The 63,736-nt window shown below is 57.0% G+C and overlaps 2 protein-coding genes across 10 annotated transcripts; both read left to right on the top strand.

Moving 5' to 3' along the window:
- Positions 1-20,965: 20,965 nt before the first annotated feature.
- ULK1 (unc-51 like autophagy activating kinase 1) lies at positions 20,966-41,504 on the top strand. 6 transcript variants are annotated; one of them, XM_022597762.3, is made up of 28 exons: positions 20,966-21,076; positions 21,426-21,518; positions 21,596-21,637; positions 29,335-29,367; positions 29,664-29,700; positions 30,391-30,564; positions 30,647-30,720; positions 30,949-31,050; positions 32,044-32,102; positions 32,190-32,272; positions 32,648-32,698; positions 33,041-33,129; positions 33,898-34,051; positions 34,731-34,791; positions 34,995-35,084; positions 35,574-35,699; positions 36,149-36,297; positions 36,422-36,508; positions 36,963-37,231; positions 37,899-38,092; positions 38,378-38,487; positions 38,574-38,717; positions 39,071-39,264; positions 39,364-39,536; positions 39,616-39,734; positions 40,145-40,302; positions 41,092-41,227; positions 41,322-41,504. In XM_022597762.3, the coding sequence occupies exons 1-28, from the start codon at positions 20,966-20,968 to the stop codon at positions 41,375-41,377; spliced, it is 3,168 nt and encodes a 1,055-aa protein (XP_022453470.1). In that variant the 3' UTR covers positions 41,378-41,504. The 6 variants fall into 6 exon arrangements, 5 of the variants coding, with proteins under 5 accessions (XP_022453470.1, XP_089750448.1, XP_089750447.1 ...); XM_089894322.1 differs by lacking the exon at positions 30,949-31,050; XM_089894321.1 differs by lacking the exon at positions 34,995-35,084.
- A 122-nt stretch (positions 41,505-41,626) lies between these two features.
- Positions 41,627-59,432, top strand: PUS1 (pseudouridine synthase 1). 4 transcript variants are annotated; one of them, XM_089894328.1, is made up of 7 exons: positions 41,627-41,851; positions 42,101-47,274; positions 48,051-48,282; positions 50,120-50,257; positions 53,967-54,069; positions 56,967-57,658; positions 59,143-59,432. In XM_089894328.1, exons 3-7 carry the CDS (start codon positions 48,061-48,063, stop codon positions 59,182-59,184), a joined length of 1,197 nt encoding a protein of 398 aa, XP_089750454.1. In that variant the 5' UTR covers positions 41,627-41,851; positions 42,101-47,274; positions 48,051-48,060; the 3' UTR covers positions 59,185-59,432. The 4 variants fall into 4 exon arrangements, with proteins under 4 accessions (XP_089750454.1, XP_022453473.1, XP_030620254.1 ...); XM_022597765.3 differs by having other exon boundaries at positions 41,627-47,274; XM_030764394.2 differs by lacking the exons at positions 41,627-41,851; positions 42,101-47,274 and adding an exon at positions 47,302-47,409.
- Positions 59,433-63,736: the final 4,304 nt, after the last annotated feature.

The raw sequence follows: 63,736 nt of genomic DNA, 5'->3' as shown, positions 1-63,736 counted from the left end.
TTCGACAAGAGCCCACTCTCGGGCCCTGGAAGGGGTCCCCCTTCCTGCAACACAACCGCGACCCAGAAGCTGTGCCCGGGGAAGGGGTGCTGACTGGGTCTGAGCTCTAGGCTGGATCTCGGGAGTTCCAATCCACCAGCTTCCCAGACAGTCCGCTGCTCAAGAGCATAAATGCCTGTGACGGCTTTGCCCGGGGCGTGTGCAAATGTCCTGCACCCTCCATCTCCTGCAGAGGCCCTGCCGTGTCCCTGAGGGCATCTGGATTTGAGACCCAGGGCCTGTCTTGGTCTGGGGAGGGGAAAGGGGTTCCTGCAGAAGCCCATCAGATAGGTCCTGGAGGCTGAGTACCACCTGTTCCAGGTGAGTCCAGGGATGCCCAGGTGTGGACTCTGCAGTGTGGCTGGGCTGGACTGTTTCCTTGGGGTTACCAGCTGTGGTGGCTAGGGGTTGAGGAGTGGGAGAGTCGCCAGGAGCACAGAGCCAAGCGGATACCTGCGGGGACCCTGAGCTAATTACCTACAAAAGCCACGGAGTAGGCAAATTGATTTGGAGCCTATACCAAAGTTTATCATTTATCAAGAAGGGAACTAGCAGGAGATAAGAGAGTGCCCTTCTGAGAGGGTTTGGGGAACCTGGTTTAGGTATTTGGTACACACGCCTGTTTGATTTCTTGGGGTCCTAAAACCCCCATCAGTCTGTGGACAGTCTGCACCCCCATCAGTCTGCGGACAAAGAATGTCGCCTGCCTTTTCAGTAAACAAGGATGTTGCGGCCACAAAGCCAACAGCGGCTGCAGCTGCACCTATGGTGCACCCTGAGGGGAATTCAGGATGCGGAAAAACAAGATACTGGCCCTAGACAGTTAAGATGCACAGCAAAAAAAAAAAAAAAAAAAAAGAGAGAGAGAGAGAGCGCGTGCTTGTGAGAAGGCGAGAAGGAAAAAAAATGAGGCACATCAAAGGAATGCTAAACAGGAGATGTGATTTCCAACTCCTAACCCAAAGCACACACGAAGGGGCCGTTGAGCAGCTGTGGGCTCTCGTCCTGGGCAAGCAGAAGAACGCGGAGGGGGTAGGACTGACTTCCGCCCCTGGTGGCCCAGGCCTGGTGGCCCAGGCCCCTCAGCTTTGCTCTCCTGCCTGGGCAGCACAAGGCAGAGGTGCCTGAGGTCTTGGGAAGTGTTGCCTGCACGCATATGCATTCAGTAGGCGCTCACCCCCGCGTTCATTCACCGCAGAGCTATTTGTGGAGCACCTACTCCGTTCCACGTTCTGTTCCAGGCACAGGGGATGGCAGAGAACTTGAGCCCCAGGGGCAGCGCCTCCTCCACCCTGGGCCGACCTGCTGGGATACGCGCAGCCACTTCACAAAAGAGGCTGGAAGAGCTTCAATTTGAGGCAGCAAAGAGATGCTCCCTGAACTGGACACTGTCCAGTAGTGAGTGCTGTCACGGGCTGGTGTTAGCAGGGAGGACCCATGGGAAAGGGGACTCTGGTGGGTGTGTAGCCCTCTGCAGCCCCTCTGGAGCATAAATGGGCATATGATTTTGTAAAGTGGAAGCTCTGCATACTTTGTTACTCTGCAGTTCCACCCCTAGGTATGTCCCCCAGAGAAACTCTGGCAGGGGACAGTAGGAGACACGAACGAAAGTGTTTGTAGCAGCCTGTTCCTAACAGCAAAGATCTGGAAACAACCTACCTGCCCCTCATCAGAGCGGATCATGGTTCTGGGACAGATCTTACAGGGCAGTGTAAGGCGGCCGCGAGGAGAATGGGCTGCTGCTAAACAACACAGACGGATCTCAGTGACAGAATGTTTAGTGAGAACAGCAAGGTGCAAAGGACTACAAATGCTGTTGCTAAAGACGGTGACTCAGAGCCACAAAATCATGATTCAGAGCTATAAAAAAGAAGAGGTGTTAAAGATTTTGCTCAAGGAGGGACCCAGGCAGATGTTAGAAACTGCAAAAGAAGATAAAGAGGGGCTTCCCTGGAGTCCAGTGGTTAAGACACCCTCGAGCTTCCACTGCAGGGGGCACGGGTTCCGTCTGCCCCTGGTGGCGGGGTGGGGTGGGGGGGCGGGGAGCTAAGATCCCGCAGGCCCAAAGTTGCGGCCAAAAAGAAAAGAAAGAAAAGAAAAAGACACCTTTATAGGTAAGGAGTATTGAAGTGCATATGTAAATGGAGGAAAATCTGTATTTTTCCCCCTGGGGTGGAGGGAAGATAACTGGACCTCTGTGGATAAGAAAGAATTCCCATGTCTGTCAGTTGCCTGCAATTTACAATGAGTTGTAAAACAGGTCGGAGACAACGGAAGCCCAAATCCCCACAGCCCTGAAGCACCTGAAGCAACACGGTGTGTGGCTGACCCTTGGAATGTTTTCCATTCCTTTACTTTCAGCCTGCCTGTGTCCTTAAATCTAAAGAGAGCAGCACACAGCTGGGTCTGGGTTTTTTATCCACTCAGCCATTCAATGACTTTCAGTTAGGAAGTTCAATGCATTTGCATTTATGGATTTACATTTATCCATTTACATAATTACTGATAGGGAAGGACTTGCTCTTGGCATTTTGTCCATGGCTTTCAGTTCATCTTGTAATCTCTTTTCCTTTATTGGGTTTGTTGATTTTTAAAATATTGATATGCGTTGATTCCTTTCTCTTTCTCTTTTGTATAACTTTATAGGTAATTTTTTGTGTGTGGTTACTTTGGGACTTACGTAAAATATCATAGTTATAAAAGCCAATTTTAAGCTGATAGCAACTTATGTTCAGTTGCATACAAAAGCCCTGTAGTTACCTCCCCCCTACACATATTTCTTTTTAATTGAAGTATAGTTGATTTACAATATTATATTAGTTTCAGTTGTACAACATAGTGATTCAATATTTTTATAGATGATACCCTGTTTAAAGTTATAAAATATTGACTATATTCCCTGTGCTGTACAGTATATCCATGTAGTGTCTTTATTTCATTTGTAGTAGCTTGTACTTCTCAATCCCCCATCCCAACCTTGCCCCTCCCTACTTCCCTCTCCTCACTGGTAGCCATTAGTCTGTTCCCTGTATCTGTGTTCCTGTTTTGTTATATTCACTGGTTGGTTTTATCTTTTCGATTCCACATATAAATGATAACATACAGTATTTGTCTTTATCTATTTCACTAAGTATAATACCTTCCAGGTCCGTCCATGTATCGCAAATAGCAAAATTCATTCTTTTTTATGGCTGAGTAATATTGCATTTTATATGTGTATACCACATCTTCTTTATCCATTTATTTTAGATAAGCGTTTAGGTGGCTTCTATATCTTGGCTACTGTAGGTAATGCTGCTATGAACATTGGGGTGCACGTATCTTTTCAAATTTATGTTTACGTTTTCTTTGGGTATACATCTGGGAGTGGAATTGCTGGATCATACGGTAGTTTTATTTTTAGTTTTTTAAGGAACCACCATAACGTTTTCAGTAGTGGCTGCACTAATTTGCATTCCCACCACACACACACACACACTTTATGGTATTGTCACAATTTATATCTATTCATACTGTGTACTTTTAGCACATTTATTAGTTACAGTTTAACACTTTTGTCTTGCAACTTTTAAACTAGAATTAAAAGTGATTTACCACCACCATTACAGTGATAGTCTGTATTTGTCTATATATTTACCTTCACCAACAGTTTTCTTATGCTATTGTGTTGTGTTTTTTGTACACTAAGATGTCAGTTTTATAAAGCTTAACAACAAGCAAAACACAATGTCTACATATATGAATATAGAAATACATACATACACATATTATATATATATGCTAAGATTGTTTTGCAAAAGCAAGGGTAGGATGTGATCTCATAGGCGAATCTTATGGACATGCCTCTTCCTGAATGAAGCCAGACACAGAGACTGAGCTCTGTATGATCCTTTTTTTTTTTTTTTTCTGGCCACACCATGCGGCACCCAGGATCTTAATTCCCCAACCAGGGATTGAACCCGCGCCCCCTGCAGTGGAAGCTCAGGGTCTCAACCACTGGACCGCCAGGGAAGTCCCTGTATGGTCCATTTTTATAATGTTCAAGGACAGGCAACACCAATCTATGGAGAAAGAGGCCAGGGTAGCGGTTCTATTGTCAGGAGTGAAGAAGAGTGCCTGAGAGCTTTCTGGGGCTGGGCAAGAGCTGCACCTTGAGCTGAGCAGTGGTTACACAAGTGCAGACATTTGTAAAATGAATCCATATCCCTAGGGTTAGTCCACTAACTGCGTGTAAGTTACACCTCAGTTAAAAGCTAAAGCAAAGGAATAGTAAACACGCAACTCAGGCACTGGCAACCTCTGACTGAGGGGTTGAGTGGACAGGATGGGAAGGAACACGGACAGAAATGGAAATTATCAGGAATGTCGCCCCTCTTTGGCACGGTTTTCAAGGTTGTTCATTCTCTGGTTATGCCTTCCATGTGTGCTACAGATATTATTTTGTATGTATTGAATGGTAACAAAGAAGATTTTCAAAGTAAACATATAGGGATGTCCAATAACAATAACTACTTTTTTATATCTCTTATGCAGTATTTCTTTCCGTTTGTCGTGAAAAAATTCAAGCTTAGAAAAGAAAATAGTTCAATGAGCAGCACATACACAGCACCTAAATTTAATTATTGTTAGTATTTTGCCATATTGCTTCACTTATTTTTGGTCTTGCTGAAGTAATTTTAGAGTAAAATAGACCTCCTTGTTTCATTCCTACTGCATTTTATAAGAAAGTAGACTTGCTTTTTCTGGATCAATTAAGGTATTACATTTCTTGGAAAACATAATTTGGTTTATCAGGAGCCTTCATTGTCTTAATGCGAAAAAGTTCCAAGTGCAGTGATTTCCAAGGAGCTAAGTTTTGACGTTTGTTCAATAAATGTTTCCAGAGTATCTGGTAAGAGCAAGATACTGTGTATTAGGTGCTGTGAAAGAAATCCAGTTGAGAAAACCATAACCCGAAAAGATACATGCACCCCAACGTTCACTGCAGCACTATTTACAATAGCCAAGACATGGAAGCAACCTGAATGTCCATCGACAGAGGAATGGATAAAGAAGATGTGCTACGTATATACAATGGAATATTACTCAGCCATAAAAAAGAATGAAATAATGCCATTTGCAGCAACATGGATGGACCTAGAGATGATCATACTAAGTGAAGTGAATCAGAAAGAGAAAGACAAATACCGTGTGATATCACTTATATGTGGAATCTAATTTTAAAAAAAAGAGAAAAGGAAAAAATGAACTTAGTTAAAAAACAGAAACGGAGTTACAGATATCAAAAACAAACTTACGGTTACCAAAGGGGAAACGTGGTGGGGGAGGGATAAATCAGAAGCTGGGATGAACAGACACACACTACTATATATAAGATAGATAACCAACAAGGACCTACTGTAGAGCACAGGGAACTCTACTCAATATTCTGTGGTGACCTATATGAGAAAAGAATCTAAAAAAGAATGAATATGTGTACATGTATAACTGAATCGCTTTGCCGTACACCTGACACTAACACAACATTGTCAATCAACTAGACTCCAAGAAAATAAAATTTTACAAAAGAAAGAAAGAAATCCAGTGGCATGAGACTTGGTCCTTGCTTTCACAATTTGGAAAGTAAAATAAAATATTTACTCATATACCCCCCCAATTTTTTAAAATAAAGTAACATAATGACATATTACTCCTAAGTACCTTGTATGAGAATACAGACATTTTAATATGTCAATTATACGTCAGTTAAAAAGAAAAGGATCATTTTCCTGCACGACAGCGACAGTACTGTCACACTCCCAAATTAACAATAATGCCCTGATGTCATCTCCTACGTGACCATGTTCAGAGTTGCCCCCTTGTCTCCCCAAATATCTTTACAGTGGATTTGTCCAATCAGTCCTGGTCCAGAACCACGGTTGCATTTGTAAATCTCTTTTAATCTACAACAGACTCTATTTTCCCCATGCCCTTAACCTGATGAGCAACTGGGATTGATTGTCCCAAGACAGGTACTTTATTTTTTTTGTTTAATTTTTATTTTATATTGGACTTTGGTTGATTTACAAAGCTGTGTTAGTTTCAGGTGTAACTTATGTGGTTACTACAGAATGCTGAGCGTAGCTCCCTGTGCTGTTCAGTGTGTCCTTGTTCGTTATCCATTTTATGTATAGCAGTGTGTATATGTCAATCCCAAACTCCTAATTTACCCCCACTTTTCCCCTTTGGTAACCACAGGATTTTTTTTTGAAGTCTGTGAGTCTGTTTCTGTTTTGTAAATAAGTTCATTTGTGTCGTTTTTAGATTCCACATATGAGATATTGTATGATATTTGTCCCAGACAGGTACTTTAGACAAGGCAGACCAGGGTGAAGTGATGGAGACGGAGTGAGGGGGCGAGGCTTTGCTTTAAGTGGTCAGGGACGCTCTGGGAGGAGGGGCCACCTGGGCTGACCCAAGAGCCAGCCGCGCAAAGTTCTCGGGGGGAGAGTGTGCCCAGCAGGGGCAAGGCACAGGCTCAGCATGTTTGAGGTGGAGCGTGGAGGCCAGAGTAGGCGGGCAGGCGAGCCGGAGGAAGGGCTAGAGGCGCAGTCAGAGGAGCCGGGGAAGCAGGTCACGAGGAGCAAGCGAGCCAGTGGACGAAGGCTGCCACAGACGTGCCAGCTAGATGACCGCCTGTATCTGTGAATCACCTGCTGGGCATGTGCGACGTGCTGGGCACTGCACTGAGCGTTTGATGTGGCCAACCCACCTGATCCCCATGACAGCCCCGTGAGTTCCTATCACTCAGGACCCGCCAGGCTCTGCAACAGTAACAAACTGCTCTGAAAAGCTCCGCCACTCGAAACCCTGCAGGTTTATTTCTTGCTCCTGCTATGCGGTGATCCATCCCAGCGTTGGCGAGGGGCTCCAGAATGAATGTGGGACCATCTGACATTGTCATACCAGCGGGGAGCTCAGGAGGGGCCGTTAGGAGCTCCATTCCGGAAGCTTCTACTGACAGCTCATCAGTCAGAACTGACCGCACGGCTCTAACCACAAGAAGGACAGGAAGTTTCTTCCCACCAGGCGCCCAGAAGCTGGGAACCTGGAAATATCCTAGTAGCATTGTGGCCCCATTTTACAGATGAGAAAACTAGTTTAAAAAAGATAAAAGTAAGTTGCCCAAGGCCTCACACCTGGTTACTGGCAAGGCAGGGAGAGCTGGCCTGGACTTGGGCTTCGATGGCAGAGGCCTCGGCACAAGGATGCTGATGGGCGTGGTGGCTGTGGCTGTTCCTCCTGCCCCATGACACAGGGCACAAGCGTTTTGCCCGTCTGCCTCCGAAGGCTGGAATCTGCCTCCGGACACTTGCTTCCTAGCCCAGAGGCGCCCCAAGTCCCCAGCAGGCTGTGCAGCTGGTGGTGAGAGCTGGGACCGGGACCCCGGGCCTCCAATTCCCCCCCGAGAGGCGTGTCCTGCACACGCTCGGTGCCCCACACCCAGACCAGGCTCTGGGCCCTGAAGGCTGCGTCGCCCGGGGGGCCTCTGGCTTTTCCTGGGTTTGGCCCAGCAGAGGCCCTTAGTCCCCAATCCTCCACAGCGGTGAGTTCTATGACCACCTTCCACCCAGGCCCTCCACCCAGCTCCAGCAGCCCCTGCGGGCCTGGCGAAGCCCCAGGTCCCCACAGCCCTGTGACTCCCTTCATTAATGTCCAGCGAGACCCTATGGAGTGGAATTCTGTCTCCCGTCAGGATATTGACTGATAATGGTCACTTCACCAGGGAGGTCTGGGAGGTTAGGCAGGGACCACTCACACAACAACTTCGACTGAGGGCTGCCTGAGGGCCAGGTACCGTCTGTGGTTCTGGAAAACCCCTTCCGTCATGGAGTTCCCGTTCCACTGAGAGACAGGCAAGAAACGCCATTAAACGAGGTCTGTTAGATGGTGCTGGGTTTCCTAGACGGAACAAAAACAGGAAGGGGCGCGAGTGTGCGGGAAGGGTCATAACTCTAAACAGGGAGGTCAGGGCCCGGGGTGGGGGGAGGGGGCGGGCTGGGCGACACGGGTCCCTCCCAGCAGAGCAAACAGCAAGTGCAAAGGCCCTGGGGCAGGGGCAATGAATGCCCTGTGTGTTCAGGGGGAGCACAGAGGCCAGAAGGGGGAGGCAAGGGTGTCCAGCCTGGAGCGTGAGGACCTGGGCGTCCTTGGAGAGGAGCTGCAGGCTCTGGCTTGGACTTTCCAGAGCTGTGGGCCTGCACAGGTGAGAAGAGACTGTGGTGGACCCCGGCTAGAGGACGGGGATGCGGCCCAGGAGGGAGATTCTGGTGGCAGAGGCCAGCACCTCCCACCTGGATTAGGTGCTGTACTGGGCTGCATGGTGTCCCCACAATTCATGTCCACCGGGGACCTCAGAACGTGACCTTGGACTTCCCTGGAGGCACAGTGGTTGAGGGTCCACCTGCCGGTGCAAGGGGCGCGGGTTCGATCCCTGGTCCCAGAGGATCCCGCGTGCGGTGGAGCAGCTGGGCCCGTGCGCCAGGGCTGCCGGGCCTGCACTCTGGAGCCCGTGGGCCGCATCTGGTGAGCTGCCTGCCGCAACTGCTGAGGCCTGTGTGCCTGGACCTCGAGCTCCGTGGTGGGAGGAGCCCCGCGGTGGGGGGCATGCGCGCCCAGAGGGGATGGGCCCCACCCCCACACCCGCCCCCGCTCACCGCGGCTGCAGAGCGCCCCCGTGCAGCCAAAAATAAATAAATAAATTAAGTAAGTTAGGGCTTTCCTGGTGGCGCAGTGGTTGAGAGTCCGCCTGCCGATGCAGGGGACATGGGTTCAAGCCCTGGTCCAGGAAGATCCCACATGCCGCGGAGCAGCTAAGCCTGTGCGCCACAACTAGTGAGCCTGTGCACTAGAGCCCGCGAGCCACAACTACTGAGCCCACGTGCCACAACTGCTGAAGCCCGCATGCCTAGAGCCCGTGCTCCACAACAAAAGAAGCCACCGCAATGAGAAGCCTACACACCGCAACGAAGAGTAGCCCCCACTCGCTGCAACTAGAGAAAGCCTGCGCCCAGCAATGAAGACCCAACACAGACAAAAATCAATCAATCAATAAATATATATTTTTTAATAAATAAATAAAAATTTTAAAATGTGGTCTATCTGAGCAATGGAGTATCATTCAGCAAGAAAAAGAAATGAAGCACCAATACATGTTACAGCGTAGATGAACCTTGAAAACAACATGCTGAGTGAAAGAAACCAGACACAAACAAACCAAAAAGTAAATAAATAAAGAATAAATAAAAGAAGAAAAAAAAAGAAATAGAAATAAGTCAGACACAAAAGGCCACACATCGTATGATTCCACTCATACAAAATGTTCAGAACGGGCAAATCCAGAGAGACAGACTAGTGGTCACCCGGGGCTGGGAGAGAGGGAGCCTGTCAGTGGGTGTGGGGTTTCTTGCTGGGGTGCTGAAAACGTTCTGAGATGCGATAGTGGTGATGGTCGCACAACTCAGCGTGCTAAAAATCCGCTGGAGTGTACACTTCAACATCCTGAATGTTATGGTGTGTGAATTATAACGTAAATTTTTTTAAAATGAAGACAAATGCAATAAAGACATTTAAAAAAAAAAGAAAAATGGAGTACTGCCTGACCCGCTTGCCTCCGGGTGCAGAGATTGGAAAAGCAGCCTGAGGTGGGTGGACGTCGAAGGCGTCACCGCTGTGCACTGCCCGCAAGACAGGCTGACCTGCGTGGATGCTGGACCACAGCCGGGCTCCAGGACCTGCCAGGGTGTGGCTCTGGGCCAGCCAGGCCCCTCCTTCCTCACCTGTAGAATGGGGAAGGTAATGGTGCCCACCTGGGGCCGGGGGTGAGGAGGCAGCGGGTGGGTTTCCGAGGAGCCCTAAGAGCAGGGCCTGGACGGGGCGCTGTGTTACCCGTCCATCCACAGAGCCCTCGGAGCGCCTGTCCCCAAGCCAGAGCCCCTCGAGATATTTTTTTCTGAGGTGCGATTCACAGAACGCAAAATTACCCACCTTAAAGTGAACAATTTAGGGGCGTTTAGCATGTCGACAATGCTGTGCACCACCACCTCTGTCTAGTTCCAAAACATTGCATCACCCTGAAATAAACCCCATCCCCATTAGCAGCCCCTCCCTCTCCCCTCCTCCTCCAGGCCCTGGCAACCGTATCTGTGGGTTCATCGCTTCCAGGTGTTTCATATAAATGGACCACTTGCGATATGGGACCTTAGACTTTCCCTCATTTGAGGCTGCTGGGAGATGAGAAAATAAAAAATATGTCTCCACATGGTTATATGAATTGTCCTTTTCAAAAAAATTCTAAACAAACCCCAGATGCACTGCTTGGATGAATCTTAGTTCGTGGTGCGCTGTCACCATCAGCCTGGACTTATTTATAACGTAAAAATGCGTGAGTTCACCAACCCACCCAAGAACTAGAGTATCAATGATAAGTTCCACCCGCCTCTGTGCCCCACACCTTCTCAGCCCTCCCAGGGACCACCGAGTTTTGTGCTGTCACCTCACCTTTGTTGGATGGCGGTTTTAACACAAATGAACAATCACCCAGATATTCATCACACACGCATCACAATGTCACGTTGCGTTTTAATTGTTTTCAGCTTTGTTGAAAGGGTGTCATGTTATAGGTCATCTTCTGGGACTCATTTTTTCCCACTGCATATTATGTCGGTAAAAAGCATCTTTGTTGTTGCAGGAAGTTGGCATCTGTTCTTTTTTCTCCACTACGGGGCAATATTCCATTGCAGAAACAGATTATAGCAGAGGTTTGGGGAGGGGAGGGTTCAGTATTTTTCCTTTTATAGAGACTACTGCTGTCATAAAAACGAACGAAATTGGGTCATTTGTAGAGACGTGGATGGATCTAGAGACTGTCATACAGAGTGAAGTTAAGTCAGAAAGAGAAAAACAAATATCGTATATTAACGCATATATGTGGAACCTAGAAAAATGGTACAGATGAACCGGTTTGCAGGGCAGAAATACAGACACAGATGTAGAGAACAAACGTATGGACACCAAGCAGGGAAAGGGACAGGGGGTGGGGGAGTGGTGTGATGAATTGGGAGATGGGGATTGACATATATACACTAATATGTATAAAATGGCTAACTAATAAGAACCTGCTGTATAAAAAAATTAAATTTAATTTAAAAATTAAAAAAATTCAAAAAAAAAGGCTACTGCTGTAAACATCATAGGTTGTCCTCGTGTGAGTGTGTGTGTGAGTGTCTGTGTGTCCAGGGCACAGGCCTGGAGGGGGCTCAGCAGGGACAGAAACAAGAACAGGCTCCCACAGCAGAGAGGAGAGGAGGGTCTCTGGGGATGGATGGGAAGGTGGGTGCCTGGACTCGCCCAGCCCCTGTGCCCCGTTCATTTGCTCATTCATTCATTCTTTCAACAATAGCAAACTGGGGACTTTCCTGGTGGCACAGTGGTTAAGACTCTGCGCTCCCAATGCATGGGGCTGGCGTTCCATCCCTGGTCGGGGAACTAGATCCCACATGCCACAACTAAGAGTTCTCAGGCCACAACTAAGGAGCCCTCGAGCCACAACTAAGACCCAGCACAACCAAATAAATAAATAAAAAACAATAATGAATTGAAGGTTTCCTAAGTCCCTTTTAGGCTAGTAACAAATTCAAGCTCCCTGTTTTGGAGCTTCCACATAGGTGGAGGGAACTAGAAAATAAGAAATTCACAAGGAGAGTTCCCATAAGGATAAGTGAGGAAGGACATGAAGTGGGGCTGAGGAGTTCTTAATTTTTTTAATCTTAAGCACTTTGGAGAGGGTGAATGGTAAATTTCTGCTGGAGGTGAGAGAAATAAGGATGTAAGTGTGTCTCCCATCCCACTTCCCAGACCCTTGACTGTGCTCCTTGGCCCACAGTCCCCTTTGTTAGAGTGCCAGAGGGGCCCGGCTTCTTTGGATGGAACGGCAGTCAGGGAAAGCCTCTGGAGGAGATGGCTGGCTGGAGCCAGTGTTTTGACCAGCTGGTCAGTGCAAAGGCCCTGCAGCTGGGGTAGGTCGAGTGGGGCTGGATGAGGGAGGTGAAGACGGAAGAAGACAGCAATGCCCCGAGCACTGCGCCCACCAGGAGGCCCCAGGCCCCAGGCAGTGGCTTAGACCAGGGCGTGGCCAGGCCTGGAACTGGCGGAGGAGGACAGCAGGTTGAGGTGGGGGTGGGGTGGGGTGGGGGGGGGAGTGGGGGGGGAGTTGGGGCTGGGGGGGAGTGGGGGGGGAAGCATGCACATCATCGGAAGACACACCCGGCTGCCCCTTGAGACGGGGACTAGAGGGAGGGCAGGACGCCGCAGGATTCTGGAGTTGCGGCCCAGGCGCTTAGAGGAAGCCCCAAGCCCCGAGCCTTGCTCCAGGCCTGGCAGGGGCTTCTGCGTGCCTTTCAGACATCCTGCAGGGCTCCTAACCCTCCGTCGTCCATCAGCAGGGTGGCAGTGGTCCGTGTCAGGCTGAGTCACCCACCTGGCAGGATGCAAAGGCCTTGGGGCACTCTGCTTTGACTTCTGCAAGAGGCAGCAGCCGCAGGCTCTGAGCCAGCTTGGTTCTCACTCAGGAGCTGCTGACTTCAAGGGCTGGAGCCCTCTGGGGCTGGGAAAATGCGGGCTGAAGCTCAGCGCTCTGGACCCAGCAGTCACCCTCTCCTTCTCCCTCCAGGCCTTCGAGGAGGCTATTGGCACCAGATGTGCCTCCTACGACCAGAGCCGCCAGCCCCCAGCACAGCCCCCTATGCCGCGGGCACCCTCGGAAGCCCCCTCCCCCTAAGCAGTCCCTGCCCCTCCCCTCCCCTCAGCCCCTGCCAGCCGCCAATCCTCTTTCCGTCTCTATGGATTCGCCTGTCTGGATGCTTCATGTAAATGTCTTTGTACAAGATGTGGCCTTTTGCATCGGGCTTCTTCCACTCGCAGGATGCTTCCTAGGTTCATCCACACTGTAGACTGTGTCAGTGCTTCTTTGTATTTTATTTTATTTTGGCCATGCCATGCGGCTTGAGGGATCTTAGTTCCCTGACCAAGGATCAACCCTGTACCCCCTACAGTGGAAGCGCAGAGTCCTAACGACTGGACCGCCAGGGAATTCCCAGTGTTTCTTTTTAAAATTAACTTCGGGACTTTCCTGGTGGCACAGTGGTTAAGAACCCGCCTGCCAATGCAGGGGACACAGGTTCGAGCCCTGGTCCGGGAAGACCCCACATGCCGCAGAGCAACTAAGCCTGTGCACCACAACTACTGAGCGTGCGCTCTACAGCCCACGAGCCACAACTACTGAGCCTGTGCTCTAGAGCCCGCGAGCCACAACTACTGAGCCCACGAGCCACAACTACTGAACCCGCACACCTAGAGCCTGTGCTCCGCAACAAGAGAAGCCACCGAAATGAGAAGCCCATGCACCGCAACAAAGAATAGACCCCCGCTCGCCGCAACTAGAGAAAGCCCATGAGCAGCAATGAAGATCCAATGCAGCCAAAAATAAAAAATAAATAAATTTATTAAAAAATTAAAAAATAAAATTAACTTTACTGAGGTATAATTCACACACAGTTAAATACTCACATTTCAAGGGTTTTGACAACTGCATAAAGCCATGTAACCACCACAACCCCAATCACCATAGAATACTTGTCCCCTCCAAAGCCCTGCCTGTCCTTTCCCGATCCATCCCCCCAGCCCAGGCAACCAACAAGTGATCCGTTTCTGACGGGTGAATCCCACACAGGATGAATCCCTACAGCAGGGGTCTTCTGGGTCTGGCTTCTCTCGCTTTACGTACAGGGCGTCAAGGTTCGCCACGCTGCTGTGTGGACAAGATGCTTATTCTCTCCACTCCAGAGTGCGGATATCCCCATTTGTTTCTGCTTTCGCCTGTTGATGGACGTTTGTTTCCAGCTCTGGGCTACTCTGAATAAAGCTGTAATGAACATTTCCCATCAGGCACCCTGAGTAAACAGCTAGGAGTGGGATTGCTGGGTTGTAAGTTTATGTTCAGCCATCCTTGCCTGGGGGACACAGGTACAGACCTTCCCTCTGGGCTTGAGGCTGGAAGGGGCTGGCTGCAAGGCCAGGGTGGGTGGCGCCCTGAGGTTACCCGGGACTGAAACCAGCCCGGAGCCCCCTTAGAACCCTGGCTGTCACCATCCCACCCTTCTGGGAGCCAGGGAGCAAATTCCCATCCTGCCCCAAAGTCTGAAGTCCTTGAGATGAGCCTAGGCCCCGAGCAGCTTTGCCTAAAGTCCCCTAGCGGAGGGTAAAGACCTTTTCGAGGTGAGACCGCCAGCTCTCCCTTCAGCAGTGCTCCTTGATGGCTGGAATTAGCTTGGGACGGGACTGGGAGGCGGTGGTGTTCTAGGGAACTCTTCTTGAGGAAGCTGGCTGTCTCCATTGTTCTAGCTAATCCTCTTTATTATTCCAGGTGAGATGACCTAGGCACAGAGAAGCCAGGTGGCTACCCAGGCTTCCCCGCTGTGCCTAGAGGCGACCCACCCAGACACTCACCCACCCTGCCGTCCAGCCCATGGTTGGGGAGGAGTGTCCTCCCAACACACACACCAGTGGTGTTTCAGTGGCATTTGAGGAGTGGATTCACCTCTGGGCATCGTGGACTGGGGTGATAGAGACAGGAACTCCTAGGTTTTGCTGGTATCCACTACCACTGTTTGGAAGAATGATCCAGAACTTGTAAGTAATGACTTCAGCATGCTCTTTCGTGGTCCAGTTGGAGCATCATTGGACTACTTAGTAATTCAAGGCCAGGGTCACCAAACTCATTCTGTAAAGGGCCACATGGCAAATATGGCTTTGCCGGTCGCACGGCCACCTTTGCAGCTACTTAGCTTTCCAGGTGCAGCTTGGAAGCAGCCAGAGACACTAAATAAGCAAGTGGGCATGGCTGGGTTTCAATAAACTTTATTTACCGAAGTAGGCAGTTAATCTCTAGAATATATAAAGAACTGCAACTCAAACAATCCAATTAGAAACTGGTCAAAGAACTTGAGTAGACATTTCTCCAAAGAAGTTAAACAAATGGTCAGTAAGCAAATAAGATGCTCAGCATCACTAATCATTAAGGAAATGCAAATCAAAGCCACAGTGAGAAACCACAACCACTAGGATAGCTATTTTTATAAAGCAGAAGATAACAAGTGCTGGTGAAGATGTGGAGAAATTGTGATTGCTGACGGGAATGTAAAATGGTGCAGCTTCTGTGGAAAACAGTATGGTGGCTCCTCAAACGATTAAAAATAGAATTACTAGCAATTCCACTTCAGGATATATATCCAAAAGAATTGAAAACAGGATCTGGAAGAGATACTTGTACACTCACGTTCATAGCCGCGTTATCCACAATAGCTAAAATGTGGAAGCAGCCCAAGTGTCCTTCAATGGATGAATGGCTAAACTAAATGTGGCGTATACGTACAATGGAATATTATTCGGCCTTAGAAAGGAAGGAAATTCTGACACATGCTACAACACGGATGAAACTTTGGGACATTATATGCTAAGGGAACTAAGGCAGACATTAAAAGACAAATACTGTAGGATTCCACTTTTATGAGGTACCTAGAGCTGTCAGATCCATAGAGACAGAAAGTGGAGGGTGGGTGCCGGGGTGGAGGGAAGAGGGAGTAGGGTGTTAGAGTTTTTGCAGGGGGATGGCATTAGTGTTTAATGGGGGCAGAGTTTCAGTTTGGGAAAATGGAAAATTTCTGGAGATGATGGTGGTGATAGCTGCACAGCAATATGAATGAGGTGTACACTTAAAAATGGTTAAAATGGCAATTTTTAAGTTATGTGTAGTCTACAAATATTAAAAAAAGAAAAAAAAGAAAACACTGGGACTTCCCTGGTGGCTTAGTGGTTAAGACTCTGCACTTGCACTGCAGGGGCACAGGTTCAATTGTTGCTTGGGGAACTAAGATCCCACGTGACGCAGGGCACGGCCAAAAAAACAAACAAACGAAAAACAACAAGAAAGGAAAAAACCAAGAGGAGGGCTGGATTTGCCCCCTTAGACCATAAGTTTGCTGATCCTTGACGCAGGGGTTCTTCACCCGTGTTTACCTTTCTGTTGACAATTGATTCAAAGCTCTGAGTCTGTGACATTATCTCCATGTTAACTTGTAGGTTTTTGTCCAACAGAAGACAGATGACTTCTCTGAGACAGAAAAGATAATCAAAGGTTAATGTTTTGCCCTGGGAAACAATAACCAGTTTTGAATCAGACTGACCAATCTTACTCTAACATTCTTCTTCTCAAATCCCTATAAATAAACAATCCCTCAAATTCTACCCAGGAACCATCTTTACTGTCTGGCTGGTTCCCTCGTTACTGAGTTAGCTAAACCTCTAGCCCACTTTTTGCTCCATATTCATATGAGAGTTTATTTGTTTTTTAATTTTTCGGCCACACCATGTGGCATGTGGGATCTAAGTTCCCTGACCAGAGATCAAACACACACCCCCTAGATTGGAAGCACAGAGTCTTAACCACTGGACTTCCAGGGAAGTCCCTGAGAGTTAGTTTTTAACATCTTGAAAATTACACTGGTGAAGTCTCAATGACACAGGAATGCAGCCCCCTGTCTGTTTTAAGGCACACAAACCACCCCCGACTCCCAGCACCTGTGACAGACATTACTAATCCATCACAGAATTCTCAGAAGTCTTAAGTTTAAGACTCTAGGTAGCTGCCACCAGTCCCTTTGAAACAACACCCATTCACCATTCCTTTCATAGAAGGTAGCAGCAGTGCTGGAGGCCTGTCTGGGTGGGCAGGTGGCACCTCCATGGAAGGTGGTGTGTTTTGGCTTGTTGAGTAAGCAAGTCAGGGGTGGCTTTCTTCACTCAACATCCTTTCCACAGGTTTCTTGACTGATTGCTGGGCACTGGGCTGAGCACCAGAGGTCAGAGCTGAACAGGATTTTGTCCTTTCCTCGGGAGGTTTGGAGACCCAGGAGGACAAGGTGCAAGTGCTTGCAGTGGAGAGGTATCACTTCTTAGTTGTATGACCTTGGGCAAGTCACTTCTCTGGGCATCAGTTTCTTCCCCCATTAAATGCGAGTAACCATAGGAATCTACCTCCCAGGGTTGATGTGGGCATAAGAGTTACTTCCTGTAAAGAGAGTTGGCTGCACATAGCAAGGGCAGTCGATTCTCACTGTTCATGGTGCTGTGAATGAAGAATGTTTGCTGCCATATCAGTAAACAAAGGATGTTGCAGCCATCAAGCCATCACATTACAGCTTCCCCAACGGTGCATTCTGGGAAGACTCAGGATGAGAAGCAGAGGATACTGGCCCCGGAGAGCTGAGGTGCACATCAGAGGAATGATTTCAATGAGCCCAGGCTTTGCATCTTCCCATACATAGCGAAGCGCTAAATTCCTTAACTTGTGATGTCTGGTTTTCCTTATTTAACAGTAATCTTTCAGTGTTCCGACTACCTGGTCTTAGTTTCAAAAACTCCTATAGATCCTGGCTCCCCGCCCCTTGCCCATTTGGGACAGTCTCTCAGAGCTTCTGAGATGCTGTGTCCCAGGCTTAAGTCCTTAGTTTTGTCCATCGAATAAAGCATAACTGAACTTTGAGGTTGTGCATTTCTTTCAGTCGACAGTGCTCATGCTCTATAACGTTGCCACCAACACAGGATTAGCGGATTCTGAACCTGCTCTGGGAAAAATACATTCAGGTTCCTGCCACCCTCTGGTCACAACATTTTTGTCAACCGTTCAATACATCACTGTGTGTTTCTGTTTAAAAGACATCTTATTTAATATATGCTGTTGATTCATTAACATTGTTTACTTTTGAACAGCGAAATCACCAACAAAAAGCACAAAGATCCGAAGAATGTTGTGGGGCTCCAAGGACAAAGGACGGCCCTGCTTGAAAAGGTGTCAGCGTCACAGCCCCTACCGGACTCTTACTCACCCGCCCCACCCTGTTGCCATGGTTACAAAATTCCTGAGCCCACCTGGGCGACACTCATCTGAGCAACGGGAACCTGTCCCAAATAAGCAAAGGCATCTGCCCTGTCCCACTGCCACCCTACAGAAGGAAGGTATGTGTGCCTCGACCAATCAGTAAACGAGATTTTCACCTCGGACCGTTCCTTTGTTTCCTGGCTATAAAAACTGATCAACAGCACATGCTCAGGCTCGACTCTCCCAGACTGCTAGGAAGTCGGCCCACTGTTCTGGCAGCGATGCTTCCCTCCAATAAATTCTATCTTCTTCACGTTCTGCCTTGTGTCTGGAAATTCTTTTCCGGCCCGCGTTCGGACCGCGACAGATGTGGCCCTAAATAGCCCACAGGACCCTTGTTTGCGGTACGAGAGCTGCTGATGCAAGGCAGTGGCCTCCCTCACCCTCAGCTGGGAAAGGGGGCCTGGGGCAACAAACATTTTGCCCACAGAAGCATGTGAGTACTGATTTGGGGGTTACATGAAACACTCAGCGAATAGGCAAATTCGCAGATATGGAATCTGAGTCACGAGGATGGACTTGGCACAGACCACGGTGGGCGTGTCACACAGAGGAGGGTGGCAGCCTGAGCAACTGAGCTGGGCCCAAGGCCAGGGGAATCGAGCATACCTCGCCTCCCTTCTCTTCCACTGTCGAGGGCCCAGAAACCTTTTCCAAACGCACATCCCGTCTCATCTGCCCCCTTCCTAACTTCTGCCCTGTCACTTCCCAAGTTTAGGGCGAATATCTCCTTCCCAGGGTGCGCTGGGATCCTGGAGGCATGTCTCCAGGGGATCCCACTGTCTGCCCTGCCCGTTCTCTGCACTTCCCTGGGTTGAAAATTTACAACTGTCTGTGCAATCATTGCCCGTCTTGTCCCCCGACGCCAACCACTAGACAGGAAGGTCTTGAAGGAGGGGATTCTGTGTTTTTCTTCTGTGGCAACTCTGGGTGTTGAGAAAACAGTCATTGGATGAAATGAGGGGATGGATGAGGACCTGAGGGCAGGCTACGACTGACCACATGGCACTGCAAGACATTGTCCTTGGAAAACAAAGGTGGTGGCCCAGGAGACCCATTGTCCCTTCCAGCTTTGATGGTCTCTGGCCCCAGTCCGGGGTATGGAGTGCCTGGGAGCCTACCCCTCAGAAGTGTGTTCCCACAGGCTGGTGCAACCATCCAGGGCTATTACTGAAGACTGGGAGTGGCAGGGAGGGTTGTTTAGAATTCTGCATTTGCAAAAACAATAATGGGAGGTTATAGGAGCAATTCACACTCAAGGTGTAAAGTGAAAAGGACCGGCTCTTCCCAAAGCAACCACTGTTAACAGTTTCTCCTGTGAGAGAATCCGGGCTCTTTCTCTCGCTGGCTGTGACTTTTTGGACGCTCAGGCCCAGCGGCCATGGCTCACGGGCCCAGCCGCTCCGCAGCACGTGGGATCTTCGCGGACCGGGGCACGAACCCATGTCCCCTGCATCGGCAGGCAGACTCTCAACCACTGCGCCACCAGGGAAGCCCTGGCTGTGTGACTTTTTTACCTAACTTCTCTGGGCCTCAATTTTCTCATCTGTAAAATAGGGATATAATAGCAAGTACTTCATGGGATCATTGTAAGGAATAAATTAATATATGGAAAGACTACTGCCTGGTACATGGTAAGCAATGGGTTAGCTGTTATAATTACCCAATGTACTATATATGCATACATAGTATAGTACTAGGAACCCTATATATGTATATACATACATAAAACTATATACACATGTAGGTATGGTATACACACATCTCTCTCCAGTGACTTTCTTTATTTTTTAATTAATTAATTAATTTATTTATTTTTGGCTGCACTGGACCTTCGTTGCTGTGCGCGGCCTTTCTCTAGTTGCGGCGAGTGGGGGCTACTCTTCGTTGCGGTGCGCAGGTTTCTCATTGCGGTGGCTTCTCTTGTTGCGGAGTATGGGCTCTAGGCGCGTGGGCTTCAGTAGTTGTGGCTCGTGGGCTCTGGAGTGCAGGCTCAGTAGTTGTGGTGCATGGGCTTAGTTGCTCTGACGCATATGGGATCTTCCGGGACCAGGGTTTGAATCCGTGTTCCCTGCATTGGCAGGCGGATTCTCAACCACTGCGCCACCAGGGAAGTCCCTTGGAGCACTTTTTATCTGAGTATCTCTGCCTCTAAGAATCTGCTGTGTATTATTCCATAGAAAGGATGCACCAGGATTTACCTAACCTTAGGACTTGTGGGCTATTTCTTAGGTTTGGTGCAGTTTGGGGGACAGTTTGTAACTATCGCGCGCAATTTTAAATGCATAACCTGCAACGCAGTCGTTCCCTTTCTAAGAATTTATTCTATCCAATCTCCAGCCCTGGGGTACACAGGCCACGTCCCAGGTATTAATGGCGGCTGTGGCACATGTGCGCCCCCCAGATGCGCAGACAAGGGACGTAGTGTAAGGCTGCAGCAGGAGAACTGGTTGGAGGGCGACCGTTGGCTCATGCCCAGGCTTGCAGCTCCCCTGTCATTCCCAAGGAGGCGGGCCTGCTACTGACCCCGCCCCAACCATCTGGTCCCGCCCCAACAGGCCCCGCCCCACCGCCAGCGCCACCACCCACTGAGCGCGGCCGCCCGGCAGGCCCCGCCCCGCCCCAGCCAGGCTAGCCCCCAGGCTCCGCCCCGCCCGGCACTCTGTGCGCTTGCGCCGGCGTCTCAGGCTCCCGGGCCCGGCGGCCGCGGCTCTTTTGTCTCCGGGCCGGAGCCCGAGCTGGATCCTGAGCTAGGGTCGGAGCCCAGGTCAAGACTGGGTTGGAGTCGGATCGCGTCCGCAGCCCGGGCTACCCGATGGGGCGCGCCCCCTGCCCACCGCCCCCGGCCCGTGCCGTCGCCTGAGCCCCGGCCTGCCTGGCCCGGCCCGCGCCATGGAGTCCGGCCGCGGCGGCCTGGAGACCGTGGGCAAGTTCGAGTTCTCGCGCAAGGACCTGATTGGGCATGGCGCCTTCGCCGTGGTCTTCAAGGGGCGCCACCGCGAGGTGAGGGGCCGGCCGGCCCGGACAGAGCGCCGGCGAGGGCGGCCCCCCCGCCCCGGCGTCCCTCTCCCCATCCCCCGCTCCAGGGACTCCCCCCCTCCTTCATCCCCACCGCCGGCCACCCCCATCCCCACCTCCACACCCCAGAGGCCCCCTCATCCTGCCGGGGACCCCACATGAACACAGCCGGGCGCCCCTCGTCTCACCCCACAGCCCCGGGACCCCACGTCCCCCTCACATGCACTCCTGACCCCCTCATCTCCAGGGACCTGCTGGGCGCTTGGCTTGGGCAAGGCCTTCAAGGCGTTCCCGGGTTCCCCGCCCCTGAGGGACACCCGCGCTTGGTTTTCAGAAACACGACCTGGAGGTCGCTGTCAAGTGCATTAACAAGAAGAACCTGGCCAAGTCGCAGACTCTCCTGGGGAAGGAGATCAAGATCCTCAAGGTGAGCTGGCCTCAGCAGGGGGAGCGGGTGATGGGCGAGCGCGCTCCACTCACAGGAAACCTGGGTTTCTGTCCTAGGAATTGAAACATGAAAACATCGTGGCGTTGTATGACTTCCAGGTAAGGCTGCCGGCGCCGTCTTGGTGGGGACGGGCTGTGCTCCCCTCCGCCCCCGCCCCCACTGGCCCCAGTACAGCCTCAGGCCCCGCTGACTTAAGTCCCAGTCCAGCCAAGTGCTGGAGACCCTGGCCAGGAGTGGACTCTTCTAGGCTAGCGTCTCGTACTGGGGGAAGCAGCTGGACACCCCCCTGTGTGGATGGGCGTCGGAGGCCTGCTGGGACCTTGGAGACCCCACCCTCAGCCCAGTTCTTGGGCCTGGGTTTCCTCTGGGCGTGTTGGGAGAGCTCCCACCTTCCCCCGCCACCTGAGTGCCAGGGGCGCCAGCGCAGCTCCACCGAGGGAGGTCTGGCTACAGCGTGGCCCTCGGGGGTGTCTGGCCCAGCGGCCGCGACGGTGAGTCCTGTCCCCAGCGCAGGTTCAGGGCAGCCCTGCCGGCCTGGACCACCTGTCTGGGCCAGCGGATTGTTTGTTGACATTACCCCAGCGGCCTGGCATTGGCCACTGTCTCCCTGTGTCAGACTGGGGGAGGGGCGGGGCTAAGGGAGATTCCTTCTTGCCGGCAGCTGGGGCCAGCCACCCGGGCAGGAGGGAGGCGGGTGCCCGGGTGATGAGGCCATCTCAGGCCTAGCTGGCCCAGAGGACCGCGGCCTGTTTCCCCCAGTGACCCCGGGCCCCCAGGCCTGGCGGTGGGGGGGGGCCCGGCCTCGGCCCAGGTCTGGGACCCTGGAGACCCAGTTTGGGGACCAGGAACCTGAGGCAGCAGATCTGAGGGCCAAAGCGCTGACTAATGGTTTTGAAACCTGTTTACTGAGGCCACGGGACCAGCCCCTGGCTGAGGGGAAGTTCCCAGCCCGGCTGTCTGTGTTTTGGTGGCCTCCTCCCTCCTTCCCTGTCCTCTCCCTCCCCCTTCAGAGCGGGGCTGCGGCCTTGGGGGCTGTGGCATGACATGAGGTGACTTGGGGAGGGCCCAGGTCCAAGGTGACAGCGACAGGAAGTGCCTGGAAGCTGTGTTCTGGGGCCAAGAGGGCGGCCCTCTTCCCCCTCCTCCTCTCCCACCCTTCCCTGTCCCCTGCCCCCGCCTCTGCACGCCCTCCTTCCCATCCTGGCTGGGCCACACACCTGGTTGTGGGCAGTGCCACTTCCTCCAGGGCTTGCAGTGCTGTGGCTTCCCTTGTGCAGAGGAAGTGCTTAGAGGCCAGCCAGCCTCTCCCTTGCAGGCCCCCCGCCCCCGCGGGGGCCCTGTGCTCTCAGCCTTTGGGGTGTGGGGTGGCTCCCCATGTCCTTAGACACTTGTCTGAGACACACATGGGACCCAGGAAATCATGGCTTTTAAAAACAGTTAATGATTTGGCTTAAAAAAAAAAAAAGAAGAAACAGTACAAAAGGGACGTGGAAAAAGGTGACTCTACCACCCCTGGCCCAATGAGCCCCATCTCCCCCAGAGGGTCTCTCTGGGGACAGTGACACATCCTCACGTACCTCTTTGCTGCCACACCATCTACAGTTCTACTGTGGCATTTTTCACTTAAGTGTGTGTCTTTGAGAAGGTCTGTGTCACTCCACATTAACTCAATCCATATGTGAGAAGTGACACCCCTCTCCTCCCAAGAAAATTATCCCCCATTCTTTCTGCAAGGTTCAGAGTCCAGACTCTGAAGCTAGGTGACCTAGTTCCAGTCCTGGCTCTGCCACTTAAACGAGCTGTGTGTCCTGGAACAAGTGTCTTAATCCGTCTGTGCGTCCATGTCTTTCTCTGTAAAACAGAGAGTCTGGAGTTGTTTGGTTGAAACTGGTCCTAGTAAGCACTGTGTGTGCTGGCGTTGCTACGACTGTGACTGTGGCATTATTTGCAGCTGTGTGGTGTTCCGTGGCCCTATATTCCACAGTTGACCTCACCAGTCCCCCACTGGTGGAACATGGGGTTATTCTGGGATTCTGACATGTCAGCAGTGTGGTGGTGACTCTCCTGGATTCACCTTTGCCATGACTGTGTGTCTACAGGGTGGATTCCTAGAAATAAGAGGATGTGTATTTTAGTTTGGAACAGTTGCCAGATTGTGGTCCGTAGAGGATGGACCGTGCACACAGCAGTGCTGCTGGCAGGAGCGCCTGTCTCCCCACATCCTTGCCAGGAGGTCGGTTATCAGACTTTCATCTTGGCCTGCCTGAGAGGTGGAAAATGACATCTTTTATGGTTCTGTTTTTCACTTTGGGGGGAGGTTCAGCATCTCTCTGTGTGCACGTGAACACCAGGAATGCCTCCTACCCAGGGATGTGCTCCTGTGGGTCTTGTGATTACCGAGGTTGGACGGCACTGTGGTTAACAGCATGGGCCCTGCGCCCTACTGCCTTTCTGAGCCCAACTCACCCATTTACTTACCTGTGTGACCTTGGGCAGGTTACTCAGCCTCCTGGTGCCTCAGTGTTACCCAGAAAATGGGAGATGGTAACAGTACATCTATGTCGTACGGTGGTTGTGATGACAGCTTGAGTCTATGGATGTTAAGTGTTTAGATCTGTACTTGTTAATTAGTAAGTGCTATATAAATATTGGTTGGTGAGAACTCTTTATATATTAAGGAAAGCTGTTCCGTGATAGGTTGCAAATATTCCTCCTCAGGTTGCTTCTTGTCTGTTGAGGTGGTTTTGTTTCGTGGCCATACGGAATAGTGACTGTTGTCAGGCTGCTGTGCGTGCGTGGGGGAGGCCTCTGGGGTGGTGCTCTGCTCTGTGGCCCACAGACGTGTGGGCAGGCAGCGGGAGCCCCCGGCCTTTCCTTTCTTTGAGGGGCAGACGGCTGGCTCTGGGTCTTGCCCTCGCCTGCTGGGCTGTGGTTGGGTGTGCTCTTTCTGGGGAGAGTGGTCAGGGGACATCCCTGCCCAGCGTGCGCCCTGGGACGGGGGCCTTCCTGAGACCAGCACGCCGTCCAGCTGGTTCCCACAGCTGGGTGACTCACTTCCCGGCCTGGCTGACAGAGCCACCCTTAGTGACTTTGGGTGGGTGGACACCTCAGTCAAGGGGAGAGGTCTGCCTCGCTGTGGGGTCATTCAGGACAGTGCCAACCTTTGGCCTTGCTTTTTCGTGACCCAGGCGGGCTTGGTGGGTCTGGGCAGGGACACGTCGATTCTGTGTTTTCCTTTCTGGAAGTGTCCCCTGCTTCTCCCGAGTCAGGGGCAGGCCCGGTGTGTGGGAAGAAGGGGGCTGGAGAGGGCAGCTGGCCTCCCCCCGGCTCCCCGGCCCCCGGGAGCCACAGGCACACAATGGAAGCTGAAGGAGGCTCCCTGAGGAAGGGTGGGCTTCCTCCTCAGGGTGGGGCTGGGCATCCCTTCCCGTCTGGGCGCTGTCCAGGAGAGCCCAGCCTGGGGGTGGGGAGTGCCGCGGCTCCCATGGGCGGCTGTGCTCCGGCCCTGGCTGTGGCTTTTGCCTCCTTCTGGAGCCAGGGCGGCCCACTCCAAGGGGTTAACTAGGCCAGTGCCCGCCCGCCCACCTGCCCACCAGCCCACCAGGCCCAGCCCAGGATCACCAGACAGAGCAGGCTCGGCCGAGCCCGGGAGCTGGGATCCTCTTAAGCAAAGCACCTTAGCACCCTGTGGAGGCAGGGCGGCCTCCCGCGTGCCCGGGCACCCGTGCCAGGCTGCTTGGGACACCTGGGCCCGACACCTGGGCCAGCCCGGTCCCCAGGGCCTGTGGGCGCGCCACTGAGAGACGGAGAGGGCGCCGCTTCATCCCGCCTTCAGGGCTTCGCCTGTCCTCTCGAGGTGTGCAGGTCAGCGTTCACGGCCCCCTTCCTTGGGGGCCGCATGCACGGTGGAGCGGCCAGGACTCTGGTGCCCGGATGCCAGGCAGAATCACAGGACCTCTCTGTGCCCATTTCCTCCCCTTAAGTCGGCTGGGACGTCGATGGGACCTGCCCGCTCCTCAGGTTGCGCGGGGGGACTGGTGGGATGGGGTGGCCCCGCTGTGCTCCCTGCAGGCTGGAGGCCCGGTGGGCCGGCGCCTCGGCCGTGTTGGTGGTTTTGCATTAAGAACATGATGGACTCCTGGGGCCAAGAGCGCGGCCAGAAGCTCCCTCATCCGCCTCCCCCAGGAGGGGAGCCCTCTGGCTCGGCGGCCGCCACAGCCCCAGGAAGCAGTCCTGGTCCTTTCAAGTGTCCAGGCCGAGTCTGGACCGACCCCGAAGGAGGCGGCCTGCTGTCTGCAGTCCACTTGGTCCCCCAGCCTGGGGGAGCTCGTGGAGACCAAATTTAGCTCAGGAGGAGGAGGGCCGAGGCGTGACCTCTCCGGGCCTTGGGTGGGCAGCAGGCTGCCAGGGCCAGACCAGCAGTGCCACCGAGGCCGTGCTGACCTCCCCCCCGGGGAGCCTGGAGAGCCGGCTTCCTCAGGGGGGCCCGGACACGCAGCCGTCCTGGAGACCGCCACACTGGGGGCGCTGCAGGCGTGGCCGAGGCTCGTGCCGGCCCATGGGGTTGGCGCCTCACAAGCTGATGCTGCGGGTGGGGAAGGGGCCTTCTGAAGCCAGGGCAGTGGGGGACCCCGAGGCCGGGCCTCCGCGGGCCCGAATCCCACGTGGTGAGGGGAGGTGGGCACGATTCCCCCGGCCCAGCCCTGCTGTGCTCTCCCCCTCAGGCCCTGAACCTCTGGGCTCCGTGCACAGTAGGGCCTGCGGGCAACACGCTCGGTCTCTGCTGGGTGACCCACGGGGTGAAGGGACAGAGATCGGGGGAGGAGAGGGGCCCCAGGGCCCCTGGTCTTTGCTCACTGAGGGCTCGCCGAGGCCCGGGGGGCACCAGGAAGGCTTCAGGGAGGTCTCGGGGGTCCAGGGTGTCAGGCAGCGGAGAGGGCTAGGAGCCCCGAGCCAGTGGGCGGCGGGCCCCGTGGGGTGGCCCCGCGGGAGGGAGGGCGTCTGGCCTGGTGTTTGGAAGCGCCCCCAGCTGGAGTGGGTTTCGGGGTCCTGTGCGGGGGTCCCATGGGTTCCTGGGCGCAGAGGGCAGTATGCCGTCCCTGATGCACAGGCACCTCCTTTCTGGGGCAGGAGGTTGTGGGGTCCAGGCTGCGCGGGACTCGGGGAGCAGGCGGTACAGGGGACTCACCTCCCAGCTGGCAGGCCCCTTGTCCCATCCAGCCACGGTTCTGCCAGCCCTGGGTGACTGCTCGGGGACCCTCGGGGGGCATGGATGCTGCATCTGTCTCCTGTCCTTGTCATCCGGCCCCTGCCCGTCCTGGCTCGGTGGGTGATCGGAGGCTTTCCTGGGGAGCAGGGGTCCTGTCGGGAGGGCAGCCAAGAGCTGGGGGTGCCTGGGCCCCGCCCTGCACTGCCCCTCTAGCGGTGTGGCACTTCTGGGCCACTAAAGACAAGGCTGCTCCCTGGCGGGTGAATTCGGGAGCCTGTTAAGCATGTCCCCAGAGGTAGCTGTGGTCAGGGTGACGGCAGGTGAGGGAACAGGTGGCCTGGGTGTCACAGGGAGTGGCTGTTCTATCTCCTGGGTTAGTTCTGGGTCCTCATCTCTGGCCCCTCTGCCCGGGAGCCTCCGGCTCTGCACCCGGCTCTCAGAGCCTCCCTCTGTTGGGATCTCCCTCCTCCTGGTACCCCTCTGTCCCCATTGCCAACCCCGCCGGGGTTGGTCGCAGTCGTGGGTGCGGCGTGACCGGGGACTTTCTCCCTGCATTATCTCTCCCCACAGCTGGCCTGGGAGGGCGGGGCCTGCGTGCTGGGCTGAGGCAGCTCCCGCCTCTCTCCTGGGTGGGGGGGGGGGCGGGGGGGGAGGGAGGGCCTGCTTTGGTGGGCGGAGCCCGCCCCCTCCCAGAGGAGCCCGGCTGGGCACTTGGGAAGGCTTCTGCATCCCTGCCGGACGCGCCACTGAGTGAGGGCCTGGGGAAGCAGGGTGGGGCATGCGGCCCAGCCAGCCCCCGGAGCTTTCAGTGTCCACCTCTCAGCCCTGCTCCCCGGAGTGTCCCTGTCCTGGACCCACAGCCCCTCTGTTGGGGGAACTCTGGAGGCATGGGGGCTTCTCTTTTGCTTTGGATATAAATGTATCTTTTTTATTTACTTTTTTTTGGCTGCGTTGGGCCTTCATTGCCGCACGCGGGCTTCTCACTGTGGTGGCTTCTCTTGTTGCGGAGCACGGGCTCTAGGCGCGCAGGCTTCGGTAGCTGTGGTGCGTGGGCTCAGTAGTTGTGGCACACGGGCTCAGTTGCTCCGTGGCATGTGGGATCTTTCCGGACCAGGGCTTGAACCCATGTCCCCTGCATTGGCAAGTGGATTCTCAACCACAGCGCCACCAGGGCAGTCCCGTAGGGGTCTTCTCTTGTTTCAGGGGGCTGACATTTACACCTGGGGTGTCACCCAGTGGCTTTGTGTTCTACTGGTGTGGGTCTGAGCCCAGGCCCAACCTCCTGGGGGTAGGGTGACTGATCAGGGGTCCTCTGTCCTGCCAGGTCGGGGTGGTGGCCCGCTGCTGGGGATCAAGTCTGTCTGGGCCTCGGGTGCCCTCCCCCAAAGGCCGCTGAGAAATGTCCCTCCTGCAGCCACCTCCCTCCTCCCACCCAGGCTTCCCTCGGGGCTCCCCCCATGCCTTGAGAGCTCCGGGGCCGGCTCACGCACTTGCCCCCTTGCCCCGTGGGGGTTAGAAGCTGGAGCTGCCCGTGAGCAGCGTGCTAGTGGGGAATGGGGACTCGGTGCATTCTGCTGGGCGGCGGGGAGGGGCTGTTCCTGGTCCCCAAGGCCCAGCAGTGTACTGGTGCTGAAGGGGCTTGGGGACTTGCTCCTGGCTGGCAGGGCCCCTCAGTTAGGGAAGACCCCGCCTGGGAAAGAGGGGAGGGGACTGTCTGCAGGAGAGCAGAGCGGTTAGGACCCCGCCTGCCTGGTTGACTTGGCTTCGCTGGGCTCAGTTTCCTCATCCGTGACCTGGGGGTCTCAGGGGCCCCTCCTAGACGGACGCCAGGGCCGTAAGTGCGGGAAGGTGTCTGTGCGCTGGCCTGAGCAACGGGCTCCTCAGTCTTGCTGTCGTGGACCGAGCTGTGGATGCTGGTGGCAACCCGAGGCCAAGGGCTGAGCCGGAAGCTGGCCGGCAGTGGGCTGGCGGCGCCAACCTATAATGCTGCTGGCATCTTTGATTCCAGAGCCAGGAGCAGTTTCCGTGGCCTGAGAGTCAAGGCCCTCACACCCTCGCTGTGTCCCTTCTTGGGGGCCTGGGTCCCCCACTAAGTGCTTCTACTTGGCCAGGACTCACCACTCATAGAAGAGCAAGCTGAGCCCTGTCAGAACCTCCGGGCCAGGGCTGACCCTGACCTTGATGGAGACCTGGGTTGCTGAGGGCTGCCCCTGGGAGGCGGGGTCCTTGCTCCACCCCTGACACCTCTCCTGGGTCCTCGGCCCCTTCCCCAGACTTGACAGATGGAGTGATCTGATTGGCTGCTTCTCCGGTCACTCAAGCCCACTTGGCTCTCAGACATCCTCATCTCCTGGCCACTAACGAACTGGCTAAGCCCTGGCATGACAGGCCCCAGGGCTGCCAGGCCAGCCAGTGTCCACGCTCAATGGCCTCTCCTGCCTGAGCCCAGGCAGTGTGTTGAGGGCAGCTGCAGGTGCCGGGTGCCCGGGTCACACTGGGGCCAAGCCAGGCTTCCCAGACGGCTGCCAGACTGGGGGGCGGGGCGTGCTGCTGCCCACCTCTCACTGCCTCTTCTGTGTCCTGCAGGAAATGGCCAATTCTGTCTACCTGGTCATGGAGGTGAGTCCTGGAGGCCAGCTGTGAGGACGGGGAGGCTGGGCCCTCTCGGCTCTCAGGCCCCTTGTCACCTTGCGGTGAGAAGTTGTTTTCATGTCCGTGGGCTTCGGGCCGCCTCACCGGCGAGCACCCCCATTGACCTCCTCAAGCACAGATTGCGGGGGACGCCTGCCCAGGCTGGAGACAGGGCACCGAGTGCCCAGGGAGCAGGCGCCCGGGGGTAGGGTGGTGGGAGACCCGGGCACGGCGGGAGGGGCTGCCCTGGCCGCTGACCGAGGCGTGTGGCTGGTCTTTTGCAGTATTGTAACGGCGGCGATCTGGCCGACTACCTGCACAGTGAGTGGACACCTGCGGCGGGATGGGCTGCGCCGAGGCTCACCCTGACCCATTCTGAGAGGTGGCCTGGCCTGAACGAGCTTTCCTGGGCCTGATGGTGATGGCGGAGGCTCCCATCCCCCTGGTGCCTGCTGGGAAAGATGCAAGGGGGAGCGGAGCCCCGCTGGGGACACATGCTGCGTCAGAACCACGAGGGATGGCTTCTCGGGGCAGACGTGGTCTGCAAGGGTCACTCTTGAGCGGGGCCCCGTGCGGCCCGCTGTGGATGTGGTGCCCGGCAGGGTCCCGGTCGCCAGTCGGCTGCTCTGCGGGGGCCAGACCTGTCCTGGGCCCCAGTGGAGGCCGGCTCTCCACAGGGGGCGGGCCTTCGCAGGGTCCTGGCGCGGGTGGGGGACCACCGTTGAGGCCGGGCCTGGGGCTCATCGCACAGCCGCTGGCCGTGGTGCATGCCCTGGGCAGCGGGTAGAGGGAGCTGCCGCGAAGTGGCCCTCAGCTGAGAAGGGGCGGGGTGTGCTGGGCAGCAGCGCGGGGCTCGCAGGCTGGGAGCGGACACGGGGCAGCTCAGGGTCTGACGGCGTGGCCGATGGGCCTGGAGGCCGCAGGGAGGGTCGCGGGAGCCATGTGGGGCGGGACGCCGCCGGCCTGGGGTGCCCGGGCGAGCTGCGCCCCACGGAGCCCGTCTCCCCTCAGCCATGCGGACGCTGAGCGAGGACACCATCCGGCTCTTCCTGCAGCAGATCGCCGGTGCCGTGCGGCTACTGCACAGCAAGGGCATCATCCACCGGGACCTGAAGCCCCAGAACCTCCTGCTGTCCAACCCTGGTGGGCGCCGTGCCACCCCCAGCAACATCCGGGTCAAGATCGGTGAGGTGGCGGCCGGGGCCCGGGGAGGCCGGCGGAGGCCCGGGGGCCGCGGCTGCCCCCTCACGCCTCTCCTCGCCCGCAGCCGACTTCGGCTTTGCCCGGTACCTGCAAAGCGACATGATGGCGGCCACGCTCTGCGGCTCCCCCATGTACATGGTAGGTGGGCCTGTCGGAAGGGGGGCCCGCGGTGGGGCTCCCTCCCGTGTCCATCCTGTGGCCTCACTTTGGGTGGCAGCCGTCATGGCTGTACCGTTTCTCGCCACGTCTGTGGCACTCGGCTGGCGTGTGGTATGATTGGCTGGCGCCTGGCTGGAGCCAGACTTCGCTCAGCGCACGCTCAGCGTCCATTCTTGCCGTCGCGCCGACCGCACTGTACCCCGGCAGGCCCCCGAGGTCATCATGTCCCAGCACTACGACGGGAAGGCGGATCTGTGGAGCATCGGTACCATCGTGTACCAGTGCCTGACAGGGAAGGCGCCCTTCCAGGTGAGGCCCCGGCAGAGGGTGTGGCGCGCTCAGCCCTGCAGCCTCCCCTTGCCGGAGTGCCGTGGCCGCCCAGCTCCCCACCGTGCAGTCACTTCAGGGCCGAGGCCGGAGTCTCCACTGGCTCTGGGGTGTACCTGTGCGTGTCCACATGTACGTCTGAACCAAGTTTCGTGGCCTCCCTCCTGCCCATTCCAGGGCTGGCGTGACCCACCAAATTGGTACGAGGACCCCAAGCTCTGGGGTACACCCTGCATTTGGAAGGCAGTGGCCTGCCATGTGCTGGACCCCAAAGGGTCCAGGGCCCCGAGCCCGTGCCGCAGGCCCTCGCATCCCGTGCTGGCCTCGTGGGCCGACCCGGCAGCTCTCCACTGTCGCCATTTTGTTCCAAAGCGCCCTCTGCCTGCCCGGTGACCTAGGCTGCCCCCATCCCCGCTCCCCGCACCTCCCTGCCTGCCGTTTCCTGCACGTGAGCAGGCGACTAGCGGAGGGCCGTCCCCCGCTGCCATGTTGGCCTTGGGAAGGCAGGGGCTGTCTTGCTCTCGGCTGTACCCCCCGAGCCTTGAACAGTGCCTGGCACACAGCAGTGCTGAGCGCGTGACACGTGAACAGGCGTGTGGGCGGGGCCCACTTAGGGGGCGAGCTTGTTCTGGGGCCCTTTGCTGGGGTGGGGTGCACGGGCCACATTTTAATTTTAAGAAGCACATGACCGGTCACACCAGATACCCAGGATGCACCCGCACCAGGTGGGAAGGGGGCCCAGCCAGCATCCTTGCTCTGGGCCCCCCTGGCCCCCCTGTGTGGTCCCTGTGGTTCCACAGCCTGGCTGGGGGGGAGGGGGCCCCCTTCCTTGGAAGCATGCGAGGGCGCTCAGTGTTTGGACAGACAGGCTGGCAGTGCTGGACCAGGGGCCTCTCGGGAGACAGAGGCTCTGAGCGGCTAGTGGCTGAGAGCAGCAGGGACACTCACACCTGGCCCCCTGGCCCTCACTTCCAGGCCAGCAGCCCCCAGGACCTCCGCCTCTTCTATGAGAAGAACAAGACGCTGGTCCCCCCGTGAGTGCCCCTCCCGCCAGACACAGACACCCCGCCCCCCCGCCCCTGGGCAGGCTGCCCTGTCAACGTCGTGCCCTGTGCCCCCAGCATCCCCCGGGAGACCTCGGCCCCGCTGAGACAGCTGCTCCTGTCTCTGCTTCAGCGCAACCACAGAGACCGCATGGACTTCGGTGAGCACCGCCTGCCTGGCCCGCCACCTCGCCCGACAGGCCTGGGGGGTCAGGGCCCTCGGGCTTGCGCCCCTGCCCCCCACGTCCTGCACACCCCACTCCCAGGGGCCCTGTGCTGGCAGTGAGTGGCTCTTCCCGGGGCCCGCAGCTCCTTTCCCAGCAGTGGAGATGGTAAAATCCCCGGTTTTGCAATGGGCAGCACTGCTGGGAAAACCGTGGGCAGGGTGGGTGGATCCGGGCCTGGGCCGCACTGGGGGCGCCAGCTGGGGCTCTGCCTCCCTCCGTTCCTGGAGTGAGGCAGCGGAGACAGGGCCCAGGGGACGGGGGGGCCTGGCCTCAACCCTCCTGAGCCCGGGCCCATCCCTCCTCCTGCAGATGAGTTTTTCCATCACCCCTTCCTTGACTCCAGTGCCGCTGTGAAGAAGTGTGAGTCCCCTGAGGGTCTCGGCACTCCCGTGCCCCCCCTTCTCCCTGTGGGCTGCCAGCCCCACCCCGGGAGGTTGGGGGCTACCAGCTCCTCAGCCCTCCTCCAGCCTGTGGTCCCCAGGGGCCCCCGAGGCCAGGGGGTGGGCTCGAGCTCAGCTGACTTGGTGCGGTGGGATTGGAGAGGTGAGGGCGGGCCCTCGCACAGGTCCCCTCCCGGTCCCCGGGTTCCTCTGGGGCGGGGCGTGTCCCGAGCCGGCAGCTGTGCTCGGAGTGGGGTTGACATGGGCAGGGTGGGAGCGGAGCATCCCATGCTGACGGGTGCTGACCCGCGCCCTCTGCCAGCCCCACCCGTGCCCGTGCCCTCGTACCCAAGCTCGGGGTCCGGCAGCAGCTCCAGCAGCAGCTCCACCTCACACCTGGCCTCCCCACCGGTGAGTCACGTGCAGGGCGGCAGGCTGCGGGCTCCTCTCGCCTCGGCTTCGGGGCACGCAGGCGTCCGCAGGAACCTCGTCGGGCTCCCGCCCCGCCCCAGCTCGCGCCTTTATTTCTGCTGTGTCGTCTGGTCTCATCACACCAGACTCAGAAACGTTCTGCTTGTGAATGTGGCAGAGTTAGAAGCGGGTGGAGGCCTGTTTCAGGGTCCCTGTGTCCCGTCGGTCTCTTCAGCACCGTGTCAGCTCCGCGCCTGCATGTGCACGGGCGCGCGGGTGGCCACGGGTGGGGGCCCCGTGTCCTGGGAGCCACCCGCCCCGCAGCCCGCATCCCCGGCACAGGGCTGGGGTGAGGTCTGCCGAGGTTGTGCTCGGGGGCGGGGGCACTGGGGCTTGAACCTCCCTTGGGCCGTCTGTCTGTCCGTCCGTCCTGCCAGGTGGGGGCCAGGGCCAGGCTGGTGGCGGAGAGCACGGCTCGCTCATGCCCGAAGGTGGACCTTCCAGACGCCCCACCTCCCGAGCACTGTGCAGGGCCACGGGGGGCAGGGGGGGAGTCGCTTGACACGGGGCCTCTGGAGCCTTTGGGGGCCAAGCGGTTCCTCGTGCTGGGCAGCAGGGGGCTCCGTGAGGTGACCACTCCCGTGGGGAGGTCACCGGAGAAGCAGCGGCCTTGGGGAGGAGAACGTGCAGAGCCTCTGCCTCGTCCCCATGGCCCCCTTCACCCAGGCCCTGGGGCCGGGTCTCAGCGGCCTCCCCTCTGACCCCCAGTCCCTGGGGGAGATGCAGCAGCAGCTCCAGAAGACCCTGACCTCCCCGGCCGAGGCCGCCGGCTTCCTGCAGGGCTCCCGGGACTCGGGTGGCAGCAGCAAGGACTCGTCCTGTGACACTGATGACTTCGTCATGGTCCCGGCCCAGTTTCCAGGTCAGGGGGCCACCAGGCAGTGGTGGGCAGGGAGATCGCTGCAGACATGCCAGACGGAACCCCTAAGAAGGGGCTTCTGGAAGTTTCTATCCCAGATCAGCCTGGCCAGAGTCAGAGCTGAGTCCTGCCCGCCGCGGAGCGTCCAGAGCACCTGCTCCGAGGGGGGAGCTGCTGCCCCCCACCCAACCCCGCAGAGCTCTGTTCTCGGGTCCTCAGTTCCCCTCGCCACCCCGGCTGCTGGCACTTCTCTCACGGCCTTGGCCGCCCTGAGACTCCTGGGCCGGGGCCAGGTGGGAGCAGGCCCAGGTGTCCGACGGGCCACCCTGAGCCTGTCGGCTTGGCTCCGTAGGGGAGGAGAGGCCCTGTACCCAGCCACCGGCAGCTCAAGGAGGGCAGCGGGAAGGTGGGGACCCAGCGGTCCTGGAGGAGGGGTGAGGCCCAGATTGGGAGGTGTGGACACCCAGCCCGGGGTTCGCTGAAGGCTGGTGTGTGGGGAGGGTACCAGGGTCTCCGAGTGCCGTGAGGTCCAGACAGGCAAAGGGGGTTGTCAGCGCGAGCGACAGAAGCGGGGACGGGAGAGTGCTGGGCTTGCCGTGGCCTGGGCCCGCCCAGGAAGAGGTGCCTGGGCCCGCCCAGGAAGAGGTGCCTGGGCCCAGCCTCACCCGTGTCCCATCCACAGGTGACCTGGTGGCCGAGGCGGTCGGTGCCAAGCCGCCACCGGACAGCCTGATGTGCAGCGGGTAAGCCCCCAGCCCGAGACCCGCCGGCTCTGCGGGGAGGGCGACGCCTGCTCTCAGGCTGTCCCCTGACCTGCCTGGGCCAGACAGTTTGGGAAGTGCCGAGTCTGCTGTGCCCAGTGCAGGACGGAGTCCCAAGGAGGGGCCAGGGTCTGCGCTGGTTTGGCCTGAATGTGAGGCCCTGCCGTCCGCCCTGTCCCCGCCAGGAGCTCGCTGGCGGCCTCTGCTGGCCTGGAGAGCCGCGGCCGGACCCCGTCTCCTTCCCCGCCCTGCAGCAGCTCCCTCAGCCCCTCAGGGTAAGCGGGGCCCGGGGCGCAGTCAGCATCACAGCGCCCCAGCCCCAGTCGTATCCTGCAGGAAGCGGTTGTGTCCAGAGGCCCTGCCTTCATTCAGCCCCGGCAGGGTGCCAGGGCCCTGTGGGTGGTCCAGCGGAAGGAAGGGATTGTGGTGGAAGGGATGCAGGGTGGGCTTGGGGCCCAGGGGTGGTTACCGGAACCACCAGAGACCAGTGTCGTCGCTCCCTCCCCCCCTCCCGAGCTTGTGGGGCGAAGCGGGCAGTGACTCCCAGTGCCAGCAGGAGCTGGCCCAACCTCGCTACTGGCTGGTCCCAGCCAGAAGCCACCTGGGTGCAGAGTGGGGGGCATGGGGTACCAGGGAAGCAGTGCTGGCCGTGTGCAGAAACAAGGAAGCAGGTGGCCCGGAGTGGCCTCTGCCGCGGGATGTTAGGGCCTGGGGTTCAGCCCAGCGCCCCCGCCGCGGTGACCCCAACCTCTCTCCCCACACAGCCGGGCCGGGGCATCCTCCAGCAGCAGGTGCGGGGCCTCGGCCCCCATCCCAGTCCCCACTCAGGTGCAGAACTACCAGCGCATTGAGCAGAGCCTTCAGTCGCCCACCCAGTACCAGGCGGCGCGGTGAGTGCACGGGCCCCCGCGGCCAGGCACATCCTAGAGGACTGTAGTGAGGGCCCCACGCAGCCCACTTGGATGGTGCGGGGCCATCTCACACGCACGGCTGTGCAGACTGCACACTGCACGACTGTCAGCGCCACCGCTCTGTGGACACACTGGCGCTCAGGCTGTACCGTGACGGCTTTCTGGTAGATGTCAGTGAAGTGTCTTGTGTCCACAAAACTGACTTCGATTTTCATACGTTTTGGAAGAGGAGAGGGCACCTTTTTTTGTAATTCACAGAAGCCCCTGTGGGTTGGGGGCTGCCCTGGCAGGGACTGGCGGCTCCCACCGGGTTGTGGCTGCTGGTGAGGCCCGTTACTTGAACGGAGGGGGACAGACACGTGGCATGCTGGTGGCCCTGGCCGGGCGTGGCTGGGGCCCTCACACCCTGTGCCTGCTTGCGTCCGCAGGTCCTCTGCCATCCGCAGGTCAGGCAGCACCAGCCCGCTGGGCTTTGCACGGGCCAGCCTGTCACCCCCGTCTCACGCCGAGCACGGAGCCGCCCTGTCCAGGAAGTTCTCCCTGGGTGGGGGCCGGCCCTACACGCCGTCTCCCCAGGGTGAGCCTGCACGCCGCTGGCGGACCCAGCCTCGGAGCTGGGACTGGGAGTCTCCACGCGGGGGGCGGGGAAGGGACTCACTCTCTGTCCCACATTGACCTTGGCAACCCCTCTTGCCCCCAAGTCGGAACCATCCCTGAGCGGCCAGGCTGGAGCGGGGCGCCCTCCCCACAAGCAGCCGAGATGCGGGGTGGCAGGTCCCCTCGTCCAGGTAGGTGCAGCTCCGGCCCTGTGGGTGTGCAGGTGGAGCTGGGCGGGGCGGAGGAGCTGGGCTGACCTCCCTGGGCTGGCCTGTCGCTGCTTGGGATAGAGTCCGTTTTCCTGGTTCACAACTGTCATTTCTTACGCGTTAAAAGAAGGCAGGAAACTCTGTGAGACTATTTTAACAAGCTTAAGCCTTCAGCTTACGGAAGCCCACTGTGGGGCTCAGATCCCACCCCGACCCCGCCATGCTGTATGACCTCGCGCAGGTGTCTCAGCTCCTCTGTGCCTGTTTCCTCAGGTGCACAGTGGAGCGTAGGTGCAGTGCGGCACAGGGGGCCACGAGGGTAAAGGGAATCCTGAGCAGGCGTGGGGGTCTCTGTACACTGTCCTGGTTGGTCGTGTGGGCAGGTCCAGGCAGGCCTCGGGACAGCTGTGATTGGGCCCGTCCTGTCCCGCCCTAGGCTCCTCCGCACCTGAGCACTCTCCCCACAGCGCCGGGCTGGGCTGCCGCCTGCACAGTGCCCCGAACCTGTCCGACCTGCGTGTGGTGCGTCCCAAGCTGCCCAAGCCCCCCACGGACCCGCTGGGCGTGGCGTTCGGCCACCCGCAAGCCAGCCCCCCGCAGCCCTCCCACGGGCTGCAGTCCTGCCGGCCCCTGCGCGGCTCGCCCAAGCTGCCCGACTTCCTGCAGCGGAACCCCCTGCCCCCTATTCTGGGCTCCCCGACCAAGGTAACAGGGCCGCGGGCCTCCAGGGGGGTGGGTGGGGAGTGGCTCTGTATGTGCTCGGGCCGCCGGGCTTTCTGCCTGGTGGGATTCCCACAGGACCTGAGGGGCCCCTGAAGCCAGAGGCAGGGCTGGTGTGCTCCAGCACAGCAGCGCCTGCCCTCTGTGCTGAGACCTCTTGCACTGGCTGGTGGCTGGATCCGTGTCTCCCTGTTCACGTGTGGGGTGGCCACGTCCCCGTGACAAAGACTGGCTCCCAAAGCCAAAACACCTGCTCTCTGGCCCTTGACCGGAAACGTCCCGACCCTGGCCCAGCATCCAGAGCCCCAGAGAACCCAGGCTGCCATCATGGGCACATTACTTAGCTCATCCCTTGCCTCAGTCTTCCTGTCTGTGAAATGGGGCCAGAACCTGCCGCTACCTCGTGGTGTCTCTGTGAGGGCGTAGGTGCACACGTGCATGGCCTGTGTTGGACGCGTGCGTCTGCGTGTGTCACTGTCCTCCAGCACAGGGTGGAGTCAGCCTTCACACCTTTGCTGTGAAGACCTGGGTCGTGGAAGTTTGGGGTTTTGCGGCGTGGGGCCCTGCAGTCTCAGGCCAGCGCTACTGACCCCGTCGAGATGTTAACGTCACCGTGGCGGGTCGTTCTCAGCACTTAACCTGCCCCTCCTAGGCCATGCCCGCGTTCGACTTCACCAAGACCCCCAGCTCCCAGAACTTGCTGACTCTCCTGGCCCGGCAGGGCGTGGTGATGACGCCGCCTCGGAACCGGACGCTGCCCGACCTCTCCGAGGCGGGGCCCTTCCAGGGGCAGCAGCTGGGCCCCGGCCTGCGGCCCACCGAGGACACCAAGGGCTCCTTTGGCAGGTGAGTGGGTGGGGACTCCCCCGACGTGGCCTGCGGGAGGAGAGACCCAGCCCTGCCTGCTGTCTGTGGGCACCTCACTCCCTCTTCAACCCCTTCTGAGCCTCAGTTCGTGCGTCTGTTCAATGGGTGGCAGTAACTGCCCGGGGTGGGTGGGAGGACCGGGTGGCCAGCACAGTCGGGACAGGCTGGGCATGCTGACCAGACTGCGGGGCCCCCAGACCCTGCCTGGGTCTCTGGATCCCCTGGGTGGCGCAGGGCACGTGTTCACCACCCTTCACCCTGCAGGTCCCTCAGCGCCGGCCGCCTCACGGATCTGCTCCTTAAGGCTGCCTTTGGGACGCAGGCCCCTGACTCAGGCAGCGTGGACAGCCTGCAGGAAAAGCCCATGGAGACCGGTGCGTGGGGGGCCGCCGGAGAGCATTCTGGGAAGTGGGGGTGCCCGCGGCGGGAAGACCCTGAGCCCCTCCTCTTGCTCTCCCAGGGCCGTCTGCTGGCTTCGGAGGGAACCTGCACCCGGGAGCCCGTGCCGGGGGCGCCAGCAGCCCTTCCCCCGTGGTGTTCACGGTGGGCTCGCCCCCTGGCGGGACCACGCCGCCCCAGGGCCCCCGTGCCACCGTGTTCTCAGGTGAGGACCGTCGCTGGCCTCATGGCTGCGGTGGATCAGCGGCCCGCACCGTCCGTCAGGAAGCGGGAGGGGCCCTCGCTGTAGAGTCAGGAGCTGAGCCAGGCGCTACCCTCACGCGAGGCCCTGGGAGGGTCCTCCTTGGAGGCTCGGGGGCACGGCTCCCACAGGCAGGCCCCTGAAGCCCCGGCCCTGGACTCCGGGGTGCCCCTGCAGTGGGCGGGGGCCTGGGAGGGGTGAGGCCTCCGCTGGGGTGCGTGCTCGCAGAGGGGCAGGAGTGGAGCGGGTGGGGACCGGCTCTGTGTCACAGAGTGGCGGAGGCCTGATGGGGAGGGCGGCCGGCCCTCTCCCCACAGGGGGCCCCTCCAGCCCCCTCGGCTCGGCAGGCTCCTCCTCCGCCCGTCACCTGGCGCCCGGGGCCTACGGCGAGGCCCCCCTCGAGGTACCCGCCCCCAGCCACTGCCGCAGCTTTGCCGACCCCGTTGCCGCCAACCTGGAGGGGGCTGTGACCTTCGAGGCCCCCGACCTGCCCGAGGAGACCCTCATGGAGGTGAGGGCCGGGCGGGGGCAGGCGCCTGGCCCAGCGTGGCGTCCGGGCAGGGCTGGTGGCGGTGCCGAGGTGCGTCCCTCAGTGGCCCCGTCTTCCCAGCAAGAGCACACGGAGATCCTGCACAGCCTGCGCTTCACGCTCGACTTTGTCCAGCACGTCCTGGAGATCGCGGCCCTGAAGGGCAGTGCCAGCGAGGCGGCCGGGGGGCCCGAGTACCAGCTGCAGGAGAGCGTGGTGGCCGACCAGATCAGCCTGCTGAGCCGCGAGTGGAGGTGGGTGTGCCCAGCGGGCCCCACGGGGAGGCAGCGGGAGTGCGGGCTCCGCCCCTGACGCGTCCTTGCCGCCCTCCAGCTTCGCGGAGCAGCTGGTGCTCTACCTGAAGGCGGCCGAGCTCCTCTCCTCGGGCCTGCAGACCGCCATTGACCAGATCCGGGCCGGCAAGCTCTGCCTGTCGTCCACCGTGAAGCAGGGTGAGGGCAGCCTCGGCCGGTGGCGGTGGCGGCAGTGGCGGCGGTGGCGGCAGCAGCAGTGTTCGGGGCGTGAGACCCTGAGCTCACGGCAGGGGAGTCGGGGAGGGAGGGATAGCTATCTCTGGGAGAAGGTCAGCGAGGAAGAGGTGACGAGGGAGGCCTTCCTGAGGAGGTTACCTGGTGCAAGCCCAGCCCAGGGAGGGATAGTGGGGGCGGGGGGCAGGTGCAAAGGCCCTGCGGCAGGGCCCCCATGGGCCTGGGGCGGGAAGGCGCAGCGTGAGTTGCCGAGCAGAGCACCTAGGAGGTGGGGTCGGACAGCGCCCCGGGGACGGAGTGAGGGGCTTTTGCCCGCTGGTCGCGTGGGTTCCCTTGCTGGGGGCCGGCCTGAGCTGCCGGGGCGCCTCCCACAGTGGTGCGGAAGCTGAACGAGCTGTACAAGACGAGTGTGGTGTCCTGCCAAGGCCTGAGCCTGCGGCTGCAGCGCTTCTTCCTAGACAAGCAGCGGCTCCTAGACCGCATCCAGAGCGTCGCCGCCGAGAAGCTCATCTTCAGCCACGCGGTGCAGACGGTATGCCAGGCGGGGCCCACGTGGGGCCGGGCTGGGAGAGCGGGCTGAGGAGCCGGCAGGGGCGGGTTGACGGCCACAGCTCCGCCGGATTTCAGGGGGCATCACTCCCGGGGTGGGAAGTTCCATTACGCTGTCCCCTCAGCCAGCAAATGTCACCCGGGCCCTTCCAGCCCTGGTGGGGAGCCGGGAGCTCACCTGGGCTTCCGCCTCGCTGTGAGGCTCCACGGCCCAGGCGTGTCCCTCCCTGAAACTCAGGTTTCTTACCTGGAAAATGGGGAACCTGGTTTTCAAGGCTCTTAGCAGGTGAGTTGGTTCCTTCTTCTCTAGAGGGAACCAACGCAGGCAGCCCAGCTGGGAGCTACGGCGTGAAGGCAAGAGGGGCTTGGAGGGGCCCTGCTCAGTGCTCTGCGTCTGTTGCTTTGGGGTCCTTGTGTCCAAAAAGCGCTGCTTCTGAGGCAATGCCTGTTTTTGAGAAAATTCACTCGTGCAGTAAAAACACAGCCCGAAGAGACGTTCGGGAACAGTTGGCCTTCTTGTCCCCGAGCTCCCCCTCCCCCAGGGGTGACCATCACTGACATGACCGGGACCGAGGGAGTGCTCTGCCCGGTGTGGGTGGCCGGTCGCCTGCCCTGTAACCCCGGCTGCCTGCGGCGAGCAAGCCTCTGTCGAGACTGCGCGTGACCCGGCGGCGCCCACAGCGTGCTGCCCTGTGGCTCGTGCGGCCGTCAGCCCTGGGTCCCCCGTCTCTGTGGAAGGCAGCTGGGCCTAGCCTCCGCCCTCACCTGGCAGGTGCAGTCGGCCGCCCTGGACGAGATGTTCCACCGCCGGGAGGACTGTGTCCAGCGCTACCACAAGGCCCTGCTGCTCATGGAGGGGCTGCAGCAGATCCTCTCGGACCAGGCAGACGTGGAGAACATCGCCAAGTGTCAGTGTCCACTGGGCCCTGGGAGCGGGAGCGGGAGGTGGCAGCCGCTGCCCGCTCACCGTGGTGCCCGCCCCCCCTCCCTCCCTCGCTCCAGGCAAGCTGTGCATCGAGCGGAGACTCTCGGCCCTGCTGACCGGCATCTGTGCCTGACCTCCTGGAGGCCCGGCCCACGGCGCGCAAGGGGCCTGGACCTTCACTGCCGATCCATGGGGTGGGGAGCAGCGTGCTGGCCGGACTTGAAGGGACAAGCCCACGGCCGTGACACCACTCGCTGGTGCTGGGGAAAGGACCGTGGCTCCCCACCCAGTGTCCGGAGCCAGGCCTCAGGCTGCGTCTCTGTCTCCTGGGCTCCGCGGCCGTGGACTTCAGGGCGCTGGAGGGCCCCACACAGAACCTCAACGTAGGCCAGTCCCCTGGCCTGGCTGACGGGCAGAACTCCCCGCCCAGCCGGCAATCTGAACTTCTCTCCCGGCTGCCTCGATGGCAGGTGGGGATGTGTGGGCATCCCCCGCCCCCGTCCAGACCCCAGGGCTGTCTCGCTGAGGACAAGCAGAGGCCCTGAGACCGTGATGCCCACTCAAGCCAAAGCCGCCAGGCCTGCCCAGCGGATCCACCCAGCAAAAGGTGTGTCCTCCTGGCTCCCACCCCTCCCTCCCCCGAGACCACCGCCCAGCTTTGTGAATCACCCAGCACTTTATGCAGGTGGACTGGACCCGGGGCTGCCGCTCGGCCCCGGCTGTTGCACCACCAGGCACGTGTACACACCTGTAATCACATATCCGTGTGCAGACAGCTCCGCGAGCGCGTGTGCTGTGCCTGCCGCCCGGGTCGCTCTCGAGGCGAAGCAGCCGTCTTATTTAAATGTTCTTTTAGGGACGGACAGTACGAAGCACCGAGCTTCCAAAACCCAGCACAGACGTTGTTGCCGTCTTTCACACCTAACTCCTAAGATGTGTCTTATCTTCTGCAGCTCTTTTTCATTTTTCTTTTTTTTAAAAGAAGAAAACTCGTATGAGTTGACGTTTTGTTCCGAAAGGATGGGGGCAGGATCGGGGCAGCCTCGGCAGCGATGCTGGGACCCCGGGCGCCGGTGGCGCTGGGCGCGTGTGGTCTGCGCGTGGCCGTCCGCCCTCCCGCCTGTAGGGCGGCCCTACCCCTGCCCTTGCTCCCTGCCTGAAGACGGCGGGCAGCTGAGGACTGCTTTTGTGCGTAAACCCACCTGTCCAGCTCTCACAGGAGGTTTTGATGTCAAGCCCTCTGTCCCCTCACCAGGTCCTGGCTGCCATGGGGGGTCGGCGGGGAGGCCACCTTCCAGGCTCGGGGGGGGGGGGTCCCTTTTCTGGTCTGCCCGGCTCTGCCTAGCTCCTCTCGAACGTGTCCTCAAGGATGCAGAGGGAGCTGCCCCAGCCCAGCACCGCCGGCGCTGAGGTTTCACCACAGGCCCAGGCGAAGACCCCACGCGTTTCTCTCTTGCGATACTTGAAATCTTGCCTCTGTGCTTGGACCCAGAAGAAGAGCAGCCCTGGGACTCGTTTCTGTCTCCTCACCGGTGGCTTGAGCTTCTCCTCCTGCACAGAAAATGTCCGTATTTATTGCTTTACGGTTGGCTGGAACCGGGGCCTCCGGGGGGCCGGCGCCGTGAGAGGGGCCCCTTGGGCTCTGTCCGCAGGCGACCTCCGGGCTGTGGGGTGAGCACCGCCCACCCAGCCTGTCCTCCACAGCACAGCTCTCCGCCCTTGGTCTACCTTACAAGACGTTTGTGTCACTCGCCCCCCCACCCCCACCCCCACCCCCACCCCTTGCGTTAAGTTGTGTAACATCAATTTAAGGAAATAAACCTCTGGAGTTGTTGGGCTGCTGTTACTGATGGTTTGTCACGGCCTACCCTTCTCCCGTCACCTCCTTTCTCGGACTACACGCCCCGCCCCCCCATGTCCCGCAGCAGCAGCTGGAGTTTGGAGGTCAGGTTCGGGGCAAGGCTGGGAGCTCAGTCCTCCAGGGCTTCACCGGGTGCCAGACCTTGACAGCAGCCGCGTCACTTCCGTCCCCACCCACGGCGCAGGAGGGTCCCCCGCTCCGCCTCTGGATGGGTGTGAGAGGCTGTGGTTTTGATGTGCATGCCCCCGACGGTTAGTGACCTCAAGTATCTCTTCATGTGTTTGTCAGCAATTTCTAGATCATTTTTGGAGAAATATCCATTCATGTCCTTTGCCCGTTTTTGAATCGGATGCTTTCTCTTTTTGTTGTTGAGTGGTAAGGTTTCCATTTTTTAGACTACGTGTTGTTTTTTATTTATCTGTTTTTAAGGTTTTTTTTTTATAAATTTATTTTTATTTTTCTGGCTGCATCGGGTCTTCGTTGCTGTGCGCGGGCTTTCTCTAGTTGCGGCGAGCAGGGGCTACTCTTCATTGCGGTGCGCGGGCTTCTCATTGCGGTGGCTTCTCTTGTGGAGCACAGGCTCTAGGCTCGCAGGGTCAGTAGTTGTGGCACGCGTGCTCAGTACTTGTGGCTTGCGGGCTCTAGAGCACAGGCTCAGTACTTGTGGCTCACGGGCTCTAGAGTGCAGGCTCAGTAGTTGTGGTGCACGGGCTTAGTTGCTCCGCGGCATGCGGGATCTTCCCGGACCAGGGCTCAAACCTGTGTCCCCTGCATTGGCAGGCGGATTCTCAACCACTGCGCCACCAGGGAAGCCCTACATATTGTTTTAATAGGCTAAAAGTATCTCATTAAGTTACCAAAAAGGCTAACCGCAATGTGAAACGAAAGTTCGCGGAGGGGTAGTGATAGAGGAAGTGGAAGGTGGGGCCTACAAAAGGCTAGGTCCCAGCAGGGCTGCTCCAGTCTGGCTTCCTGGAGTGCGTGCTCCGGGCTCTGCAGACAGGAAGGGCCGTGCCTGCTGGAGATGCAGCCCCTTCCGCTCTGTGGGGCTCCCGGTATGTTGCACAAAGAAATGCCGAAAGAGGATTAAGACAACCGTGGCATTTTGTTGTCAAATTAATAGACTTCATTTCTTACAGCGGTTTTAGGTTTACAGAAAAATTGTGCAGAAAGTACAGAGTTCCCAAATACTCCCTCTCCCCCTGCCACCCACTTTACTTCTCCTGTTAACACCTTGCATGGGTGGGATTCATCTGTTACAACTGATAAACCTACACTGACACGTCAGCATCACCCGGAGTCCGTGTTTATGTTGTGATTTGCTCTTGGTGCCCGTGCTGTGGGTTTGGACACACGTATGATGACCTGTACCATTTCAGTGTCATGCAGAGTCTTTCACTGCCCTGAATATCCTCTGTGCTCTGTGTTCACTTCCCTGACTTTAACCCCTGTCCCTTTACTGTCTCCATAGTTTCGCCTCTTCCACAATGCTGGAATCACACAGTGTAGCCTTTTCAGGTTGACTTCTTCTGGGTCTTTCCATGGCTTGATGGCTCATTTCTTTTCAATGCTGAATGATACTCTCCTGTCTGGGGGTACTGAGTTTATGTATCCATTTTCCTACTGAAGGATGTCCTCTTGCTCCCCAGTCTTGGTATTCATGGGTAGCGCTGCTGTAAACACCCTGTGTAGGAGCCTGACAGTAAGGAGGGCCCAGGAGGGCTGGCTGGGCCGGGGGTGCAGCGGGCACACGGGAGGGACCGGCTCCCCACTTCCTGCGGGGGCTCACGTTGCCCTGCGCGCTCCTGGCACACTCACAGGGGGCCTTCGGCCAGGAGGTCCGGCTCAGGTGCCTGCCCCACTTCTAAATGCCCCCTGGGCACCTGTCCCAGCCTCACAGGCCTCAGTTTGTTCTCCGTAGATCAGAGTCCAGCTCGGTGCCACCATGGCCAGTTTGCAGGGAGGCCCCTCGGTGGTCTTTTCCTCTTATTCTCTCACCTGACACAGGACCTCAGAGCACGGCCCCAAGCTTCCATCCTCCCCACCTGCTGGCCCGCGGCACAGCCTGGGGTCTTGGGCCTGCCCCGGAGACTGCCCTCACCCGGCCTGGGCTTCTCTTCAAGCACCGGGAGCTTCCTGGTTCACACGGGCAGGGGGAGATGGACTGCTTCCCGGGGCACAACCCGAAGTCCCATCATCCAGTCTCAACTGCCTTCCTCGGCGGCTCTAGTTCCAGCCGTCACAGTTGCCCAGGTCGTGCACTTACACGGATGGTTCAGCCTGTGCCCCGTGTCCACCTCCATGTGCCAGAGCGGGCCCAGGCCTCCAGAGCTGCAGAGGCCGAGGGCGGGGAAGGAGTGTCCCCCGACAAAGGAGTCTCTATGGTAAGGGGTGCTCTGTGATGGTAGGTACTGTGTGACGGGGTTCTCTGGGTGAAGGTAGGGTGCTCTGTTGTGGGGTGCTCTGTGTGAAGGTGCCCCGATGCCTCCTAAGGCTGCTCAGCCACCTGAGTTCCCCAGACCACACGTGACCTTGACCTTTCCTCATGCCTGGAACCCTGGGGCAGCTCTTTCTTCCCTTCCTCAGAGGGGTGGGCTGGCCTGGGGGATTGTTTAGCACAGGTGAGCTGTGCCCTTCCGCCTGCCTGAGCTCTTTTCCAGCTAGGCCTGACTTTTCCAATTAGGAGTCTGAGTAGAATTTGGTCCAGGAGAGAATCCATGTCAGCAGCCACTGATCCACTTTCTTTCTTGTGGGTTCGCTTGTTCTGGACATTTCATATACAGGTGACCTGTGAGCAACGTGGTGGTTAGGGGCACAGACCGCCCCCCCCCCCAGCCACGCAGTCGAAAATCCACATATAACTTGACAGCTGGCTCTCCGTGTCCGTGGTTACGCATCTGTGGATTCAGCCACTGGCAGACTTAGTAGTCCTGCACTTTGTATTTAGTGAAACAAATTCTGTATAGGTGGAGCCGCGCGTTCAACCCTGCGTTGCTCAAGGGTCAGCTGTGCATGGAATCATACACGCACGACGTGGCCTTCTGCGCCTGGCTTCTCCACTGAATGTGTTTTCAAGGTTCACCCCCAGCCGTAGCATGCGTCAGTACTTCTGAGTCGTTTTCACACAGCACTTAACGCTTAATCACACACTCTCTTGCTGTTGGTCTGTCATTGTCTACCCCCACTAGAGTTGAAGCTTCCCGAGGGCACGGGTTCTGCTCCTAGTCTGTTCGCAGCCTCTGCAGGCGCTGGGAGCCTAGTAGGTGCTCGGAAAATAGCTACTGACCGAGTGGCCGTCTCAGGGAGGTCTGAGTCCCGTGCTGCCAGCCGCACTTCCTTCCACCTTCTGCGGGCTGTTGCTCGCTCCCGCCAGCTGTGGTGACATCTGTGCCGCCTCCCAAACCCCATGTGTGGGCGAGTTTCCCATCTGTCTTCTACCAGCTTCCAGGAGGTCCTCACTCCCTGGAGCTCTCACACAGGGGGCTCCAGCATGACCCAGTCTCTCCCTGGCATTTGGGCCCCTCTCCGTGCCTCAGCTTCCTCATCTGTAAAATGGGGACAAGAGAACCTTCCTCAAGGCTTCATGAGGATTGAATAAGCTAATAGGCATCAAGCCACTAGAGCAGCACCTGGCACTGGCACATGGCAAGTGTTTTCTTATGAGCGGTTTGTGGGAAGGCGCTGGTCTGCACACTGTTGAAAGACAGGCTGTCATTCCAGATGCCGGGACTGGTGCTGTGTGGCTTCCGGCCATGGGCTCAGCCTCTCTGTCCCTCGGGTTCCTCTTCAGTAACGTGCTTGCTCTTACCGTGCTTGTTCCCTAAGGCGGGCGAAAGGACTGAATGAGCTAACACTTGTAACACGGAACAGAGCCTGGAAGCGTAGTTGTTAGGACGATTTGTTCGCCCTAAGAGGGCGCATCCACATCGGCCTCAAACCACCCCCGAGTTGGCAGCGGGGAACCGGGCTCCCGGCGCCAGGCCCCGCCCTCCCCGCCCTCCCCGCCCCGAAGCCCCGCTCAGTCCCGCCCCTGACACCAAGCTCCGCCCCAAGCCGCCTCGGCCCGCCTCGCCCAGAAGTACTTTTGTCCACGTCCGGCTGCCGTCCGGCCGCGCGCTCCGCTTCCGCCTTCGCCCACGTGGTCCGGCTCCGGCTCAGTCCGCCGCTCTGTGAGTGGGGCCGGGTCGGGGCGCGCCCCACTAGTCCCGGCGTGGGTGGCCGGGGTCTCCCCAATTCCCGAGGGAGAGCCGGCTGGGCGAGGCGAGAGGACGAGGGGGGAGCAGGAGGGACTGGGGAGGTCAGAGGTCAGCCTGGGGGTCAGGGACGACTTAGGTTATCCGCGGGCGGGGCTGGAGCGTGAGAGGGTCCCGGGAAGGTTAGAGTTCTCAAGGGGTGGGGCTGGAGCGTGGCCGTGGTCGGAGTTAAGGAGGGGTGGCCTGGTGTGTAGGGGCCCCGGGGAGGTTAGGGGTTTAGAGGACCCGGGTGGGTGCGTACCGGGGGAGGTCAGGGGTCGGGCGCGTGCCCCCCCCCCCGCCCCTCCCGGGCCTGCATGGGGCTCCCCAGCCTGCGGGCGGCGGCCTGGGCCCTGAGGAGAGCCTGCGGACCGTGGACCCCGCGCCTGGGACCGCGCCTCCTCTGGTAATGACAGTGCACTTGTCCGTGACCCCAGGGTAGCACGCTGACCCCCACTGAGCCCGACTGCATGCCCGGCGAGCACCAGCCCTCATCGCGTAAAGTGCTGTCACTGCTCCATTTCTTGGACAGTGAAACCGAGGCCAAGTTGGTGGTTGGGCAAGATCTACAGTTAGCGCCCAGCTGGGATTTGGACTCGGTGGTCGGCCCAGGGTGTTTACTGGACCAGGCTGCCACCGTCAGCCTTTCACTGGGCCGCTTCCTTCTGTGTTTTGCTCACACCCCACCCCCCCTCGCCACCGTGTCTTTTCAGCTTGCCCCCCATGGCAGGGAATGGGGAGGCCCCCGTGCCCGTGGGGACCAAGCAGGAGCAGGACAGGAAGGTCCGGCGTGGCTGGCAGGGCCCGGCCAGGATCTGGGAGGAGACAGAGCAGCAGGCGAAAAGGCTCAGGAGCAGCGAGGGTGGAGGGCAGCACAGGAAGCTGCCCAAGCGCAAGGTCGTGCTGCTCGTGGCCTATTCCGGGAAGGGCTACCACGGCATGCAGGTGAGGGCGCCCGCGGGCTGGGCCGGTGTGCTTGGGGCAGGGACCTCAGAGCGACAGTTACCCAGTGAGCCATCTTGGGAAGTGGCAGAAAGAGGGGTCTCGTTCTTCACCTCCTTTATCGCGTGGGTCCCATCAGGCAAGATTTAGATTCAGATTGAAGCAGCTTTGAGCCCTGTTTCATCCATGCATTGCTTGGATGCTTGCGGGGGGGGGGGGCGGGGGGGCGGGAGGGAGAGGTGTTCATGAGTCTCCCAAGGTAGTTAAAGGCCCAGGCCTGCCGATGACCAGAGGCGGCAAGTGACTAGAACTCTCAGTCCGTCGTTTCCTCATCTTTACGATCGCAGTGCTGACTTTACAGGGCAGGAAGAGTCATTGGGCTGACCGATGCCGCACACTAGAACTGGGACAGCGCCAGGGATGCTCGGAAGAGACAGCTGTTACTCTTTGTTAGACACGTGAAGGTGACGGTTGTGGGTACGCAGGCACGTGAGAGCTCCCTGCCCAGCCCAGCCCCGTGACCCTTTCCTGAAAGGCACAAGAGCCCCGGCGCCCCGGCAGATGCACGTAGAGTTTCTTCTCGTCCCTTGTGGTCAGCGGTGTGGCTCTTACACTTTGGTGCCTCGTCCTTTAAACTTCTTGGAGGAATTCCCTGCTGTGTAGAGTATCTCACTGAAGCGGAAGTTTAAGAAAACAGTGGCCAACCTTACCAGGTGCTGTGGTCACCTTTACTGTAAATAATAGTAGTAATGAGATACTTGGTATCCTATTTTAGTATTTTTCATTAAGTATAGGGTTGCACCCGTGAAACCAATTTGATGACCTTTGATGACCTCGGGTAGATGGTGACAATGGTGGAAGCGGTGCTTCGGTCTCACTTAGTGGAACAAGGAAACCGCCTCCGCTGCTCTTCGCCGATGTTTAAATGCTTTTTTGCTTGAGGGTGACTGATTACGTGTGTTGTTGCCTTATGCACTGTCTTGAGAATTTTGCCTGTGTCTCATCAGCTTCTGTTTGCCTCAGTTTCCCCATTAGGGGAATGGAGGGGGGGTAGGGAGTGACGGTAGCTCACAGGGTGACAGAAGGACACAGCGGGATGTGGGGAAGGGTGGTTATCCCCGTTTCTTAATATCCATTCCGATCGCTGGAGGAGCATTTATAGCTTCTTGCTGAGTAAAGGGATTGGACTTAAGCTGCAGTGGGGACCGTGAGGTAGACTTTGGGAAGGACCTGCCCACTGTGGTGCATCTTGGCGACGTGCTTGTCGCCCTGTGTCCCTTGCTTTGCAAAGATTTTCTTTGACGTCAGGGTGGTGATCTCACTGATGTCACAGGGTCCTGCAGGCCCTGGACTGTGATTACACTGCATCTGCACCCACTAGGTGCTGGCAGCACCCTGGGGTGGCTTCCTCCTCCAGCAGGGGCGCCTGCCTCCCTGTAGTGATGCAGGAGGGCCTGCTCCCTGCTGTGGTGAGGGAGGGGAGACCCTGGGGTGATGAGGGAGGGGAGTCCCTCTTTGGCCGGGTGCAACAGACAGATGGGTCTCCAGCAGGAGGGTGCTGGTCTCACATCTGACAGGTAGGGGGAAATGATGTCTTAGGTGATGCCCAGTGTCAGCTGCCCAGGGTGGGAAGTTTCTAGACTGTGGATACCCACAGGTGGCTTTCCTGCTTCCGTGGGTCGGGGGACGAGCTGCAGGGTCTCTCCACGCCCACAGGTGCGGTCCCCACCTGCCGGGTGCGGGCACAACGCACATGCCCCTACCTGGATCAGCCATGGCCCAGGGCCCCTACTGTGGGTAGTGATTGAGTGAAAAACAAGTTTTCTTCTCTTTTCCTCAGAGGAATGTTGGGTCCTCGAAATTCAAGACCATCGAAGATGACCTGGTGTCTGCCCTGGTCCGGTCGGGTTGTATTCCTGAGAATCACGGGGAGGACATGCGGAAGATGTCCTTCCAACGCTGCGCCCGGACGGACAAGGTAGGCGCTGTCCCCACATCCCCTGCAGGTGCAGGCAGCACCGAAGCCGCCGGTCTGTGGTTTGTGTTTGTCCTCATCCCACTTTCCATCTTAGCGCCTTTATCTCTCAAGATTCTCTTGGTTACAAATGACAGATGCACAGCTCAGACGAGTGTAAGTGGAAAGAAAGTTGTTGCCTCGTGTGGCCAAGAAACTGGGGCATTTCCGGCCCAGGTGTGGCTGGACCTAGGTGCTCAGGGCCACAGGGTCTGGCGTCCTCTCTGTCTGTGCTTTCTCCTCTGTCGCTCCCGTGGGTGGCACGGTGGCCACAACATCTGCCTTAGATCCATCCATCTCAGGCTCGCGATACAAGTAGGACCGCGTGGCCGCAGAGGCCCGCCATGCGTGTGATGTTAAACTTCCTAGGAGCCACAGCTAAAAGGGAAAAGGAAACAGGTGACGCTGGGTTTTGTTATCAGTTTTATTTAACTTAGTGTGTCCAAGGTAGTCGCCTTTCAACGTGTAATCAACATAAAAAGCGATGAACGGGAAATAGTTTCCATTGTGCGTGTGTGAGCCAAGTCTTTGGAACCCCGCGGGAGTTGCACGCTCAGGAGTCTCGGGTGGCCGTGACCCAGCACTGTCCATTCATGCTCATGAGATTGAGTCCTGCTGTCTGGTTGGCTCTCCCACCGTCCCAGGCCAGTCGCTGGCTGGTCCCACCCTGGCACATTCCCAGGTGTGGGGCTGGTGCGAGCAGGGGCTCCCCACAAAGGAATGGAGGGTGTCGCCGAGGCAGGTGGGACAACCAGCCACGGAGAACGTGAAGCTCTCCCCCAGGAGATAAAAAACCCAAAGTGCCCGTGCACCTTTGAGCCTGCTCTCTCAGACCTGGGCCCTGAATCATCTCTCTGGCCACCTAAGGTCACTGGGAGTCTGTGGTACACGTAGCTTTTTGCAGATCGGGGTCCCGGGAATCTGAATAACGTTGAGTTTCAAAGGTACAGCGTCCCCTGGGATCCACAGGCCCAGGCCAGAGCCCCGGAACCAGAGCTACCGCACAGACAGCTAAGAACAAAAACAGGCGCCTGGCAGTCTCGTGGGTGACCCAGTCACGTGTTCTTCGGTCCAGTAAAGAGCACCGGGGCTCTCCGCGGCGTTGTTTTCTGTTTAGCTTTCCCACTTACAGCTCTCTGGTTGTTTTCAAGGCAGAAGAAAAGTAAACATTTACCCGAGCTAATGAAGACAGCATTTCCACATAGAGGGCTAGCATTTATTTCAGTTTTCACTGTTATTAGAGATGGTTTTATTCGAATATGTTTTCCTTCTTACATTTTGGGAAATCTAGAAAACCTTTGATACTAACATCCCCATGGATGAACAAATGAATATTTTGTTAGTTTTTGTTTCATATTAAAAAAAAAAGTTTCAAGGAGCTGTAATTCACTCCCACATATTTTGCCCATTTAAAGGTACATTCGTTGATTCTAGTCCTTTCTCACAGTTGTGCAGCCATCACCACAGCCAAGCTTAGAACATTTCCATCATCCCCAAAACTTCCCTGTACCCTTTAGTCATCACCCACTCTCCACTAGCATATCCAGAAAATTCTCATTTCAGCGTGTAATCAGGGCTTTCCTGGTGGTACAGTGGTTAGGGATCCACCTGCCAGTGTAGGGGACACGGGTTCGAGCCCTGGTCCGGGAGGATCCCGCGTGACGCGGAGCAGCTAGGCCCGTGAGCCACAACTACTGAACCCCGCGCGCCTAGAGAGCCCATGTTCTGCAACAGGAGAAGCCACCGCAATGAGAAGCCCACGCACCGCAACAAAGACCCAACACAGCCAAAAATTTAAAAAAAACCAAAAAAACATGTAATCAATATAAAAAGATTAGCAATGAGGTGTATTTCCGTTCCTTTTTCGTGTACTGAGACTTTGAGACCTCATTTCAGAACAGCCATTTTATGCCCACAGTAGCCACTCGTGGCCAGATGCCTCTGTGTTGGAGGGTGTCTGCCTGGTGAACAGTAGATTCGGCCTGTGTTCCATCTCACCAGTTTATTTTTTGTCTTTCTTCTTTTTTACAAAAATCTCTCCAACTTTTTATTTGGAAAAACTTCAGACCTCTGGAAGTCCCAGGAACAATGCATGAACACCCTTGGTCTTCCCCTGGACTCGGCAGTGTTAAACTTTTGCCATATTTGTTTTCCTTTTTGTGCCTTTGAATGGAACCATTTGAGAGGAAGTTGCAGACGTCATCACCCTTCACCCCAAAATATGTTGCGTGAGCAGTGGCATCCTCTGGCAACTGCTCGGTGTCGCTATCACCCTTGGGAAATTTAACACTGGTACACCGTTTCTTATTGATCCTGTGTCTAACCCAGTGTTGATGGTTCCATTCAGTTGTCATGTCTTTTGAGTTTCCTTCATTTTTTTTTTAATTAAAAAATTTTTTTTTCTATTTCTTTTATTATTTTATTTATTTATTTTTTTGGTTGTGTTGGGTCTTTGTTGCTGCGCGCAGGCTTTCTTTAGTTGTGGCGAGCAGGGCCTGCTCTTCGTTGCGGTGCATGGGCTTCTCGTTGCGGTGGCTTCTCTAGTTGCAGAGCACGGGCTCTAGGCGTGCAGGCTTCAGTAGTTGTGGCACGCGGGCTCAGTAGTTGTGGCTCACAGGCTCTAGAGCGCAGGCTCAGTAGTTGTGGCGCACGGGCTTAGTTGCTCCGCGGCATGTGGGATCTTCCCGGACCAGGGCTTGAACCTGTGTCCCCTGAATTGGCAGGCAGATTCTTAACCACTGCGCCACCAGGGAAGCCCTTGAGTTTCCTTTAAAATGGTCTCGTCACCTCCTTTCTGTCCTTCCTGACGTGATGTTTTGGATGGTTCAGGCCAGTTATTTTGACGACTGTCCTCAATCTGTATTTGTCTGATTGTTCTCATGACTAGATACAGAGTAAAGAAATTTTTCGGCAGGAGTGTTACACGGTACTCTGTCTTCTTTGCTTACATTTAAAAAAATCTTTTTAGAAAGTATGATTGTAGTAAACAGAAAGGTGCATACAGTGTCAGTATAAAGTGAAACGGGTGATTCTACGGTGAGCGCCTGGATAATCTCCACTCAGGTCAACACGTGGGTCTCTGCCCGTGTCCCAGGAGCCCCCTCCTCATCCACCTTCCGAATCACACCGCTCCCCTCCCCCAGACCTTACTGCCGTATTGCCTTTTATGAAAACTTGCTTTTAGGAAAAAGGTGTAACATACAAATGGTGAACTGTGCTCTTCTTGAGTGCGGAGCTTGCTCAGTTTACCTGTGTCACTAGCACCCCATCCCCACAGGATACCTGCTGCTGTGACTTAGATGGTGACCTTGCTCAGCTCCAGAGTTCTGTCATCTCTTAAGTTGCATTTTCTTTTTTCCTAAGTCCTTGAGAGTCACATCCAGGGTGGGACTTTATCTCCTATCTGCAGGATTTCATGTATTTGTTCCCGCGTTTTGTTGGGCTCTGAAGTTCACTTGTAATATTTTATAAGCTATGTGGCACTCACTCCCTTGGTATATAGAGCACTGTTCTTGTATCTGGTTATTCCCTTCATATGCACTTCTAAAAGCAGAATCCCTCCACGGACAGGTGTAGCGTGCGTGTGGTCCTTCTGCTGGAGAGACGAGCTTGCAGGTTGTCGCGCTCCAAGTGCAGGGCCCAGCTGGCCCTCCCATGTCTGCTTCCTTTGCAGGGTGTGTCTGCGGCCGGCCAGGTTGTGTCCCTGAAGGTGTGGCTGATTGACGACCTTTTAGAAAAGATTAACAGCCACCTTCCGTCTCACATTCGGATACTGGGTAAGCCTTGCAGCGCTGGGCTGCACACTGGGTGGTGGCCGGTCTCACAGGGACACGAAATTTCTTCTTTCACCGAATTTCTCTGTTGCGGAGCTAAGATAACAGAGTGGTCGCTTAGCAGTTGGAAGGAGTGGTTGTGAGTCAGCTGTAAGGAAGGGTTCAGTATTCCCACCTCCTTCAGAAAGGGACACAGCCAGACAGACAGACTTGGAAAGGCCCTCAGTGCAGCATCTTGGTGGTACATGTGCCTTGTTTTAACCAAATGCTTGGATATGAAAGTCCAGATTTGATAAAATTAAAACAGGGGCTATGACTCCCTATTGTAACAGGCCTGATAACAGGATTTCCAGTCTGACCCTCTCTGCCTTTTAAGTGGCATATAGGTGCCATTGATAATTAATGTGGTAGTGGGGTGGCTGGGGGTAGCTCTGCTTGCCTTCTGTTTCTCTCTGTCCCATTTGTTTCCCTCTTCTTTTTCTCCCTCCTTTTGGATTAATTGATGTTTCCTATCATTGCATTTCATTATCACCTTGGTTAGCTAATGCGATGACTCGCTATGGTTTTTTTTAGTGATCGCTTTGCCGGCCCTTAAAGCAAGGGCTGGCAGAGGCTTTCTGTAGAGGGCCAGGTAGTAAACTATCTGAGGCTTTGCGGCCACACAGATCACCGTCTCTGTTGCATATTCTTCTCCTTTGTTTCTTCTTTTAACCACCCTTTCAGCCTTAGCTCAGAAGTTGTACAGGAACGGCCATGTTTTAGCCACTGTTTGCCAGCCCCGGGGTCAAAGCATCCATGGGCCAGTTACCACAGCTGCCTTCACGTGAAGCCAGGCCACCTTGCACGCACCTAACACCTGCAGCCACGCACTTGCACCTGTCCTGCTGTCGTGACGTGTATTTCAGGTCTGCCTGTGTCATCGCCCGCACACTACAGTGTCAGTTTTTCTTTAACCAGAGAATTAAAAACACTTTTAAATCCTTTTTAAAGTTGAAGTATAACCAGTGTACGGTAAACTGCGTAGTTCATTATACAATTAAAACGTTGTGATATGTGTGCATAACTGTGAAACCAGCCCACTTGAGAGAGTCACCCTCTCTGTCACCCCCAGAAGATTGTGACCCTCCCCACGCCCCTCCCACCCCATGCCTCACCAGGCGACCACTGATCTGCTCTCTTTCATTATAGACTGCTTCGTATTTCTAGAGTTTTATGTAAACAGGATCGTATGGAATGGCTTCTTTCACGGAGCCTCTGGTTAAAGGTTCCTGCACGTTGTCGGGTGCATCCGGTTTGTTCCTTTCCATTGCTGCGTGGTTTCCAGTTGTTTATCCAGTTACCTGGTGGGGAACACTGCGGGTGTCTCCAGTTTGGGGCTGTTACGAAAAGGAACTGCCATGAACATTGGGTACAAGTATAAATAGGGATCTCAACACAAAGTCACAACCCTTGTTTTTGGTTACTTTGCCCACTATTGAATTTAGTTTTTAAATTTTTATTTATTTATTTATTTGCTGCACCGCACGGCACGCGGGATCTCATTCCCCGACCAGGGATGGAACCCGCGCCCCCTGCAGTGGCAGCACGGAGTCCTAACCGCTGCACCGCCGGGGAAGGCTCTGCATTTATTATTGGCATGACACGGTTTTATTTTTATTGTCCTGTGGTCTTTCTCTGCCTGGTGAGGATAATTCCCTCCTGAAGACCTTCTCTGGGAGCCAGTCCTCTTAAAGCCCCATGTGATGCCTCTTAACATTCATTCCGCGGGAACGTTCTCACGTATGCCACGGGTTGTTCCCCACTTTTGCTAAAATAATACCAGGCCCTACACAATTCGCAGCCGTTAGCACTGCTTACATAACGTGACACAGCAAGGCTGTGTTTCCCTCGTTAGCAGCCCAGCCGTGTGGTCGGCTGCCAGCCCCTTTCAGCCTTTCTTGGCAGTTATGTTCCGCACGACAGAAATTAGGTGCACAAGGCATACCTGCGATGCTGTGTCGATGAAATTGGATTCTTAAAGCAAGACAAAACACAAAAATAAGATTACCCCAAATCAAACACGACAGCAGAGACAGAAGACGGGAAGGGCGGCGCAGATGCAGCCTTGAACTGGCAGCCCCGGGGCCGTGTCGTCAGTCCTTGTAACATGAAGCCAGAGTTGGCCTTTAAGTCAGCCTCCTTGTGAGGCTGAGTCCTCGCGACCCGGTCTTGACTTAGCTTGAGGACAGCCGCGCAGCACGGAGCACCCAGGGCCACAAGGCGCTTCGTGCGCCCCAGTTCCCAGAAGCCGCCCCCCGCAACAGTTGTGATTCTTTCAGAAGTTTTCTCTACAAATACAGACATGATCCGTGTGTTTGTATTTTTCTCACAAAGAGAAATACACACGTAGTTCTTCGCTTTGCTCATCTTTTTTCACTGAACGGTTAAGAAGTCTGTTGGGAGCCCTGGCCAGGCACAGTGAGTGCTCAGCGGTGCGGCCCCCGGTCCTGGGGACGGGCGCCTGCTCTGCGGGGCTGCTTTCGGCTCATTCTGCAAATGTCTGAGAGCCGTTGATCGTTTCCCTGTTGCTGGACTTTTTAAGTCGTTTCCAGTTTCTTTTGCTGTTTGAACACGCTGCTGTCCCTGGCCTCACCTGCAGGATGGCTTGTGATCCAAGGCTTCTGGGTCGGGGTCACCGGCTGGTGCTTTAGTCCGTGTGGGTCCCCCGGGATCCGTGAGGCGAGAGCAGGGTGTCCCGCACCTTGGCCGACTCCGGGGTTTGTTTGACAGGTTTTAGCTGAGGGTTTAGCGCACGGAGCCGGGGCCCCCTCGGGCTCGTCCGGGTTCGGCAGGTAAGGTGCTGGCGCTCAGACCTGCTCAGGGTGTCGTCAGTCTGTCCTCATCGCCTCCTCTGCCCCCAGGACTGAAGAGGGTCACGGGCGGCTTCAACTCCAAGAACAAGTGCGACGCCAGGACCTACTTCTACATGCTGCCCACGTTCGCCTTTGCCCACAAGGACCACGACGTGCAGGACGAGACGTACCGGCTGCATGCAGAGACGCTGGGGCGTGTGAACCGGCTCCTGGCCTGCTACAGGGGAACCCACAACTTCCACAACTTCACCTCGCAGAAGGGGCCCCGCGAGCCCAGTGCCCGGCGCTACATCCTCGACATGTTCTGCGAGGAGCCCTTCGTGCGCGAAGGCATGGAGTTTGCGGTGATCAAGGTCAAGGGCCAGAGCTTCATGACGCACCAGATCAGGAAGATGGTGGGGCTGGTGGTGGCCATCGTCAAGGGCTACGCGCCCGAGAGTGTGCTGGAGCGTTGTTGGGGGGAGGCCAAGGTGGACGTGCCCAAGGCGCCGGGGCTCGGCCTGGTCCTGGAGCAGGTGCACTTCGAGAAGTACAACCAGCGCTTCGGCCACGACGGGCTGCACGAGCCGCTGGACTGGGCGCGGGAGGAGGCTGAGGTCACGGCCTTCAAGGAGCAGCACATCTACCCCACGATCATCGGCACCGAGCGCCACGAGAGGTCCATGGCCCAGTGGCTGAGCACCCTGCCCATGCATGACTTCAGCGCCACTGCCCACGCAGCCGCCGGCCCAGGCGCCAAGGTGGGGCTGGGGCCACGGGGGCCGGGGGTCAGGGGAACCACGGGGCTGGCGCTGGCCCTTCCAGGAGCTCAGCCAAGCACTTGTCCACATCTGTCATTGTCCGTGGCTAAGCTTAAACCCACTCTGGCCCCTGTCATTGTACCCATTGTATAGATGAGCAAGCTGAGGCACCAAGAGGCCTGTCGCTGCCCTGGGGTCACAACAGTGGGAGGAGCAGGGCCAGGGCATAGGACCTGGTGGCCAGCTGCCCTGCTCCGCGCTTAGTGACGCTGGGTGAGGGACATGCTCGGTGGCCGTCGTCCCGTGTGGGGGATGGAGGTGCCAGTGGGACGTCCTCCTCTGGCTGATGTACCTGGCTCCAGAACATGGGGTTGCTTGGCAGGCGCCAGGGACGCTGAGCGGCCAAGCGTCGTTCTCCTTGCCCTCTGGGCGGCGTTCCTTTCCGGGCCCGGGTGCTCTCCGCCTGGGAGGGGACGCAGCCTGTGCTTTCGGCCCCACTGTCCCGGAGCCCTGCTGTCCGATACCGCCCGGGGACCTGGCTCAAAGTGTGATTCATCTGTGAGTTAACTGCCAACCTCATGTTAGAAGGAGAGCATCCACGATTGGAGGTGCTGGAGCTAAAAGTGAACATTTTACTCTAGTTCTCAATTCTTTACCCTGGGGCGAGGGAGGTCCCCAAAGCCCATGTTCTCTCATGGTGTCCCAGCAGGCTGTCAAAGGGTGAGATTCCCACCTGGAGCTCTGGGAGATTTCTTCCCATTATCTAGATATCTAGAAAAACACTGTCCTTCCTCCCCAGCTGGGCTTGTAAACCCATGTGCATACAGGTAAGGGGAGCGAGCAAGGTGGGCCAGGTGTAAGAAAGGCAGGGGTTGCAGGTCGGATGGTGAATTCCAAGCAGCGTCGGGGAGGAGACGGGACTTGGTGGAGACTGAGAAACGGCAGAGCTCTCGTTCCACCGGAAGGGCCCCTGCAGCTCAGCGCCAGCCAATGGAAGGTGGGCCTGAGTGTTGTCGGAGCTTGCCTTTTCTCAGGAGAAACTGGGATTCCAGACGTGTATGTGAAATAGTCCACTCTTTAAATGTTGGTGGTTATCAATTTTCCCAGCACTCTGAGGCCAGATGGAGCACGTGTACAGATGGGACCTGGGGGCCAGGCTTGCTCTCTGCTTGATTCCCACAGACAGAGAGAGGCCTCTGTCTGCCGTCTCTATATAGCGCTGAGGGGCTTGTACTTGACCAGCTTTGCAGTAGATCAGTTTTATGCCCCCAAGGTCACTGAAGCCTCTGGGAGCTGGAGGAGCCCGATGAAGACCCCCTCTGGTCCCCAGCCCTTGGCTTTGCCCGTTCAAGACAGGCTCTTGAATCAGTGAAGAGGAAGCCGGGTGAGGCTGAGCCTCGCCCTGGGCAGCCCAGTGCAGGGGAGGGCCCTCGCCAGGCAGAGCGCGCCCCAACAGCCGTTTCCTGTCTGCTCTCGCTCTGCAGGTCCCCCGCCCCCTGGAAGGCAGTGATGGGGACAGTGACTGAGCTGGCCCACGACACACACACCGGGACCCACCAGCCTGCTGCCGGCGGCATGCCTCGCCCAGACGGGACGGCCCGCGCGCGGCCTCCGCAGCTCGGGATCCTGAGAGCTGCATCATTCTGAGTTTCCGTCACAGGGAGAACCTGCCGCGAGTCTATTTTCAGCTCACGCGTTGACTACACACAACTCAGCACGTAAAGACACTATTTTTTTAAAGAACCGATTTTCTTATTAAATGAGTACAAACCTTGCTTAGTCACTTCTTTTACCTTTTTCTCGGTCTTTTCCACGGGTCTTTCACCGAGAGAGGTGCAAGGAGCACCGTGCGCTGTGTCAGCAGCAGACCGGAGCGGGGGGAACGGGTGACCTGGCGGGGGCGCGTGGCTGGGCGCAGGCTGGAGCCGGCCGGAGAGCGGGCGGCTCCTGGCAGGACTGGCTGCCCGGCTGTCAGGGTGGGGCTCGGCGGCCCGGCGAGCGGCGCAGACCAGAACAGGACAGGGGGGCCGTCGGGCCAGGGGTAGCAGTCCCCAGCGCTGGAGGACACGGGCTCCTTCTGGGTGTCCACCTGGCCCCCTGCGGCACGCAGCTTTCATCCTGGTCCGTGCATCCCTGGCGCCGCCTGTGTTCCGGGCGTGAGGGAGGAGGGAGGGCAGAAGGAAGGGGCACATCGTTGACTGTCCCGTAGCGAGCCCTCCTGGACGTCCCGCCAGCGACTTCATCCCCTCGCTGGCCAGAGGTGTGTCACGTGGTCACGTCCAGCTGCAAGGGGGGCAGGGAAATGCTTTTATTAAGTGGCGCCCTGCGGAGAAGGCGACGCTCTGTTACCAAGGAAGAGGGGACAGGCGGGGCGGGGGGGGGGGGGGGGGGCAGGCAGTCGGCAAGTCTGCTGCAGGAGACGCGTGGTGTGTGTGCACGTGGGACGCACGCGTGCACGTACTGTGTGCCCACGTGGACGCACGTGTGGTGTGTGAGCAGTTTGTGCACGTGTATTTGTGATGTGATCGTAGGTGATGTGTCTGCATGGGTACGTGTGCACGTGTGATGTATGTGCAAATGCCGTGTGGTGGGTTGCACACGTGTGTACAACGTAGCTGGGCAAATCCCCTCGAGGGAGCACTGTCTTTCGGAGAACAGAGCGGGTGGGGCGAGTAGAATCGGGAAGACTGGCAGTGCCGTTGGGGAGAGACCAAGTGAGGTGTGCCTTTGGGTCCGAGAAACCTTGGCGAGTGGCTGCCGCTGCCGGGTGGCCTGCGGCTGGGACAGGAGGCAGGGTTCGAGGCTGACTTGGGCTTTGGGTTTCAGGAATTGAGGAGCTAGCTGGGCCATTAACAGGTGGCGTGATTGGGAACAGGATGGGCTTGAAGGAGAAATACTGGGGCTTGGCTTTAAGCATGTTAATTTTACCTGTGATAGGGCTTTTAAAGTCACTTCCCAGGGCAGAAAGTAACCTAAGAACTGCTGGGATCGTGGGGCTCTCCGCATGAAAGGTTACGTGGTCTTGGTTTCAGGGTCAAATTGTAGACAATTCCCAAGTGTGACTCCAGGCAATTAGTGAGTGCGTCTTGTTTTGTATTTTAGCAAAGAACAAACTCCTTTCTTTAAAAAAAAAAATTAATTTTGTTTGTTTATTTTTTTGGCTGCATCGAGTCTTAGTTGCGGCACACGGGATCTTCGTTGAGGCATGTGGGATCTTTCCTTGCAGAGCGCTGGCTTCTCTCTAGTTGCGGGGCGCAGGTTTTCTCTCTAGTTGAGGCGCGTGAGCTCAGTAGTTGTGGTGTGAGGGCTTAGTTGCCCTGCAGCCTGTGGGATCTTAGTTCCCCGACCAGGGATCGAACCCACGTCCCCTGCATTGGAGGGCAGATTCTTTACCACTGGACCACCAGGGAAGTCCCTGGGTGACTCATTTAAATCACCTTGGAGGATCCATGGGTATGTGATATTTTAAAATATGTACTTGGAGGGAATTCCCTGGTGGTCCAGTGGTTAGGACTCCACACTTCCACTGCAGGGGGCATGGGTTGGATCCCTGGTCGGGGAATTAAGATCCTGCATGCTGCATGGCACGGCCAAAAAAATAAATAAAATAAAATAAAATGTGTACTTGGAAAAACAGAGTACAAAACAGAAGTTGCCCTCCCTCCCTAATTCCCAGTATCTCTCCATAGGCCCCTACTCTTTTTTCTTGTGACTTCCAGAGGTCTCTGTGCATATATGAGCGTGTTTGACCCTTGTCTTCACACAGACGGTGGCGTCTTTGCCATCACAAAAGTCTGTGTCGTTCTTGCTGGTGGCCCACAGTGTACGCAGTCCATGCCACTCAGCCTGCTGGTGGACATGTGTCCAGCCTGTGATTTTGCACACAACGACCATCCCTATACATCCTTGTCCACGTGTGAGCATCCCTAGATGCAGACTCGGTGGTCTGGCAGGTTTCTAATGCCTACCTAATTCTGACAGCCCCTGTCCACCGTAGAAGTGTTTCCTTGCATCCCTGCCAGTATCATATGGCTGTGCCTGTTCCCCCACTCTCCACAACATCAGGGAGCAAACCTGATCTTGGGGCCGGCCTTCTTTTGGGTCTCGTGCCCCTTCCCTGAGTGGGGAAGCACACTCAGGAAAAAGTTAGAGTCAGGGGCCTGCATAGTCGGGGTCTCAGTTGTCAGCAACTGAGACTCAGTCTGGCTGATTTAAACAGAAAAGCAGGGCTCCCCTGGTGGCGCAGCGGTTAAGAATCCACCTGCCAATGCAGGGCACACGGGTTCGAGCCCTGGTCTGGGAAGATCTCACATGCTGCGGAGCAACTAAGCCCGTGCGCCGCAACTACTGAAGCCTGTGCTCTAGAGCCCGTGCTGCGCAACAAGAGAAGCCACCATAATGAGAAGCCCACACACCTCAACGAAGAGTAGCCCCTGCTCAAACGAAGACCCAACACAGCCAAAAATAAATAAATAAAATAAATTGAAAAACAAAAACAAAAGCTCTGTATCCCCCCGATGCCGGAGGGCAAGCAGAGCCTGAGCTGGCACCTCCTTTCCCGGCCCCAGCCCTCCTGGCTGAGGGAGGAGCTTGGCGGCCCATCATGCCAGCCTTCCCCGGCTGCCCCGCAGATTCCCACATCGGCCAGCATGTAAGATGTGCACAGGAATCAACCATCCAAGAAAACAGTGGGAAAATCATTTAAGCTTTTTTTTTTTTTAATTGAAGTGTAGTTGGTTTACAATATTCTATAAGTTGCAGGTATACAATATAGCGGTTCACAGTTTTTAAAGCTTACATCTAAGCAGTTTTGATCTGTGTGTATTGAAGCTGCAGTTTGAGAGGGTCTAAGAGGGAAAACGTTACAGGCTCCTTCTGGAAACGGAAGCCACTCTGCAGATTGAGTTGGGCAGACGTTTTCCACAGGACGTGTGGGGCTTGTGCATTGTTGGAGGGGCCTGATAACCTGGTTTGGACTGGGTCTCCTGGAATGACTCCCAAAACAAGACAGAACTGACCCCCCCCAAGGCACCTCCAGTTGCTGATGCTGCCTCTGGAGCCGAGAGGGATGGGAGGCCCCAGGACCCCCAATAGCCCCACACTTGGAGATGCATTCTGGCAGGCCCAGAGCTGCGTCCAGGGTCAGGGATTCCGGTCAAGAAGCCACCCACCACCGGACGTCCCTTACAGGAGAGACTCAAATTTGTCAACTCATATCCATCAGCAAGTGCAGCCAGGAGCAGCAGGAAGGAGGGCACCTCCCCGCCGCCCCCAGTCACGCACAGAGGCAGCAAGCGGGAGGGGCCCACGTCTTGGCTGGGGCTTGGGCCTCCAAGGAGTCTGGCAGGTGTAGTTTTTAACTTTCCAACGTTGCTAAGTAGGAGGGTGGAGTGAAGATTGAAAGGGCCTCCCTACCAGTACTTAGAAACATGAAATCACTCCCCTCTTTCATCCAACTAATTTGATCCCTTTCATGTCCCTCTCCTGTCTCCCTTTTATGGTCAAGTTTTACTTTCTCTTTAGAATTTTTTGTGTGTTAAACATCAGAGGATACTTGCGTCTGCATTTTGCTGAGCAGTTGATCACTTTAGCCTGCATTTCTTTTTTTAAGATGGATTTCTGATTGAGATATAATTCACGTACCACGAAACTCGTCCTCTCAAAGTGCACAACCCAGCGGTGTATAGTAAATCCGCAAAGTTCTGCAACCACCAGCACTACCTAATTTCACCTTTTTCATCAACCTTGAAAGGAAACCCTGCATCCAGCTGCTGTCCCAGTCCCCTCCCTCCAGCCCCTGGAAACCAGCATCTACTTTCCATCTCTACGGATTTGCCTGTTCTGTACATTTGATATAAATGGGATCATGTGATACGTGGCCTTCCGTGTCTGGCTTCTTTCACGTAGTGTAATGCTTTTTTCAAGGTTCATCTATGCTGTAGCATGTGCCGATATTTCGTCCTCCTTTGTTCTGCTGGATAACATTCCATTCTATGGATGCGCCACATTTCGTTTATTTATCAGTTGATGGACGTTTGGGTTGTTTACATTTCTTGGGAATTATGAGTAATGCTGCTA

The sequence above is a fragment of the Delphinapterus leucas genome, chromosome 14 (genome assembly GCF_059928025.1).
Source record: "Delphinapterus leucas isolate spDelLeu-1000000601 "Yukka" chromosome 14, BTC_Dleu_Yukka2, whole genome shotgun sequence".
NCBI lineage: Eukaryota > Metazoa > Chordata > Mammalia > Artiodactyla > Monodontidae > Delphinapterus > Delphinapterus leucas.
This window is presented reverse-complemented; position numbering and strand designations above follow the sequence as displayed.

Bases quoted from the DNA above. Each gene is read 5' to 3' on its own strand.
- ULK1 (XM_022597762.3), top strand. From the start codon at position 20,966: ATGGAGTCCGGCCGCGGCGGCCTGGAGACCGTGGGCAAGTTCGAGTTC. The intron at 29,701-30,390 runs GTGAGTGGACAC...GTCTCCCCTCAG, and splicing joins TCTGGCCGACTACCTGCACA to CCATGCGGACGCTGAGCGAG. The intron at 30,565-30,646 runs GTGAGGTGGCGG...CCTCGCCCGCAG, and splicing joins CAACATCCGGGTCAAGATCG to CCGACTTCGGCTTTGCCCGG.
- PUS1 (XM_022597764.2), top strand. From the start codon at position 47,655: ATGGGGCTCCCCAGCCTGCGGGCGGCGGCCTGGGCCCTGAGGAGAGCC. The intron at 47,744-48,050 runs GTAATGACAGTG...GTGTCTTTTCAG, and splicing joins CTGGGACCGCGCCTCCTCTG to CTTGCCCCCCATGGCAGGGA. The intron at 57,659-59,142 runs GTGGGGCTGGGG...CTCGCTCTGCAG, and splicing joins CCGCCGGCCCAGGCGCCAAG to GTCCCCCGCCCCCTGGAAGG.